Source organism: Adiantum capillus-veneris, chromosome 15, assembly GCF_014529385.1.
Source record: "Adiantum capillus-veneris isolate H3 chromosome 15, ASM1452938v2, whole genome shotgun sequence".
NCBI lineage: Eukaryota > Viridiplantae > Streptophyta > Polypodiopsida > Polypodiales > Pteridaceae > Adiantum > Adiantum capillus-veneris.
The window spans coordinates 11,517,179-11,579,361 of record NC_140945.1 but is presented as its reverse complement, the minus strand read 5'-3'; the positions used below and the strand labels follow the sequence as shown (position 1 = coordinate 11,579,361).

Sequence of the window (62,183 nt, the reverse complement as noted above, 5' to 3'; positions counted from 1 at the left end):
CATATCCAATATAAAGTTAATCTTTGGATGTCCCTCCATCATTTAAAAAGTAAAAATAATAATGAGTAATTTGAAAAAGCCTCTTAAAATAATATAAAAACAATTTTGAATGTCACATACCTCCTTGGTGCGATACTCTTCTTTGGGGGCCACAAACTTATGTTCACATTTGGATGCTAAGAAAGCAAAATCTAACATATTGTCTAGTTAAAGGCAATTGCGCATGATAGTCTGTTTCCAACCGCCCATGTGTATAACTCTTTGTCTATCCACCATACAATAATCATACTCACTACAACACATTACAATTAAGTGAGTACCACCCCACATACAAACTTTATCTCCTTTGTGCTCTCTATTCTCTGTGTGCATACTCTACCACTTACGTGAAGTGGTATCAAAGAAAGGTGTGGTTTTCTACAAGTGTATTTTCTTCCATCTGTGCATGGCATTTTTGGGATTGATTTTGGGTTGGTTCGATTGTTGTTGTAGCATACTCGTGACTCCAAGGGTATTTTGACTAGGTGTCCTAATATATTTTCCCCCTTTTCAAAGCCATTCGTGTAGTAAAATTTGTCATCTAAGCTATGGTTTAGGAGCTGCAAATTTTCTTACTCACTTTCCTTTGTGTGTGTGAGGTGCCCTCATATTGGTGTTGTGCCATGTTTTGCATGAGGAGCACGTGTGTATAAAATCTACACACACACGGAGTGGAAGTTCAATAGGAGCTTCTTCTACGACTATGGATACAAGTACATGTCCAGGTCTAGGTTAGGGGGATGTCTTCTATACATGCTTTATGTATATCTACTTGGCTAGAGGTTTTTTGAGTTCCTTACATAGATGGCAATGATGGAAGGTTGATTATAAGCTTTGGTCATGTATGATTTTGAGAATTTCGGAACTCGTTTTTTATAGAGAATTTTTCCTCTTGTTTCCCCGTTTGCTATTGTGCGTATATCCAAGTACTTGGTTGTAGTATAGATTGGTTTTCGTTCACTTCTCGCATGGTTGTATACAAGTGTTGGATCCATATATTCACTAATTTGATGTGTGCTTGGACAACATGTTCAAACATGAACTATGTATTGCCTCCTAGCTCAATTTGATGCATAAGTGGCATGGTTTGTCTAGGCCGATTGAGTTACAGGTGCCACACGTTTATGCATCAGTACTTGTTTGATTTTGAACGTACTTGACCATATTGTAGGCTGATTTTTACTCTATTTATGTGCTCTTTGATTGAGCAGCAGAGGTGTTGTCAGATTTGCAATACTTATTTTGTGAGGCGAGTTTCTAGTTGGTTGCAGCTTCTTTGATTGTATTTCTATCATCATGGGCACTAAAGAGGACACAATTTTCAATATATAAAAGTTGGATGGGACTTTATGTATTGAAAAGACTAAATTTGGGATGTCCTTAATGCAAAAGAAACACATAAGACTGATTAAAGGCAAGGGTGTGAATCCTCAGAATGTAGAACAGGGTGATTGGGATGAGTTAGATGATGTGTGCAGATCTACCATCCACCAATTGTCATTGGAAAGTTTGTTTGTTACTATGTCAGAAGGGTGCAAAAGGTGGAACATATGCTCTATGGTAGCAAATTTGTGACAGGTATGAAAAACATTTGGTTGTCTCATAGGTATATTAGATCAAAAAGCTTATTGATTTGCATAGGGAGAAAGGTGCCTTTATGAATTCTCATTTGAACAAGTTCACCACTATTTTTAGTGAGATTTTTTTTGTTAACTGTGTGAAAGCTATGCATTGCTTAAGTCATTGGAGCCATAAGTAACTTAGTTCCTACATGTGGAGTCTAGTCTACTTACAGAAGAGATTAACCAAAAAAATAATGCACAAAGTGGTCAAGTCTTCTAGTGCTATGGTTAATCTTCTAGTGGTCAAGTCTTCTAGTGCTATGGTTAATCTTCTAGTGGTCAAGTCTTCTGGTGCTATGGTTGTTAGAGGCAGGTCTCGAGATAGATAGAATTCCAAGAACATGATTAATATAGAAGCACATCCTGTGCACGCAACAACAAGAATGACGTGGAATGTTTTTGTTGCAGCATGAAGGCCCATGTTAAGAAGGATTCCTACAAGTGGAAAAGAGACCATGGGGATGGTAAGAAGAAACAAAAAGATGATGCGAAAGACAAACCAAAATCTAATATCAAGACCAAGGACTTGAATGCAACACATGGAGAGTGCATTTTATGCTCTAGTGAGAGTTGTTTATCCCAATTTTGAGTCTTTGCTACTCGTTGTGCTTACAGTATACTTGGCGCTTATTTATGCACTGACTTTGCTTGGTTTTGAGCGGAGGTTCGACACCACTATTGTACATTGCTTTGGTAGAGCTATATTTTGCATATGCAAGCATCGAATTGATGCATTAATCATGGTTATGATTGTGTAGTGGTTGAGTGATCTCCAACTTTGTTGCCATTTTGGTATAGTTTATGGTTGATATTTTTATTGAGATTTTGCTTAATTTACAAGGGAGACTATCAAATTTCTTCCAAGATTTTTCGCCACTCTAGTTTTTTGGCATCCATAAGAAGACATGTGTGACAATTTAGAGTCAACAGTGATGAATCATAAAAAGGGTCTCGTAGTTATCAATATATACGAAGTTGGCATTGTGGTCACACATGGCACATTAGGCGCGCCACTGATCCAGATGTATGAGGCAACAATAGAGATGTATGTGAGATGTAGATGTGGTTTTGACACATGCTAGAGCAGTGGCTTCATATGCTAGTGATTGTGATTTCACATTCACCTTTAATGCCCCTCTTGCTTAAAGGTCTTCGAGAGGTGTCACATATCCCCGTTGGTTGCTAGATGAGGATGTAGTTTTATGCGTTGTACCACATCATGAGTGCTTTAGTACTTTCTCAAGTGGAAGCTTATTCGTGTGCGCTTGACCGATGTCTGCTTGACATAGGAGGTGCAGGAGATGTGTGCATGTCATTACCTAGTGGTGCATCCTATACGCTACGACATGTACGATATGTTCCTCGGCTGAAAAAGTTTAAACTCAATGAGACATTTGGCAAATTGTGGGTGTTAGATATTGCTTAGAGAGTGATCTTTCCACATGCATTGCAGATCATTAGTGATTGTCAAAGCAACTCGGATAGCTTGGTCTACCCTATGCATGTATCTAAGGTACAAAACGGCATAGTCTCGATTTTGTTGTTGGCATGCTTTGAATAAGAGATGAAACATGTCTCCTCCACGAGTGAGCTCTACCATGCTCACAAGACAAAGCTTTTAGCTGTGAAAGACATGTCAACAGACTTTGTAGAGATAAGAGGTAGAGCGACAGTGCTCTAGTGAGATAAAACAGGTCTCGTGAGATTTTGTACAGACATAGCAAATCTGTTCTTCAATATGCTCAGGCTAGAGGGGGGGGAGGGGGAGGGATTCTGAAGTCTTTCTGTAAAATAAAGGCACTTATTTTTCTCTGCATAGCCAGCCAAAAGAAGAATTTCATTACTTAGATCCAATTTAAAATTCACTTTTCCCAATTTTGGTGAACTATCATTGCATTGAGTTCAAAGCACAAAGACTAGAATGACTTCAAAACTCTGATTAACCACCTCACCTTTGTCCTGTACAAAATATCATCCTCTTATGTAACCACCGCCTACCAGGTATCTCTGAGACCCAGTAAAAGCACATAGAAGACTACGAAATAATGCCCCTAATTTCATCAAACTTACCTTTAACTTGTAGGGATAGAAAAAGGGACATTCAAATCTGTGTCATATTTTCAAATGAACTGTGTTGTACAACATATGACCAGCTTTTGGGACCACGGTGCAGCAGTGCTTTGCTAAACACTCGGGATAACTTCCCTTTAAAGCCCCTTCATGCAACAGATTAAGGATAAGTTGGTACAAGGCCCCCTAGTGGCACATTGCTACTAATGTGCACGAAAGACTTTTCCATGGTAAATGAGCAAGTATAGTAAGAGCACACCTATGTGTAAGCCTAAACACCGCTTCCTGTATAAGGGGGTCAGCAGCCCCACGTTGTGAGCAGCCTCAGTATGCCCAGAAGATATAAATCTCCAGCACAAAATGGCCCCTTACTTAGAGCCCTGCCTTGGAGTGCGAATGGAGTAATCTATCCAGTATATGACACTAGATTCTGGGCCTTTTGCTATAATCAAAGACTCCACTCTGACCCTGAAATGCTGCTGCAGCTGGCTGCTGAAAGCCCCCTTCAACAGCTGGGGTGCTCGATTGCTCATACCCCGTTTGACCAGAAGCTGGATATGTAGCAGCTTGTTGGTAACCCACTGCACTGGCAGCACCTTGCTGCTGGTAATTAGCAGCTGCATAGGCAGCCTGCTGTTGGTAAGCAGCGGAGTTCGCAGCCTGAGCTTGATATGCTGCACTATCACTTGTTGGCTGCAATTGCTGCTGCTGATAAGGAGGATTCGTTTGCTGCTGATAGCCTGCATAGTTGTAAGCAGCCTGCAGAGCTTTGATTGGTTACAAAAGCAGCTTCGCTCACAGAAATCTAGACTCAACAAGCCATGCAGCCTCACCTGATTTTGGGTTTCCATTTGATCAGCTGACCTTTTTTGGCCAGCCTCAGTAGCAGAGGTTTGCTGCAAAAACCAAGAAACATATATCAGATACCTGTGTAAAAGACCCCTCCTTGTTTGTTGCAATACCCACTAGTATTGCCACAACCTACTTTTAAACCATAAAGAAACATATACCTGATGTTCAACACATACCTGTTGATAAGCTGCTTGGCTGGCATAGTAAGCAGCCCACTGAGCCTCATAGCTTTGTTGGGCAGTCTGAGTAGCTCCAGGTGTACCAGATTCAGGATTTGTTGCTGCCTGTGCTTGTGCTTGAGCTTGAGCTTGAGCTTGTGCTTGTGCCTGCACTTGAGCACACTATGTTCAAACGACTTAGGCAAAATCTGCACAAGTGAACATAAGTTGCTTTTTATGAATGCTAACCACCTGCTGCTGGTAATAAGCAGCATATGCTTGCTGCTGAGCCACATCCAGAATGGCTGATCCGTCAAAGCCGGCTGACGAACTGTAAGTTTGTTGAGATGCTTGCTGCTGAAGTGTATATTGATCGCCATAATTTTGTTGAGAATACACAGCCTGTGATTGTTGTGTTGCCTGTTGATACTGCTCACCTGTTTGTTGGGCTACCTGGCCATACATTTGTGCAGTTTGCTGGCTGTATTGATATCCTTGTTGCTGCCCATATTGGGGCACATAGCCATGTTGCTGATAACAAGCCATGTAAAAATTAGACAGCTAGAGAGAGTGAAAAAGACTTAAATATTCAAGCATAGAAACAATATATAATTTTCTCAACTTTACAATCCCCTCCACCTAGGTCAATTTCTAACCTGTGCATGCGTGTGAGAAGTTTGTTGATAGTACGCATCATTCTGAAAGATGTGCTGTCAAAAGGTCAAAAACGGCAAGGAAACCTGGAAATCAGCACCAATAAAATCAGTTGTCAGCTAATACCTGTCCACTCGGGTCCGCTTGCTGCTGTTGAGGGAAACTCTGATTAGTGTGATACGGCATCCTTTGAAACTGCATATTTTGTTGGCTATGCATCTGCTATGTCAAACCAGTACAAAATAGGACTTTAATTGTCACAAAAGCCCTTGTACAAGAAAACAAGCCAATCTAGATCCTGGCACAATGTACCTGGTTCCACACCTGTTGTTGTGGCTGTAAAGATGTTTGTTGAGCTTGTTGATGCATATAAAAGTCCCCTTGTTTATAATGTTGGTCGTACGAGCTAACTTGCTGCTGCTAAAAGTGGACATGTATGTAATGACTTAAAGCAAACATGTCAAGTACCCTAGCACTAAGGAAATCATACTAATTCTACTAGAAAAATCCGATCTTGCAGTGAATCTGAATATGTATGTTGTAGAACTTTACTTACAACGATAGCCTAGGTCAACTTTAGTAATTCACAAACCTGATGTTGCATCTGTTGATGTCTTTGATACTGGTTTACTGAGAAGGAGTCATTGCCAGCATAGGACCTTGAGATACCTTGCCTTGCCGCCTGCAGTCAACAAGGAAATGGTGCTAAGAAATATATACATTGAATCATCCCATGAAAAGCCCGAAGTCCCCTATCAAGACTGCCAGTTAGAGACTCACAATGGTCAGTATGCATGACATTGATTATGAACAAGGCGTCCAAGGGACTAGCACCACAGCAGGAGAGAGAGGAAGAGAGACGGATGCACTAGCCCAACCACTCTCAGAAAAGAAACTTTCTAACAGTGGCGACATTCTTGTTTAAAAAATCAAAATGATGCATTACCAACACCTCAGGCCATAGTTTTTCCATACGTCAACCACACGTTCCATACTCAAATATAGGGCCACATTCTTGTTTAAAAAATCAAAATGATGCATTACCAATACCTCAGGCCATAGTTTTTCCATACGTCAACCACACGTCAGACGTACACAGGTACGGAAGTACAGAATAAGTACGGATCAAACTACCCAAAAATTCCACACGTCAGATAGCCTACTACATAGGATGCTTAGAAGCCTACATACTACCCTACCATGTTTAAAACTTTATATGCAAACACAAAACCATAGAAAGTTCAGAAATTAGAATTAAGAGACTAGCTTGTGGGCATGGGAGAAGCTGAAGGTGAGCAAGAGAGGGCGAGAGGATGGACTGGCCGCTGATTCGCAGCTCGCAGTTCACTGATGTGCTGCAAAACCTGCATAACAGAGTCAGCAGCCCAACTCGCGTGGCCAAAAAACTGCAGGCAAAAAATTTTTGCCCCAAATTTTTTGCCGGGTATGGAATCACTTTCCATACATTTCCATACTCGGACGAGTACGGAAGTACAGTTGGGCAACCACACGGATGCGAAAAAAACTATGCCTCAGGCAGTGCCAAAAAACCATACTACTTATAACAGACTACAAGGCCATTCAGCACACTGAAACCCACCAAAGAAAAAGGTAAATACCTCTGCTCTGGCTTTGGCTTCCTCTTCCCGTGCCCTCGCTTGTGCAGTAGCAACCTAAACCAAACAAATCGTACTTTGAATTGTCTTGAGCCAGGAGAACTGAAAAAAAAATGGTGAGGCATGAGTGTACTCCTCACCTGAACAATGGCAGATGGGGTGATCGACACAGGCCCTGCAATAATTTTCATTAATTCCAGATTCATTGACCCTTTGTCTTGCACAAAAGAAAGAAAATAACAGCCAATACCTTGTCCAAATGGCAGCTTGTTCTCCACCACTGCCATGCCTGCTCGTGGAGCCATATTCCCCAACAAAAATGAACCTCGCCCAGCCCCGAAAGAGTTTGGTCCAAGCATTCCTCTGCCACCCCCATGAAAAGAAGGGATGGCTCCCCGATCTAATGGCCCTCTTCCAAATTGCTGCATAAAGCCTCCAACATTACAAACTAAGCACACGACCACTTGGAAATGCACACCCGCCCAGTCCAGAAATAGGTGTTACGTAGCTTACCATGCCTATTCCAAACCCCATCATTCCCGAGCGAGCAGGACTCATAAACCGGGATGGTAAAAGCGGCATAGGTGTGGGAACTCTTGGCATTGGGCCTCTTGAAGATGAACCTCTCGCAGGAGGACTCGCAAGCATTCCAGAACCTGAAGGTAAACCATTAAATTCAAACAACAAGGACAACGATGGTGCACAATTTGATGAAGCCAACCCGAAAGTCAAAAGACCTTACCGCCAGTGACTCCTCTGCCAACAGAAACCTGACCACTTTGAGCGCCATATCGAAACTTGTAGGACTATTGCATGTTCCATACGGTTAAACAAGGAAAACATAGCCATAAGAATTACAATTAAAAGACAACAACTTGTAAAGCTTAAACTCAATACCTGTGCTGACTTAGACGGATTTGCAAAACTAACTCGAATGTTTGAGCCCTCTAAAGAATGGCCATCCAATGCTTGATGTGCTACAGAAACAAAAAAGACAGTCCTTTCAAAATGATGGCATTACAGGGAAGAGATCTTTAAGATCCACAGTGCACACAATGCTACAACAAAAACACAGAAGTAACTTTCAATTGCAAACAAATCTGAAACATCAAAGGAAAGAAAAAGTGCATAATTGCATTGGCTCAGTATGATAAGGATGAAATCTTCAGTTTACAGTTATACACACAATCTAAGAGATGCACAGCCTGTCCTTGAACACTTTAATTAACTTTTGAACATTGGAGAAAAACTGAATACCACACAAACAGCTAGCATATGCATACAACTGACTTTTGCAGATTTCATACCTTTATCTGCACTTTGTGAGTGGTAGAAATCAATAAAACCAAAACCTCGAATTTGATTGCCAGTGCCAACAGCCAAATGACTGTCTCTTATTTTTCCATAATTTCCAAATAAGTTCTTTAAAGCCCCCTCAATCTGTCAATAGAAGTACAAACCATTCAAGAGAAGATTCCTAACTAACATGCAAAGAGGAATTCGCAGATCAGAAGCTTCAACTTACATGGGGTCCCTCTCTTGGTATTCTGTCAATGAACAAAACAGTTGAAAACATATCCTCAACCTTTTTACAATCAGACCACTCCACCCTTAAAACACGCCCGTCCATGTTAATGTTTCCCATCACAGACTTTGCGGTCATTGCCTATGAAAGGGAAAAAGAAAAATATTTTTCTTAAGAGCAACTCCTTTTCAAGTGTACGCAGGCAGCTAAAAAATAAAGCCAACCTGTGATTTCAAGCTGTACTCAACAAAGCCATAACATTTACTCTGTCCCTCTGCATTTTGCAATACCTGCCAAATTTTACCACAAACAAATCATGCACTTGCATCTCTCAAAAATGCTGCTGCAATGCCGACTGCCATGAACCTAAAACACAGCAAAGATAGAAAATTACAAAAGCGCGTTCTATCTTTCCATGAGGATCGAACATTGCTCGCAAAGATGCATCATCAATGCCGGGTGTTAAATTTCCAACAAAAAGCAGTGAGTCCGGCCGGAATGGCTCCACAATCAGTGTTTTGTCTCCTAACTTAGTGCTATTTGTAGCTTCCCGAACTTGAGCAAGAAGCTCTTCTCCATCCTCAACATGAAGCTCATACCGAATAAGCATTGCATCATGCCTTTCATTCTCAAACGATACAGAGGAGATTGGTCCATACTTGCTGAATAATGGTAGCACTTCCTGTCACATGGGACAGAACGCAAACAGTTTAATATTCACCCAAAACATTCGACAGTCTCAACATGAGTTGCAAAAGAAACACCGAGAGTCAAATGTAATTTAACACATGGAATAAGAGAAAACACACCACTCCATAAATGGTTCATACCCCATTAAAATAGACAAACTACACAAACATTATCTATAATAAACAAAGATACTGACTCTTCAAAACAAAACTAGACAAAGCTTCCCGCCTCCAGTTGCTTAGTCCTGTTAACTAAACTTTTAAAGATGCCTTGCTTGTTCAACATACATACAGATTGCAAACTATTCAGTTTTTATGACATAATCATTCACCTTCAATCAATTAAATAAAATTATGATTATATGATTTTATCAAAACAAAGACACAAAGGACAGTAAAGTTACACAGAGGCATACAATAAACTGCTCTAAGTACAGAGCCTCGCCAGTCAGCTTGCGAGTTACATGTTTCTGCCCTTTTGAAGAAAATTCAAATGATTTGTGCTGCCATGCACCGTTGACAATTCATAGATGACAAGAACTTTGTGTAATGATTATGCCCATACAACCATGCATAAAGTCCATGCATACCACACCATTGCTGTAACGGGTACGTCAATTTAGACAAACATTTACACTTTTCTGCAATGCTAGTGTGAGCAACAAGCATAAAGCATGTAATCTATATAAGGGGGACTAGTCCTGTGAAATCAGGTAAGGTCTAGAAAATCCGTGCTTCTTACTGCTGTTTAGCTCTCAAGAGAGATCATAGACATATGAGCCGCAGAGAGCTGTTCTAAGGTGAGGGAGCAGACATATGGATATTAACAATTTATTCTGCTAAGGTGTGCTTGTCACTACTCATGAAAGAGTCGATGGGTATCAGGAGCCAACGCAGACGCAGACTTAACTGCAGCCGAGAACCAAGACCATGAAACAATGATGATGAGCAGATGATGCAGTACAATCTCGCAAAATTAATCATGCCTCCCTGAGACCTGCTGCTCCTTGGGCTTCAAAACTCCCAACTTGTTACATTCCTTGCCTGACACCATGCACCCACCTCTTGAGTTGGTAATCAAGGAGTCTCTGGTAAAAACGAATTCTCTAGATGAGGACTCTCTCTCTCTCTCTCTCTCTCTCTCTCTCTCTCTCTCTCTCTCACACACACATGTACTTTCTTTACTGCTGAGAGGGTAAGGAAAGCCATTGATAGGATAAAGACAGGGAGAACACATGATCATGAAGGTCTGGTAGCAAAGCACTTCATCCATGCCAGAGATATGCTTGCAGAGCTTCTTGCTATGATGTTTAATAGAGCCATGTATGAGGGTTTTCCTGAGACTTGGAGTATGTACATGATTGTGCCTATTTTCAAGTCAGCCGATCCCATGATTCCTAGAAATTATCGCGCCATCATGGTTGGTCACACTTTGGCTAGGCTGTATGCATCTATTCTTGAGAAGGAGCTCACTAAATGGGCAGAGCGAAAGGGCATACGAGCATCATGGCAGGCACGTTTCAAGAGAGGTTTCTCCACTCTTGACCAAATTCTGACACTCAGAGCTACGATTGAGGAGGGTAGGCACCATGGCAAGAGGATCTATTGTACCTTTGTGGATTTCCGCAAAGCTTTTATCACAATGCCGAGAGCCACACTTCGCAGACTACATGACATTGGTGTGCCCACAAAGATGATTTGGGGAATTTTGGCTTTATACACGACAATGGTAGGGTAGGTTGTCACAAAATGATGATGTGGCAGTATTGCCCGGACGGACCAACTGATGACGTGGCAAAATTGTACAGATGACCAAAAATTGTGTTGGCATGCTGGCGTGGCAACAATATGGATCTCCGCGTTTTGCGTTGGCTGTGCCACGTGGCAAGCTGTACGGATTTCCGCGATTGCTTTTAGGGCATCCCTTGTAAGAATAAATAGGACTCTTGGGGCCTCACTCTGCAGAGCATCTGGACGCAGAGTTTGAGGACAGAGGTCCTATAAGGTGCAACGGAATTAATGTTTGAACTTTGCTCAAGATGAGTGCTCCATAATGTGCTCAAGGTTCCTTTTGTTCTTAGGGAAGGGAGAGCCTTCCGTTCTTAATGAGAGAGTGCAATGATCACTAACAAAGTGAATGGACATTGTGCATGAAAGTGTATGAAACTGAGAGATAGAGAGAGGAGAGAATACGACACCAAAGACGTTGTAAGGCCCTACTCTCGTTGGCGAGAGTGGTCTACTATTGATTGCACAAACCGGTACAAAGTGGATGCATGTCACTGATGCAAATCTAGGCTAGATCGATGTCGACGACGGGGATGACGCAACAAATCTAAGGGCTGAAAATGGGTGCTCTTGTCCTGCTGTCCAAAAACGCCCAAGGGCTGAAATCTGCTGCTGCTGAAAACGCAAAGAAAAACGCTGGTTTGCAGGTCTTTACTTGCTGAAATTCTGTTGTTGTGCTGATGCTGAAAATGCTATGGAAAAGGGGTGACAATGGATTGTTGAAAAACGCCAATGGCTGAGATCTGTGGCGAGGGTTGCTTGGATGAAAAACGCCAATGGCTGAGAGGTGTGGCGATGAAGCTATGGCTGAAAACGCCAGGTACTTTGGTCCTATGGCGATGATGACCTGCTGATGAAAAACGCTAGGGAAGGTGAGGTTCTTGCTTTGAGGAAAAACGCCACTAAGGGGGGGATCTTTTGCTAAGAGAAAGGGGGGGAACCTGCTGCCTGCGGCCTGTGTTCTCCTTGCTCTTCCGCCAATTAGTGCTAGCCTAGGTTTGCTTATATACAAACTTACTCAATTTGCCCTACCTACTTTCCAACAAAAGTCACTTACATTAATAAGTGAAAAATGTCAAAAAAAGAGAAAATAGCACTGGAAAATTCCCCTGAAGGATTCTGATAGATTTTGATGGAAATGCTTATGATCATGCTATGTGCAACCAGAGGATATGCATCTACACTAAGTGCCTGGGCATGCACGGTCTGCGAACAGACTCACAAAAGTGCCAGAACACTTGCTAATCTAAACTGACTGGACTGACTGAACCCTTGTCGTGTTGTAGCTGTCCACGAACACATAGGGTTGGATGTATCACGTGACATCCCCTCCTTTTCAAAGTGAGGTACTGGTACCGAACTGTATGGCGTCAAGGGAAATCGCTAATCGCATCCGGAATCCTGGAAGAGACTCTTCGCCGGCCCGCTCGGATGTGTGGGTCGTGCGGTACTTGAACTTCATAGAGGTCTGCAACGCTTGCTTCTTTGGGCCACGCCAAAAGCGACAAAGTATTCTGTGGCTCCTTCAATGCTTCAACTTCGTCGAGAGTCGTGCTTCTTCCTTCTTCAAGAATCTCCATGGCTGAAAATTCCCGAACCCATTTCCAACACATAACCATGAACATACCTATTCCATGTAAAGTGAGTGGAAAAAATCTTGTCTTCCTAAAAGACTGCAAGCAATGTAGATGAACAAAGAGACGGAGTTCTTCTAATCTAAAGCAATGAACTGTGGCAATTCACAACGGAAATGCCCATGCATGGTGCTCATACTTTCATGTGCTCTTTCTACGAATGTGTCATGCCAAGGAAGAGACATAGCATGTGACTTCATTGAATGCATACTTTTCATGAACAATCCGCATACATTCGTGCTCATTCATGAGTGAAACGTGCTCAACGTACAATATGTCATGCCTAAGAAAAGGGATCACATAAAGACACTGACGAAAATACAAGAAACGATCACGAATGAAACACTCGAACAATGTGTGCGTATAATGCAAACACATAATACTTCCTGTGAGGGTTCTTTGGACTGAGGCTCGAGAGCCAAGATCGGTTATTTCTAAAGGGGTGCTTTGGACCTAGGCTCAAGAGACAAGATCGATCTTTCGTGATTAATCGAATCTACAACGAGATTAGCTTAGCTAGACAAAGCATCAACTAACTCATCATCCTTGTGAGCAATCACGTCATCTTCACGCAAATCATCATGCTCATCATTATCATTCAAACCATCATGCTTATCGTCATGCAAATCCTGTGTGTCATGCTTTGGAGAAGAAGGGATTGAGAGAGTCTCCTTCTCCTAAATCTCTTCAATCTTCGGGAGAATGAACAACTTGCTCTCCACGAATGATAATGGGAGAGTCACTTTTGGCACCGAAAGTGAACGTATTTTCTGCCCAATCAATGAGAGGGTTATGCTCACGAAACCATCGAATGCCCAAAATCATATCACATCCTGAGAGAGGAGAGACAAAAAAAATTCTACATAAAGCAGCTTGCTGAATTGTAAACAACACATCAAGGCACTCTTTCGTAATGAGAGAGTCCATACCGAAAGCGAAGCTAGAAACCTAGAGAGGAGATTTCTGACTAACCTCTAGACGGGCTCTCTCAACAAGAGAGGGACTGATCACATCATGCTTACTACCTGGGTCAAACAATATGGCCAAACGCTGCCCTGTCATATGACCATAACATTTAATGAGAGACTCATCAATGGGAGGGTCAGGAGAAACTTCGGGCACACTCGTGTTGTCATTGATTCCATTGACAGAGGAAGTGGGTTCTGTGGATTCTTTAGATTCATTAGAGTCAAGCTTAGGACATGTTCTTTTTTATGTGACCCTTAATGTGATAATGAAAACAACAACCTTCCTTAGAATAAGTGCTTTGCTCTTCCGACGTGATGTATCCTCCTAAAATTCCTTGTGCTACCTTTTCATCTGGAGTGAGCTTAGGTTTAGCAATTGTGTTAGCCTTACCCTTAGGTTCATTGGAAGAATTCTTTTCTAAGAGACTATTGGAAGATTGGTTAAGAGAGTTAACGTTCTTACCATTCTTATCGTTCTGAGGGTTTTGAGAAGTCTAAGAGGTACTTGTGGAAGTCTTATTCTCCTTATGCTTTCCCTTGTTATGCTTCATCTCCTGTGCGAGAGTAATCGCTAGCGCCTTGTTGAGATCGATTGGATCGAGCACCTCGACATCGTACTTGATATATTCGTCCAATCCATAAAGGAATGCCTCCTTGCGCTCATCATCCGACTTGCGTAATTGGGTACCTAGCTGCAAAACACGATTAGAGAAAGACATAACCGGCATACCATTTTGCTTGAGAGCGTGCCAATCGTCCTTCAATCGTGCAAGGTACTGAGGTGGCATAAACCGCACCTTGAGCTCGTCTTGGATATCAACCCAATTGAAGGAAAGGGACGTGAATTCGCCGGCTTCCTCTAGGTGCGCGGCCAACTGTGCCTCTTGCCATGCGTGGTACCAATTTATGGCATCACCGGCAAGGTACATGGCTATCGTCAAAACATTGCTATTTCTTGTCTTCTTAGTTGTCGCAAAATAAGCATTAAATTGATGCAACCAAGAATGAATAACCGTAGCATCCATCTTACCATCATACTTACTGAAAGTCAACTTCTCTGTGATAAGGTTGTTGGAGTCGGCATCCCAGCTTGCGCCACTTGAGGAGCTACCAACATCTTTGGCTAGTTCAGACTTTAAGGCAAGAACTTGTCGAACCAATTCTTGAGTGCGTAGGTCTCTTTGAACCTCACGATCGACCTCCAAGGCCGCTCGTCTGGCTTTGGCTTCCTCCTTTCTTTGTGCTTTTCTGTCTTTTCATTCGTCGCGCTCGCGTTTCAAGGCAATGCGAGTCACTTCTTGTTGTATTGCTTTTCTTTCTTTTCGTTCATCGCGCTAGCGTTCCAAGGCAATGCGAGTCGCTTCTTGTTGTATTGCTTTTCTTTCTTTTCGTTCATCACGCTCGCGTTCCAAGGCAATGCAAGTCGCTTCTTGTTGTTCTGGTTTTCTTGCTAGTTGTGCCATCGCGTTCGTTTCTTATTGTTGTGCCAGCATCTCCAACATCGACTTGACCATCGCCTCCATAGGATTTGGTACAACTCGTGGCGTAGATGGGGACGGGGAGAGTCGGAAAAACCTCCGGGTAGGAAAATTCTTCGTCGCCTCTCTCATGCTCTCCCCTGTATACGAAGTATCCATTCCGCATCGGGTGATGACCATGCACAATGATCTTTGGTTCTTAAGTTCACGAGTAACTTGGGTTCTTGCGGGTCTTGGGTCCTAGGGGTTCTCGAGGGTCTTCTTTTCCTTGCAATCTGAGTTAGAGAAGGATCTTCTCTTCACCCGAGTTTTGCTCTTTTCTATGGGCGCACCCCTTAGCGGCCTTTCACTCACACCAAGGTTGCTTTTTCCCACGGACACGCCCAAGTAAACTTGGGTTCGTGCGACCGCAACAAGCAAAAAAATTCTTGTGATTCTTGTGATTCTTTCCTTGAGTGATACAGAACACTGCCAAAGCTCTGATACCAATGTTAGGTGCGACGGAATGAATGTTTGAACTTTGCTCAAGATGAGTGCTCCATAATGTGCTCAAGGTTCCTTTTGTTCGTAGGGAAGGGAGAGCACTCCGTTCTTAATGAGAGTGCAATGATCACTAACAAAGTGAATGGACACTGTGCGTGAAAGTGTATGAAACTGAGAGATAGAGAGAGAAGAGAATACAACAACAGAGACGTTGTAAAACCCTCCTCCGAAGGCCCCACTCTCATTGGTGAGAGTGGTCTACTATTGATTGCACAAACCGGTACAAAGTGGATACATGGGACTGATGCAAGTCTAGGCTAGATTGATGTCGACGACAGGGATGACGAGACCGAGCTACGGGCTGAAAATGGGTGCTCTTGTCATGCTGTCCAAAAACGTCAAGGACTGAAATCTGCTACTGCTGAAAACGCAAGGAAAAACGTTGGTTTGCAGGTCTTTACTTGCTGAAAATGCTATGGAAAAGGGGCGACAATGGACTGCTGAAAAACGCCAATGGCTGAGATCTGTGGCGAGGGTTGCTTGGATGAAAAACGCCAATGGCTGAGATCTGTGGCGAGGGTTGCTTGGATGAAAAACGCCAATGGCTGAGAGGTGTGGCGATGAAGCTATGGCTGAAAACGCCCTGCAGGTACTTTGGTCCTATGGCGATGCTGACTTGCTAATGAAAAATGCTAGGGAAGGTGAGGTTCTTGCTTGGAGGAAAAACGCCACCAAGGGGGGGATCTTGCTGAGAGAGAGAGAGAGGGGGAACCTGCTGCCTGCGGCCTGTGTTCTCCTTGCTCTTATGCCAATTAGTGCTAGCCTAGGTTTGCTTATATACAAACTTACTCAATTTGCCCTACCTACTTTCCAACAAAAGTCACTTAAATTAATAAGTGAAAAATGTCAAAAATAGGGAAAATAGGTTAAATGCATTGGAAAATTCCCCTGAAGGATTCTGATGGATTCTGATGGGAATGCTTATGATCATGCTGTGTGTAACCAGAGGATATGCATCTACAAATAAGTGCCTGAGCATGCACGGTCTCTGCGAACACTCACAAAAGTGCTAGCACACTTGCTAATCTAGACTGATTGGCTGTCTGTTCAGAGAGGGTTTTGGACCATTTTCTAGAGTCATGAGATACGAGGATCAGAGATGTCTTGGACTGTTTTTCCTAGATCTACGCAAACATAGAGAGAGCTTGCTGAGGGCATCACGGGAGAGCCAGGGGACAGCTTGAGGAGCCATTGAGTAGGCAAATACAAGCGCCCACGACCACAAGGGGCCTCACATCATCGACGGAGGTGATAGCAGAGGATTCAATCATCCTACCAGTCAGAGTATTGACCATGGAGGATATTGATGAGATTCGGCAACGACCGACGAGGGATCTCATCTGAGCTTGACCCGCCCACCTCTGATGATTTGTATCTCATTTGTATCTCATTTGATGTGTATCCATCAGCTAACCCATTATATCAGCCCTCACCCCATCACCCCTCCCCGCCTATTTCGTTTCAGCTTCAGTTTTTTCAGCTCTTTGTACATTCTGTACTCACACATTGTATCAGATTCACCAATTGTAACTTTTTGGTCTCAAAGGTCACTTTGGCCTCTTGAAGACGTTAATATAACATTTCATTTCATTCATTCATCTCTCTCTCTCTCTCTCTCTCTCTCTCTCTCTCTCTAGACAGAAACAAGCTCCTGAGAGCCTGCAAGCGCTGGAGATTAAAGGCAATCCCCAGAGGAGGTCACTGAATCAGGGTGCTCACAAAAGAACTGCTTAAATCATGTATTTAAAAAGCAGGTTGCAAAAAGAAAGCTCCCCCAATTTTCCGTGTCACTATGAGCAATAAAGTGGTAATGGGAGATCATCTACTCTTACATAAGATGCAATTTCAAAAATCCTTAACTATAACCCATCAATCAATTAGAGGCAAAGCACCTACAAGACCTCTCCAAAAGCCAAAGTGTGTGCCAAGCACCAAGTAACCTGTCCTCCAACTGTATGGGTACGCACATGGTTCCAAAACACAAGTCACATACATAAGACAGCCATCTAGGGTCCACAAAAATGCCCTATACCACGGCAGAACAAAGCCCCTGCAGCAAACTATAAGAGATCTCCGACACTCCAAGGAGTAGCTGACCACAACGGCACACGTGCAGCTGTAATAATTAATGCACCTAGAGAAGCAGAATATAAACATCACCAAGCACGTTCTTTTGCAACTTCTTGCCCCAAGCCAATCTTCCAATCCATTTGCATTCCAAGAAATAAGGTGCAAAGTAAAAAGAAAACTGAAACAAAAGTACATGTGTCTTTCATAAAATATGCAACAAACATAGAAATTGTGCACATTAAGTAATAAATTACAATCTTCAAATTGTCACTCCCTCTCTGGCCTATGCATTCGTAAAAGCAATTCATTTGAGTTTTAATATGCATATCTGTAATACATACGTGTAGCTTACATTCTAAGGGGATTTAATTAAACAATATGCATATCATCTGCAGGATACACGTTAAACTCCTTTGAAAGAATGGTCAATGACAGCTACTTGAGACATGCATGCACTTGGAACACTTCAGCACAAGAAACGATTGTATGCTGTTATGTGTGGCTAATACAGCAAGTTTGGACAAGGGGGGGAAAGCTAATAGTTGCTTTTGTGCAATGTGCAGACTTGCCTGCTTGACTGATATGTGCAGATTTGCACGCTGCTAGCCCCAGACAAGCTGAGGCAACGAGCACTCTAGACCAGGGTACCTGTGTCAAGCAATGAAGATACGCACAGCAAAATGCTCCAAAAACTGCACGGCTTATCCTGCACAATCTGCAGAAATCATACGTCCAATAACATTGGAGAGAATAACAGCAATTGTTACAGACCATCCTGAATGAATGATCAAACCCACTTCATCTGACATTCTAGGTGCAGCTACACAGATCCAGTAACTAAGTTCTTTGCCAAAAGGGAGGTGATGTTCAGGAAGGAAAACAAAATGCAACATCTTTGTAAACCCACAACTGAAAATCAGCCCAAAAAAAGAGAGAACTGTCTTTGAGACAAATGTAGAGACTCGAAATGTCATAGGCTCACGAACCAAAAGAGCAAGCATTATGAGCTATACTCTCATGTAAAACAAAAATGTCAAAAGCCATTATATCACAAGAAACAAAATTAAACTTTGCATTGTGCAGCATCACATAATTCTATAAAACTGGTTCTCTGGCCCTTACAGAATAACTATCCCAATATAAAAGCACACCATCCAAAATATTATCATAAAAGTTGACATTTTCTTTGATAAACCCCTGGGTGCATAAATAGGAAAATTATTTCTTGGACTCTCTAGACTCCCCTATTACTCTAATACGTCCTAGATGCATGCAAAAAAAGCCCCAATGAAAAACCAGCAAACCAAAGAGGATGAAGCAGAAAAACCACCAATGAAGTGCCATAAAGAAAATCGGGAAGACCACATTGCAACCACCAAAAAGCTGCTAAAAAGCACCATCACAAGAACCAAAGCCAACATCGAAAGCAAGCAAAGTGAAGAGGAGTGACAAGGACGACAGAAGGAAGGGTAACAACAGTGCGAAGAAAACTACCTGCTCAAAGGCAAGAGTGGAGGCTCTCATACCGGGCAAACCCATCAAGTTGCCCTTGATGGGAGGAAGAACCACACTGTAGAATCATGTTATGTTAATGTACGCATGTGTAATCAAGGACAATTACTCTTCTTTAAGAGAAGGGTATGTGACAAGCCAATGACGTGGCACCACCAAGTTCCAACCAATGGAAAAGGAGAAGACGTCGAAAGGCCAAAGGCCAAATTCTCAGATTATCCTTTTTCTGCACAGTACCACCATTGCACACGTATGCATGACTGAATGATCGCTCGCAGGATTTACTTTGAGGAAACTTTCTGTAAATGTTAAGGTGTGGCATACTAATAGTACTTTCGCTTTTTTCTGCTATATCCTGCAATTGAGAACGATTGCTTTGATTTTAGAGGGCGGTATGTGACGGGTTATAGGGTTAGGGTTTTTTTGCATCCTTGCCATAGATGCAACTAATCATTGCGTTCGTTTGGCCAATCTCAGCCACTCTATCTCTAGACAGGTGGTCCATGCCAATCTATCAGAGCCGGAATCCTCTATGTGCATTGGTTCTCTCTCTTGAATCTGTTAATTCTCTCTCTAAAGTGGAATTTCTGATTTTCTCTACCGTAGATTCTCTCTAGAATCCGCCATTCTCTCTCTGGAATCTGCAAATTTTCCCTCTCTAAGAACGAGTCTCTCTCTCTAAAACAAAATTGAAAAAAGCATTTTAAAAAGCGCTTTTCTAACTCTCTTTTTAGGGAAAGAGCAAAGGGGGACTTTTTTTGAGAGCTCCTACTTTTTGAGAACTTGCTACTGTTGGGCCTATAAAAGCAACCTTCTAGGGGATCACTTGCACACACAGAACTTGCAGATTGGCGCCACATGATTTCTGTAGCTAGCTTAATTTCCATGGATTCACCCACTACATTTGAAAACTTAGATTTTATTGCATCTTTGCATTGAAGAGTATAATACATAGCATGGAGCATAAGCATTGATGTGTAGAACTAGCTACTAACATATATTCCCAACACAACACACCACATACACACACGGGAGCATGCATCAATGTATACCTAGAGAATCCAAAATGCGCGTGCATGTCTATACTTAGATATATAGATATGATATACATCATAGATACATACACATACACCTTTAAGTATTAATACATTTACATCTATAGAGAATGCGAGTGTAACAAAAAATACGTACAAAATTCAAACATACATTTGTGTGTACTATACACATACATTTTTACAGAAATATCCCTAAAACAAAATCTACATGTGAGAGTTATATGTATATATGTCTACATTCATCAACTACACATGCATGAACCTTTGATGTTATAAGAGGAAAACAAATGAAAGCTTTAGTGGATAAATATATGCATAGCTACCAAATTTAGCTTCTGCTTTTTGAAGCTATAAAAAGGCTTCCATTATCTAAAACACTGAGATACAAAATACAGGACAAAAACATACAAAATATATGCATTGAAAATTGAAACAAGGAATATACGCATTTAAAATTTTTGTTTCGATCAAAAACAATTTGCAATTGATATAAACCAAAGAGATGAGCATAAGAGCTAAATGAAATTTCTAATTAGACAAAGTACATCTCCGCTAATTGCCTACATGTAATTCATTGACTTTTGTACAAAACATATAAACATCGACACAATCAGAACCACATGAAAAATGGGCATTTGTTATTGCTAAACAAAGCAATAAAGGAATTTCTTCCACAAAGGCAAGGAATCGATGATTACACAACAATTTAAATGCACTTTTCAAAACTGACAATGTGCAGACTAAACTTCATTGCTTGTCCAAACATTTGTAGCCTTTATTCTGTCTTGCTTGGAAGAAGGTATGGCATATCAACTCTAATCATTAATGGAAAGTATGTATAGGGCTCATTCCTATTTTTATGACGTGCTGCAATCAGCTTGCTCCCATAGACCAGAGGTAATGGGCTATTTGAGTTGATTAAGTCCTTTTGGATCAGTTGGACATCTTTCTTGCCTTCTAAGTGTGCAAATGTTTCTCAAATTTGAATTTGCACTCAATATTGCAAGCCTGTACCTCCTCATATTCTCCAACTATGTCATTGTGTTAACTAAATCATCATAAAAAGAAAGAGTCATTGTTGTCACAAGATTACATTTTTTCACCAAAAAAAAAAAAAAAAATTCCATGAAATGGTACATGTTCGCATTCTTGTATCGCAGCTATACATACTAGCTGGTAAAATAAATACGTGCAAATGTCTAAAAACAAACTAATGTCTCTGTGTCAATGAACATCAGTACATAGCATTTGTATAAAAGAACCCTCACTAAATAATTACCTTTACAGTCAGTAAACTAGAGCCTGCAACCTAAAAGCAATGAAGAAACAATGGGAAAGCATTGGAAGGAGCCCAATGTATACTCAAAGGTAAAACAAAAATAAGTGCATACTAATCCAGGTACAGATTACAAAAACAAAAAGAAAAGAACAATTATCTATAGACAGCACATAGTTGTGGAAAGGCAACTTCTAACGCCTTCCGATCCCTCTGTGCAAGTGAGCCCATGAGCATGTGGGCATGGATGCAAGTCTGTGTGTCCAAACAGTTCATGCAGTACACTCAAGAAAAAGAGGCTCTAGAAGTAAACCGCTGCAGTTCGGTTGGTAGCATAGAAGCTCGCAAACATCTTCCCTGCTTCTTCAAAAGAAAGTAGGAAAACACATAACGAACTATGAATATAGCTCAGGACCTTAATCGACATAATCTCTCAATGTATGAAAACTATTGGATAATTAGACCATTGAATATTCAGAGGTGCATTATGTAACGGTGTACTAACTCGGCACACAGATTCACCAACCCAGTGAAGGTGATGTAGAAATAAATCCTTTCACATCATGACTTTTACTACTTTTGTCATTACACTTTTACTAATAAGCTTCGCAAAAAATTTAGAAATAGATAGTAACCCTCTGTTTTATATTCACGTGCCAAAACGCCATGCAAATAAGAAAAGCTTTCTTCCTTTCTGATTATTGCAAACTATTCTGATACTTAACAGTCAGTCTCGTCTACAGGAATGATTCATACCCTGATTCCTCCCAGGACCGAACTGTTCGAAATCACCAGCTTTTTCCTGCTTCTGCTTGCCCAACACTGCTTAGTGCTTATCCTGTTATAATGCCTGCTTTTAGCTTTGCAATTCAGGGCATACTGACCAGATCAAGCAGTAGTAGTAATATCTACAAACCCATTCCTTTAAGCTCAAAAGTGCAAGGTCTTTTGTCCAAAACCGTATCAAATGAGCACTGAAATGGGAAACAATACCCTCTCTCTGAAGTAATGACTCATACATTCCTCTAAACTTTGCTAGTATTTATAACCCACATCAACCATCAAGTCTATGAGCCCTGATGATCCAGATTACCAGAGAAAATCAATGAGATATATGCCCTCTGGCCTTCATTTTTTCAGTGTAAAATAAGGCAAAGCTAAAATTTCACAAAATTGAAATCAAATACATGTCAGACCACAAAATCATTGTCCTGTAAAACATAAAGACCTGATGTGTTGATTCACGTGTATTGACACTCCAGATGCAGATAGAATGAGTCAGCAGGATTTCCCTAGACATAACCCTTGACTGTCTTCAAAACACAGTGCGACAGACCAACATTTTGCTTTCCTTGGACACTCATTAAAGAGTCAAGCAGAATAAACAGTTCTAATGTGCTGAAAGCTCGAATTTCAGACAAATAGAACAAGCACACGAAAATTGATTGCATTCGGTACAAAAAAAAAAGCAATAACACTAGCAAGCACAAAGTGACAAACATGATCGCACAGAAACTTAACAGCTTTTAAACTTACCTCTTCTGTCAGAGCTCCACCAATGCTGCTGATATGTACACAGGGCTTGGAATACCAATGAGCAGGAACTGACATGCTATCTATCTCTGGCCGTAGTTCCTCTTCTTGCTTGCTGGCAGTTAGATTCAACTCCTCGAAGGGTGGATCAATTCCTGCCTTTGGGGAGATAGGAGAGGACACAAGTGGGGGCGAAGTAGGACCTAGAGAAGAAGACTCAATAATAATACAGTCTGTGGTGAGAGGCACCGACAATTCAGTGTCAACGGGAGCAGTAAAATCAACAGCAGCAACAACAGGAGAATCAACAGTGGCTACAGCAACAGATTCGGTATCCTTGGAGGGAGAACCAACTGCCTCCATGGAGGCCTCCGCAGAGGACATCATAACAACTGCACTAGAATCAAGAACACTATTCAATTTGACAATGGCTGCCTCCACTGAGGGAATGGCATCAACTACAGTGTCTTCTACTGTGATGCCTGCTGTTAGGGGCTCTGTGATGGCCTCGGAAGCCACAGCAGTATCAGTGGACCCGGAAGTATTGATAGGTTCTGCTGCTGTTGTTGCAGTAAGCGGTGCACACCCCAACACAACAAATGCCACAGTAGATGGCGAAGCCAATGGCTCCATGTCTTCTCGAACAACATCTTCCGTAGATGGCATGGTTATAATCCCTCCATTGTCAGGCAACAACTGTTCCTCTGCACCTTCCGTCACCTCAGTGGTCACCTTGGTCTTTTGCGCTTCTTCGGGAGGAACATCTGCCGCATTTACATCCAGAGTATCAACGGACTCGAGTGAGGGTAGAGGACTAGATGCTAAAGTGGCATCTATGGAAACTGAAGACGCAGGCCTTTTGTCATCTTGGTCATGGACTGCCGCACTTTGCAAAGCTGCCACTCCATTATTGCAAGGCTCAGCCTCTTCCAAGGACTGAGAAGCCATGACGTGAAACGTTCAAGACGAGGAAAAGCACGAAGCAGAAACAAAAACGGAACGCTCTGCTCGTTCAAATCACGCTATCAGGATGTAGGCTCTGCATACACGAGCAGAAACCCTAAATTGGTAGCTGTGCAGAAAAGCGTTCACTTCTTCTCGATCAAAACCTACTTACCGAATTCGACCTTATTGTGAGTCGTAGCGAACCTAAACTTAAAAACTTAGAAGATTACAACCTTGCCTCGTTTTGCATGGAAACTTGCTGCCCCAAAGCTAAAGAGGTTTTTTGTGAATATATTGGGTGCCAAATTCCTCGGAAATAAGCTGTTGTCGGCTGCATGACCGGCACAAAATGCGAGATGCACATACTAGACACAACTCACAGTTCAAGATGAGGAATGTTTTAATATAGTTGAGTTTGATTGGTTGTTACGGGTTGTGTCCTTTTAATCTCTATGGTAGCCTCCTGCCCTTGTGAGCAAGACAAAGCGGAGGCAACCGAAAATGTGATATTTGCCAGTTGGAGTGGACCCATCCCTACGTCACGTTAGATTGGATGGATGACCAAGCCATAGTTATGGACATACATTGTTCGTGTCAAAACAAGCAACGATGGTAAGAATTGTGAAGGTATTTTTTGCTAAGTTATGAAAGTAATAAAAAGTCATTTGAACACTTAAAAATGTTTGGGAGTTATCAAAATAAAAATCTAAGGCTAGATTAGCATTTTGAACACTTAAAAATATTTGGGAGTTATCAAAATAAAAATATAAGGCTAGATTAGCAAAGAAAAGACTACAAAATTTCAAAGGAGGAGGTAAGAGCATGACTTTCCACTTTTTCGACGAAAGTTATGGCAATACTGACAAGGTACTGAACTTCAATAATAAAAAAATTTGATGATGCTTTTGGCGAGGATAATTCCATGGATTGATCCAAGCTATGCCATGTAGGTATCAGTGTCCGAAAAAAACCAGGGTTACATGTAAAATAACCGGCTAAAATTTGCAAAAACCGGTTCTTGGAAGAACATGCCCTTAGATACAACCGGTCAATAAATGCAGGAAACCATTATCTTCAAGGCTAAAAGGTATGCAAGCTTTATTTAAAAGGATTTCTTAAAAGCATGCCCTTATTTTCAAGGTTATGTCTTTAGGTGGCAGGTATTGCCAGGTAATAGTTTATGAAGTAATAGGTTAGAAGCAAAATTCGTTGTAACTTTGTGGACTCTCAGATGTGAAAAATTATTCAACAAAGTGAATTTGAAACTTCTAAAGTTTAAACTTCAACTTAAAGAATTCCAATTTCGGACGCTTCAAGGCTGGCAGCTTAGAAGTTTGGGACATGCAATTTAATTCGCAACTGCAAATAGCTTTGAGCGAGGCACTGCGCTCTAGCTTCACTCTTGAGCAAGCACAAGACTTAGTGAGGACTCGGGAGTCCTGAGGAGTCAGGATTGAGATGTGAGGAGCGTCAAGCATGACTCCAATAACCAGTTCGAGTCTCGACTTTTTGGAGTTGTTTGCATAGTGCGGAACTATGGCTTGAGTCTGCTTGAGTCTCGAGTGCTGACGATTTCCTATGTAGAAGCATGTGTAGGCAAACACTATGATGTGGAGATGTAAGGGTCTTGAGCAGGCTATTGGTTGATGCCACCTTCAACTTGGGGAGCAAGTCATCTTTTGGATTCTGCATGAGCGTCCCCTAGGCTCTAGCCTTGAACCCGTCCTTGAAGATTTACTCAGCTGGCTTCATCCCTCCCCCTGCTTTTAATGATGGTGAGTTCCAAGTTGTATGATCTCTCCCCCTCTCTCCCTTGCCTGTGAATTTACACTCAGAGCTTTTTTATTGCTTGTTGCTTATTCACAGGTTTGTGGGTTTTTCAGATTGTAGTGTCGATGTTTTTTTGCATACCATAATATACATAATCATTTTTATGCTTGGCCTACATCTTATGCAGAAGGGAGCGCATATGGTGTGCGCATGAGTGTTGTGTGTGCAGCATGTGTGGTGTGTATGTGCTACTTGTTCCGTGCTTCTTTTGTTGGTCTATTTGTATAGACTTTGGGATAGTACTTGATGATGGAAGCTCGTCAAGCCATGATTCAGTTTTGAGACTCTCATTGCAAATTAGTCCCCATTGGCTTTTGCAGTTTAGTGTTGCTTGCGATTCATGGACACAAAGATTAAGCGACTAATTTTTCATATTTACGTCTAGTGCTTAGAGTGCTCATTGAGTTAACATTGAGTGGCAACAGCAACAGGTCCACATTTGTCGAAATTGATCGTGGGATTCAAGCAGTTTGAAAGCAAGTGACCACATTTGTCAAAAGTGATAGTGGGTTGCAAGCACGTGAAAGAAAATCACCATGCAAAAACCTTGAAATTGATCTTGGGCTGCAAGCATGTAAAAGCAAATAACTAAGTCAAAAATCTGTTTATTGTCTTGTGGGGGACTAGTAACTACCATGACTCGATTTCAATGTTGTTGTATCAATTTCTTTTGTCAAACTTTTAGCAGCTGGTTGATACTTACCTTTCTTTTGGGAATTTATGTTTTTTGGATTGTAGCAACACCCCTATACATTGGAGAGGAGTTGCACATGAGAAGCTTTCTCGAGCTTTCAAACACTGAAGGTGTGGCCTTATTTCGTTTTTTTTGGGAGATTTGTTTAGGTGATGTATCCAAAACATGACAGACAATTCACATTTTCTAATTGTACCTTATAAACTGAAATTGTAGTTTCAATTTTTTTAGTAAATGCCTGAATATAGTTGCAGCCAGTTGTTAGCCATTACTTCTTGCACAATTTTGTCTTTGTTTCTTGTCAAAAGAGGTTTTTCTTGTCTGCATTACATGGTTTTTTTTTCACTCTTTCCATAATGCTTGGTTGCAAGAATGAAAGCCAATTTTTCATGTGAAGGCTTGACATGTTTTGTCTTGTTTCCACAGCTAGTTGTTCATGCGAAAATCTTGAAATTGATAATGGGCTGCCAGCAGGTGAAAGCAAATAAGGAAGTGATTTTATTTATTTTTTGTTGTAAGCTTAGTCACTCACAGCCAAGAGCACAACTAAAGTGTCTTACCATTTGAGAATATAGACAACGAAAATCTAGTTGTTAGATCATGCATTCTGAGGTTGAGCCTTAGATGATCTGCATAGACAAATCTTGAAGACTCAAGGAATCCCTCGATTGAGGTTCTCTTGGGGTCATTGATTTAGCATAATCCTGATAGTCCAAGTGCTTGTCAACCTTGTCACCTGGCGATTGCATTAATTTTGTGTGTTGTGTCTAGTTGTCAACTTGTTCTCAAGCTCAAAGTTTTGATTTTTTATGGGTATGTTTGATTTTTCTTTTAGATTTTGCCATGTCTCAAAGAACATTGTGGGCTATGCCTCGTTTCACAAAACAACAGCCCCCCCCTTAAGAAAACAAAGAAGAAACGTCGTATCAAAGATGGTCTCACTCTCGAGGAGGACACAGAGATGCATGTGCATGATAGCAACAGCTGAGGTGTAAGTAATGACGATGCCGCAAATAGTAAAAATACACCTAATGCTCACGAAAAAGATTCTGAAGCTCAAAAAGCACTTTGTAGGCTTGCATGGAAGCTTGCATGGGCTGGAAGTAATGGTGCTTTTGAATGGGCTGAGTTTGAGTCGGCAAGTGCTATAATTTTTTGTAAGTATTGTAAGCAAGTAAAAATTTCAAGAAGCGAGTTTGGAAAGAATGGATCCATCAATATACAACATAGTGCATTAACAGAGCATGCGGGTACCAGATCTCGTGAGGATGCACGTTACATGTTTGGAAAAAAACAAGGTGATTGTTGATGATGGGATCCAAAGGCATCAAGATGTTGCAATGGTAAGCACTAAAAAATTGTTTGCTGCAGCCTATCACGTTGCGAAAGAAGACTTGGCTTTTAGTAAGTTCACATCTACTCTTGACTTATTAGAGTTTTGTGATTGTCCTGATTTGATGAGAGACCTTTATCAAAATGATAAAGCATGCAGCTCTTTTGTGCGGTATATCAATGAAGATTTGCTAAGAAAAAATTTGCAACGTGTTAAGGCTTCAAATTACTATAGCGTTATGCTTGATGAGTCAACTGATGTAAGTTTGGATCAGCATATGATTGTGTATGTATCTTTCATAGAGGACTCAGACCCTGTTACAATTTTTCTAGGATTGTTAGAGATTGAGGAAGGTACTTCTCACCATTTACATGAACGTGCAAGTTTCTTTTTGTCGCAGATGCAATTAGATCGATCCAAAATGGTATGTATAGGCAGTGATGGTGCCTCAGCCATGGTTGGTCGGCATAATGGAGTAACAACTCGTTTTAAATGAGAGAATCCATTCATGACTTCCATTCATTGCATTGCTCATCGCACTAGTCTATGTCTTGTTGATGCTGTGAAAGCGAGCAAATATGCCCAATTCATTGATCATGTTGTAAATGAAATTGCAGCGACTTTTAGTAAGAGTTCTACTAAAAGTGCTAAATTGGCAGAGTTAGAGTCAGAGTTTCGATGTTCAGCCTTACAGATGAGTCGCATTCATAAGGTGCGATGGTTGAGCAGATCACTGTGTGTTCATAAAGTGTGCGAGTCACTTGAGCCATTGCTAATATTTTTGAAAGAGAATAACTTGTCTCTTTTTGAGAAGGTCGGCAACTTCCAGTTTATGTATAGTTTGCACTTTATGGCTGATATATTGCAGCTGCTGGTCACTTTGTCAAAGATCTTTTAGAGTGCATTTGTTGATATAACAGTCGTGGTTGGTCTTGTTGAAGCAGAAATGCGTATTATCACTGCACAATTTGTGGAAATGCCTATCGTTGATGTGAATGCTTGCATTCTTGACCGTTTAGAGTATCCCATAATTCCAGATTATGGACAGCTTGCAGCATTACGTGCATATATGTGAAGTAACATGTATAGATCTGTGGAGATCAAAAGGGTCAAATCTGGTAAGGATATGGATAACGCAATAGCTTTTCAAAAGCAATTTTCTATGTTTTTTATTCAAAATTTGCTTGAGCGATTTCCTGATATGGGTCTTTTGGAATGCTTTAAAGCTTTGTCACCATGTTGCTTTCCTTCGGGCATTGCGTACAAACACTTTGGGTATGACATGATTGATAAGTTGTTAGCATTTTATGGTGAGTAAAAAATGTTAAGTGGAGAGTCTATGGGGCCTCTCATTCACAAGGTTTGTGCAAAAAGAGAGTTTGAAGTGTTTAGAGAACAAGCACCTTATGAATGGAGAGGTCGAAGTTTGAGGGATACATGGCTTTTTAATTGGTAGGAATCCTACAACTAGAGAGAAGTATCCAATGCTGTTGAAACTAGCTGAACTTGCTATGTTACAATGTTCTAGCACAGCTGCATGTGAGCGAGGTTTTAGTGTTCAAAACCTCATAAAGACCAGATTGCGCAGTCATTTGAGCACTCGAAATTTAGATGCACTCATTCGTATATCTATTGAAGGTCCCCCTTTGAGAGCTTGTACATTTGATGACTCTATTTTGCTATGGAGAAATGGAGCAAAGACTAGTCGTCACATCTTCAGCGAATCTAGAAGGTATTAGATGTTTTTTTATTGATGTTATGATATGAATCTTTAGAGCTCACCATGTGTTGCCTTCTTTTGCAGGGTAAATGGAGTGCTACTTGGGAAGTGAGTAAACAAACACTTTTGATGTATATTGTTCTTTTGGTACATTAGTCATACAATAGGTGATCTATGTCTCACATTTTGGAGAAGCTTTTTGATATGTTGGTGACCTGCTCTGATATACAACTAATTTTGAGCATACAAATTTTGATTATATCGGCTTTGTTATGCGGCTACTTTTGAGCACATAGAGCTGGGTTATCACTTCCATGGTTGTTACACTATGCATGTGTTATACTCTCTTTATGATGCTATTTTTCTTTTTGACAAATGCGTGTAATAATGGTGCTTTCGAGCATATGTTGGAGTTGGTACGCTGGTCTTTGTCATCTTTTTGGTATGCTAGTGCTATTGAGCACACCAAAGTTTGACCAAATGCTGGAGTTGGTATATTGGTAATTTTTGGTCTCCTTGTGCTTTTGAGCACATGCTTGAGTTCGGTTGTTATTATTGATTGCTATACTTAACATATATTTTTGGTTTTACGCAGACATAGTTTCTTTATGATCTTCCTAACGTTTACGAAAGCTTCTAACAAATACATGTTAAAAACTAGTGCTTTTGAGGACCTGATGGAGGCAAGATACTGATCTCCTTTTCTTTTTGCTATGCAAGAGCCATTGAGCACATACTCGAGTTTGACTATTGTTATCATGATCGTTGCATTGTACATGGCTACACATTTTACAATGTTGTTCAGCTTTTGGGTAGCAACCATACAGTTTCATCATGGTCTTTCTAACATTATGTAAAAAAACTGGTGGTTTTGGGTGCTTATGGAGTCAATATGGTCATGATTCTGGTAAGTTTGTTCTTTGGAGGTGGGTTATTGTTACAATGGTTCTTGCTTATGGTTTATGCTCACAAAGTACATGAAGGACATCTCTATTGAGTGTCAAGTCTTTCTGGTTCAATCCATTTGATAAAAGGCACCCCTATTGATGTGTTTATCTTCTTGGTTCACAAGATTGCATAAAGGTGAGAATACAGTCATGTATATGAGATTTGCTGTGAGTAGAGAAGTTGATTTTATTCTCTTTAGGTATCTTCTGATCAGATTTGATCTGAGAAAAGTTATTGGTTCTAATCTCATATGCAAGAATCATGGTTGTCCTATTCTCAAGAGATCTTGATCATTTCCAAAGTGGTAATGAGTTACATTCTTTATGTGGCTAATTTGTGAAAGTCGTCACGTTTGACAATAGTGGTCACATTCTCATCGTGGCTACTATGCGAAAACCATGGTTGCTTCGTTCTTCAACAGTAAAGGTGGTAAGTTTTTTAATTATGTTTTGTGCTTTACTTTCTTTGTTAAATTCATTTTCCTACTGATGTTCTGCCATGTTTAGTGGGGAGGAGGATAGTTGGTTCACTCAATTTGAGAGTGGGCCAGCTATCCTCTTCCCGCAGAGAGCATGGTGTAGCCATTGGGTTTGTAACCCATGGTCATGGGGTTCAAGTCCCCAACTCTCTTCTAACTCTATGCTCCAGGTTCCAAAACAAGTTGTGGACTCCATGCCCCAAGTCTCCCTAAGTACAAGTGGTGGACTGTAGAGCAAGGTATACATTTGTTATCAAGCTCGGTTTAGTCATTAGTAGTTTTTATTGTCTAAGTTGCATATGTGGTTCCAAGCTTACTTCCAAAGATATTTCTTTTTTGAGCATATATTTCATGTTCACAGGGCTTGCAAAAGGAATCTTGCTAAGGTGGTATTAGAGTCTCATTTGAGAGCTTGTGAACGGGTGAGCAACATTTGTTTAAGTCAATTTTTTTTTGTTTACTTCATATCTACATCCTTTTACTACATAAGTTTTCAATGAGAAATACACATTGCTTTTTTCTAGGCTTCTAATATTTTAATTAAAAGTCAAGCCATGTGTAAATAATAATGAGACCTTGCTTAGGCTCTTTGGCTATTCGGGGACCTACTACTGGGTCGATTTCACATTCCATTAATTAATTAGACTCACAGATTCGTTCTCCCAATTTGGCAAAACTGACGTCGTTGTTCCCGCGTGCACCGAAATGCCGCCCCCATTTGGCTGCCTTGTTGTGGTCGCGCAAGAAATGATGCAAGGCCACCCTGACCTAGCCTGCTCTGCCATGCACTACACCCGTGATTACTGCATCGCCGATACCTCCTGCTCTGTAGTCGAGCTCGCCCACACCGCTGGCCCTCCCCAATTCCTATCTGTGGCATACGTGAAGAGAGAGAGAGAGAGAGAGAGAGAGAGAGAGAGAGAGAGAGAGAGAGAGAGAGAGAGAGAGAGAGAGAGAGAGAGAGAGAGAGAGATCTAAGATCGAAACCACCATTAATTTGGCTCTGCCTTGCTATCGCCAGCTCCTACACCTGCGTATACGGCGCAACGTTGCTGCTTTCCTTGCGGTTACACACCGCATGCGTAGAAGCCACGCTCTCTTCCTCTCTCTCCGCCACCCTTACACCTGGCGATAAAAACTGCCCTGTCTTCCCTCCACGTGCGCTCACCGTCGAATGAGGCCCTTTTTCAAAGTCCCTCAGCTCCCCTTTTCGTTTCCATTGTACACAGGATCTTTCAATATTTCCTTTAATTGAACTTAAAAAGAACGTTTTGGGCACCTACTTTAGTTCATAATTGTTCTTAGTGTTGATGTTCTTTCTAATTTTCATAATTGTTCTTAGTGTTGATGTTCTTTCTATTCGAGTTTGAGCCTTTGAAGAAGGGATAAAATTCAATAGTGCCTTTTCAAAACCGGATAGTGTTACCATTCACCCTTTGCAACCGGTTACGTATAAGAAATCACGGCTAAAATTTGGGTATGTAGGTATTTTTATTGGTTTGTATATGAGTTTTTCGCAGACCCTGGTAGGTATGTACCTCCCAAAGATTGATCGGCAATGGTCGTTGTCGATAGCCTTGATGCTCAATAAGAGGGACTAAGAACTTGGAAGAAGTGTAGAGTTGCTATCGTGGCACAATTTCTCACTAAGCAAGTAAATGATGTTCTCGTTACTTAGAGAAGCCTAGAGATGAAAAGAGGAGAAATTATTGAAAATTTCATTGACAAGTTATGGGATTTACATATAAGATTCTGTTGGGGTATAAAGCCCAATGTGGTCGCCTAGGTAAGTGGGCGGGCCGCCAGGTATGTACACATATTCTTTTGTTAAAACCTAATAAGAACTCACTATGCTCTACACATTACAGTAGAGCGAGTTCACCATATCATCGTGCTCTTCTTCTCGCACTCTCTCTCACGTCGCACTTCCGCTCGTACTCCTTCAACTGGTATCATAGCTCAGATCGAGGCTCGGGGCAGCATTTGCAGGTAGCCAGAGTCACTTGCTCAAATTAGAGTGAGATTCGACAGGCGAAGACACGGCCCCAATTCCTATGGGCAAGCCCAAAGGGCTTGGTGTTCTCAGAATTTCATTCTGAGGTCATCTCGGCCACCGTTCGGCTTCGACAAAGTTCTGCGCATGCCATTTTCGACTACGTGGCCTCAGCGGATGCAGATCCGACTCTGCAAATTTGGGGTTTTCGGCCTACGACTGCAGGTGCTGAGGATATCGGCACTCCCAGAGTGCTAATTTGTGGTTGTCTACACATTGAAGGACGGCTCACAGTTCTTGGAGGCGTGTCACATACGACACGGGCGCATCTACACACAGATTGTAGGCGACATCCACTAGTTCATCAGGTAGCTTGTGTTTGTTTCTCGATATTCCAGATTTCATCGTGACATTGCAGGTACTTCCACATGGGATGTATTGTCGATGATGATGTATGTCTGTTGAGGGTTTGCTGGCTGTGAGTCACGAAGCAAACAACCGCCGCAGCGGTTACAGCATATAGTGGGGACTTTGTGGGAAGTCTATGTATTGTCAGATTTACTGCAGCCTTTGTTGAGGGTCGAGTGAGGTTTTATTGAGCTGGGGGATTCTCGAATGTTGAGATCCTTTCGGTGATACAGGTCTTGGTTTTTTGAGTTGTTTTTGGTCTGTTTTTGAGTACACCAGAGCCATTTTACAAAGGAGACTACCGAAATTTATGCAGAATCTGAAGCTTTCTTGGTTCATTTGACAGGTTGATATTGGTTCAGAGGTCAGTTTACAGGGGAAACTCTGCCGAATTTTTCCCAGGAAAGTAAACTACTGTGAAACGTAGCTATGGCTGGATCACAAGACACTGCTCTTTACAATATCAAGAAGCTGGATGGAACCAATTTCCAATTGTGGAAGAAGTAGATTTGGCACGTGTTGGTACAAAAGAAGGAGATAAAACCTATAAAGCTCAAGGGGATAAAACCACAAGATATGGACGAAGATGAATGGAGCGAAATGGATGAATTGGCACTTTCTACCATTATGCTGACTTTGGCAGAAAGCGTTTACTTCAATGTAGCAGACGAGATGTCGGCTTATGAAGCATGGACAAAGTTGAGTGATCTTTATGAGAAGCAGAGTGCAGCTTCACAGGTATACTGGCTTAAGAAGCTTGTTGACTTGAAGATGAAAGAAGGGACACCTATGTCCAATCATCTGAATGAATTCAACACCATCTACAGTCAGTTGTCAGCTCAAGGTGTCAAGTTTGATGAACCTGTTAGAGCTATGTTCCTGTTGATCACATTGCTGGAAAGTTGGGACACTTTTCGCACAGCTTTGAGTAATTCTGCACCTCCATATGGTTTGACCATAGCAGGTGTAGAAGGCAGTCTGCATACTGAAGAAACCAATAGAAAGACAATGGACAAAGGCAAAGGAACAGCCTTAGTTGTCAAGGGAAGGACCAAAGAAAAATACAAAGGTGGAAAGAGGAATCAGTCTCGTAGCAAGTCCCGCAGTGCTAAAGGCAAGAGTGACATAGAATGCTACCATTGTGGTAAGAAAGGTCACATGAAAAGAGACTGCAGAGAATGGAAAGCAGAAAAAGGCAAAGATAAAGCTGAAGACCATGGTGAGAAGAACAAGTCCTCAGTGAAGATTCAAGAAATAAATGTGACAAACACTGTTGCAGAGGATGACAGTCTAGTGTCAGGAGACATCTACTTCTTGAAGAATACAATGGACTCAGCTCTTCTTATAGCATCTGATGGAAATGCAGTGAGTGACTGGATTATAGACTCAGGGGCATCACTTCATGTGTCTCCAAACAAGGAGTGGTTTACCTCTTATGTGACCACTAAAGATCATGTTCGGCTACGCAATGGGCAAACATGTGAGATCTTAGGTGTTGGAGATGTTCAATTGAAGTTTCAGAATGGCTCTTCTTTCATGCTGAAAAATGTGAGACATGTTCCCGCTATTACAAAGAGCTTGATCAACACAGGTTTACTTGATGATGCTGGCTACGTCACCACTTTTGGACAGAACACGTGGAAGATATCCAAGGGTTCTATGACAGTAGCACATGGAGTAAAGTCTGGAGGACTTTACATGATTTATGTATCAAATGTCTTTAAAAATGTAATCAATGTAACCGAGCATCCGAACGTTTCTTTGTGGCATAGCCGGTTAGGACATATGTCCAAGAAGGGAATGGAAATCTTGTCTCGTTCTGGTTATTTGCCTGGCTTGTCATTTAATGATTTTGAATTTTGTGAACATTGTCTATATGGTAAGCAAACACGGCAGCCACATAAGCATAGAAGCAGTAGAAGAGATACACAGTTGGCACTTGTTCATAGTGATTTGTGTGGACCTATGCCTAACCTATCTCTAGGGGGAGCTTCTTACTTTATGACATTTATAGATGATTACTCGAGGAAAGTATGGGTTTACTTTCTCAAGCACAAGGATAAAGCGTTTAGTGTTTTCAAAACGTTTGTGACACTTGTGGAGAATCAGAGTGGCAAGAAGCTTAAGTGCTTACGCACTGACAATGGTGGAGAGTATGTTTCAAAGGCCTTTCAGGACTTTTGTGAGTCAAAAGGTATAAAACGTGAACTTATTGCTCCTTACAATCCTCCTCAAAATGGTGTTGCTGAGAGGATGAATAGGACCATACAAGAGAAGGTCAGAAGTATGTTGTCTAATGCACAACTGCCAAATGGGTTTTGGGCTAAAGCTGTATCAACAGCTGTTCATCTTATAAATAGATCTCCTAGCAAGGTTTTGCAGAAGGATTCAGTGCCAGAGATGGTATGGTCAGGCAAAATGTCCTCATACAAGCATCTCAGAGTCTTTGGTTGTGAGGCATATACTCACGTTCCAAAGGAATTTAGGAACAAACTTGAGTCAAAGAGTAGAAAGTGCATCTTTCTAGGCTATGGTAATTATGGTGAGATAGGGTACAGAGTTTGGGATCCCGAATCCAGAAAGGTTATCCGCAGCAATGATGTTCACTTTCATGAATCCAAATATCATTCTAAACCAGAGAGGGTTGAGGAGATTAGAAGAGTTGTCTTCCAAGAAGATGGACCTGCACGCGCAAGACAAAATGTCAGGGCTCAAGAGGAGCAAGGACAGGATAGATTGGAACCACAGGTTGTGGCTGAGCCATAGCCACCTATTTTGCGTAGATCTGGACGTATCACGCGACCTCCTGATCGGTTTGTTCCATCTATGAACTATGTCATGTTGACTGATTGCAATAAGCCTTCATGTTACAAGGAAGCAGTGCAAATGAAGGACTCCGGGAATCGGCAATTGGCCATGCAGTCAGAGATGACAGCTCTGCATAAAAACCAGACATGGAAGCTAGTTAAATTACCATAGGGCAAAAAGGCTCTACCTTGTAAATGGGTTTACAGGTATAAGATCACCGCTCATGATAGTCAGCCAAAGTACAAAGCAAGGCTTGTTGCCAAGGGCTTTAAGCAAGAACAAGGCATTGGCTTTGATGAAGTCTTCTCTCCGGTGGTCAAGATGACTACATTGAGATGCTTTCTTGCATTGGTTGCCATATTAGATTTGGTGTTGCACCAAATGGATGAAGACAACGTTCTTGCATGGTGATTTAGATGTGGAAATTTACATGCAGCAGCTAGAAGGGTTTGTTGAGAAAGGCAAGGAAGATTTGGTATGCCAGTTGTTAAAGAGTCTTTATGGCTTAAAACAATCACTGAGGGCATGGTACCATAAGTTCCACAAGTTTATGCTTTCTCAAGGCTACAAATGTAGTGAGTTCGATCTAGTGAGTTCGATCACTGTCTATATACAAAGAAGGCTAAGGATGGCAGTTGGCTGATCCTTATTTTGTATGTGGATGACATGTTAATTGCTGGCAAGCACTTGGAAGAAATTTCAGCTTTGAAGTCAAAGATGGCAAAATCGTTTGACATGAAAGATATAGGTGAGGCAAGTCATATACTTGGTATGCGCATTGAGAGAGACAGATCAAAGAAGTTGATTTGGTTATTTCAAACAGAGTATATTGACAAGATTTTGCAACGTTTCAATATGGAGAAGGGAAAGGCATTGAGTGTTCCATTGCCACCATATGTGAAACTTAGCAAACAAGATTGTCTTGTGTCTGAGGAAGAACATGCTGAAATGGATAAGATTCCATATGTGTTTGCAATGGGTAGTTTGATGTATGCAATGATTGCTACTCGCCCATACATTGCATTTGCAGTGGGAGTAGTAAGTCGATACATGTCAAACCCAGGCAAGAAACATTGGGAGGCAGTGAAAGGAATATTGAGATACCTAAAAGTTACAAAGAGTATGCGTATATGCTATGGGAGTCAGGAGCTAAGTGTAAAGGGTTTTACAGACTCAGATTATGCAGGTGACTTAGACAACCAAAGGTCTACGTCAGGGTATGTCTTTACATTGGCTGGTGGAGCAGTATCATGGCGTTCTAGATTACAAGATTGTGTTACTCAGTCTACTACAGAGGCTGAATATGTTGCAGCATCAGAGGCATGCAAAGAATCAATTTGGCTTAATCGACTAGTAACAGATTTGGGAATCAAAGAAGAGATGCCTGTGTTATATTGTGATAGTCAGAGTGCTATACAATTGGCTCGCAATCCAGTTTATCACTCAAAGACAAAGCATGTGGATGTGAAGTATCATTTCATCAGGGAAATGCTCGAGGATAAGCAAATTCAGCTTGTCAAAGTTCACACCATAGAAAATCCTGCTGATCTACTTACAAAAGGACTTCCCTCAGAGAGCTTTGTGCATTTTCGCAAGCGCTTAGGTGTAGGGTAGTACATCACTTCTCTACATCTCTTGTATATTAGCTTGTATAGTAGCTTCTCTCACACTTGAAGTACCACATTGGACTTGAAGTGGGAGGTTGTTGGGGTATAAAGCCCAATGTGGTCACCTAGGTAAGTGAGCGGGCCGCCAGGTATGTATACATATTCTTTTGTTAAAACCTAATAAGAACTCACTATGCTCTACACATTACAGTATGAGCGAGTTCACCATATCGTCGTGCTCTTCTTCTCGCACTCTCTCTCGCGTCGCACTTCCGCTCGTACTCCTTCAGATTCAATGTCTTCAAAAGAAAAATTTCTTCAAGCAGCACCAACAATTATGTGCAAGTCTTCTCGAAGATATGAAAGCATATGTCAATGCACAGAGACCAAAGACTATATAAAAAATCATCCATTACACTATAATTGCCTCAAGAATCTTCCCTTCTCATTTAAAAAATTCTCATAAGTTTTTGAACAAGGGAGACAAGCCTCGAAGAGGAGAAAAGTCCAACCCAGATTCTAAAGGCAAGAACCAAAAGAACAATAAGAAGGAGAAGAAAGTCTAAAACAATAACAATAAGCTTTGTCATAAAATCTAATCTAACTATACCCAAATGATTTTCTCATATTAAATTGATCACCTAATGTGGGAGAATAAACGGGAACAAGAGTTAGATATAGATATGTGATTTAGATGCATCTCAGCACAGACCGGAGGTAATGGGTCCAAACGGGAGATGGTCTATCGAAGAGCAATGCTAATGGAGCTTAAAAGACCTTAGGTTAGCTTCATTAAAGACCTCCAATAGTTAGTGTGAAAAGCCTTGAACCTTAGGTAAGCTAGGGCTGTGCTTGAGGTGGGAATCCGACCCAAGCTTGAGGTGCTTGTCGTGCTTGATGATTGAGATGCTTGAGGTGCTTGAGATACTAGGGTTGTACTTGAGGTGGGAACCCAGATCCCTGCAAGGAGGGGGCGAGCCCCACAAGTAGGGGCATGAGAGAGAACACACACACCCTCACACAAGGCAAGGCTAGACCAAGGAGGTAAGAGGTACACCAGTCAAGCTCCTCTTCATGTTGCCCTCATAGTGTGCCTAAAGCCTATTGGTTGGCCTCCCAAGGGGTCCAATGATAATTTAGTTGATTTAATTAATTGTTTCTACATTTATCAAGTCCTCTCTTGAAGGAGAAAGGGGGGCACTTGTCCCAAGGCTAGCATGCTTGCTTGATATGCACTCTACATGTGATTGGCCAGGCTTGCAGGGGTCCAATGAGGTTCCATCTTAAGCTAGAAGAGGGGGTAGACCAAAGCAAGGAGGGGGCTAGCTTGGGGGGTATACTCTCCCTCTCCCTCTCCCTATCTCTCCCTCTCTCTCTCTCTCTCTCTCTCTCTCTCATTGTGTGAGGTGCATAGTGCAAGAGCCCCGTCTCCTTCTCCAAGCTTGTGGAGAAGTTGAGAGCCTACACCAACACTCTTGGCTATGGAATGAAAATCCAACCAAGAGCCATGCTCCAATGTTAAGCTTGCCATCTTCTCCATCTTCATTTACTATGCTATTCTATATGCTAAGCAAGAAGAGTGGTGATAAGTGAGGAACTATTTCTTTCTCCTATGAATGTTTCTTCTTCCTCTTTCCTACCCTCATTCCCCGCTAGCTCTCTCCACCTTTGAAGGTGTTTGAGGCCTTGAGACTGAGGCTGGGGATGGTTAATTCTTTTTACAAAGTCTATGTTATGCTCATGATGCATGAAGCTTTCCATCTTCATGTGGACTATTGAGCACTAAACCATATCGCTATCAAAAATAGATTTCTTGTACCTCGGGTAGAAGATCTGTTTGATAAAGCTACAAGGCTCTACCTGCTTCAGTAGGATTGACCTTAAAAGTGGCTATCATCAAATAAGGATAGTGAATGAAGATATCCTAAAGACCACGTTTCGTACAATGTTTGGTCTTTATGAATTTCTAGTGATGCCTTTTGGCTTGACTAATGCACCAGCCACTTTCAATCAATGGAGAAAATTTTTAGACCCTATCGCAAATTCACTGGAGTGTTCTTTGATGATATCATCATCTACTCCAAGTCTCTGGAGGAGCACAAGCAACATCTCCAAGTGATTTTTCAAGCTTTGAGAGAGAACAAGCTTTTTATCAATCAAAAGAAAAGTGAATTTTCCCTTCAAGAGATTCAATACTTAGGTCATGTTATCTCTCTCAAGACAGTATTCGTATAGATCCATCAAAGTTAGAGGTAATAAAAGCATGGCCTAGCCCAAGGAATCTACATTAGCTACAAAGCTTTATTGGTATGTGTGCATACTATAGACGCTTCGTAGCAAAATTCTCTCAAATAGCAGGACCATTACATGACTTAACAAAGAAGAACGTTAAGTACTCATGGACTACTAAGGAGCAAAATGCTTTTGACAAGCTCAAAGAGAAGCTTACCTCCCAACAAATCCTCATGCTTTTGGATCTCTCAAAGCCATTTGAGGTCCAATGTGATGCTTGTCGTGATTGCCTTGAAGCAGTCTTGCTTCAAGAAGGGCATGCCATAGCATATGAGAGACGAAGGCTCAATGCCGATGAACGAGTCTTGGGCATATACGAAAAAGAGCTTTTAGCTTTTCTACATGCCCTAGACACATGGAAGAACTATCTATTGGGGACTCTATTTATTTTGCAAACCGACCACCAAAGTCTCAAGTACTTCATGACGCAAACCAAGCTTTTCGACAAACAAATGAGGTGGGCAAACTTTATAATATTTTCATATTGCTGGGTAAGCACAATCAAGTGGTTGATGCACTTTCATGACGACCAACAGTTAATGCGGTGTCTATAGCAACTCACAATGATCTATCTTCTATGATAGATGAGTATGCTACTGACCCCGACTTTAAAGACATAATGTCAGCCCTTGCATTGGGAAAGAAAGAAGAACCATTCACCTTGCAGGAGGATGGTTATCTTCTCCATGGCAATAGGCTATGTATTATTCACTTCCTTCGTGAGAAAGTGGTGTATAAATCTCATGCTCCTCCCTATGTGGGGCATAGAGGCATTCAACCTACTCTTTGAGGGGTAGAGACGTACTTCTATTGGCCTACCATGAAAGTGGACATACAAAGAGTATGTTTCAAAATGTGTGGTATGGCAAAAGACTAAGTATGATAGAGGGAAGCAACCTGGATTACTCAAGCCATTGCCAATCCCTAATTCACCATGGGAGAATATATCCATGGATTTTATCTTTGGATTACCCAAGTCTATCCATGGGAATACAGGAATATGGACAATAGTTGACAAGTTCAGCAAGCAAGCACACTTTATTCATGTCAAAAAGACTATTAAGGTACACCAAATGGCAACTCTCTTCATATCTCAGATTTTCAAACACCATGGATTTCCAACATCCATCATGTCACCCACAAACGGATGGCCAAAGTGAGTTAGCCAATCTTACGATACTCGATCTACTAAAGACTTTCGTTGCCGACGAGTATAGCCATGACCTACAAGAATCTTTCCAAAAGATTAAGGAGGCTATATCCATCTCTCAACAAAGGCAAAAAGTTGTTACTGACAAGCACATAAGGGCCTTAACATTTAAAGAAAATGATTGGATCTTACTTAACTTTTCCAATGCTTGATTGAGGCAAACGACATGCAAAAATCCTACTGTCCATTAAAAGTATTATGCTAAACTAGCAAAAAAATATTATGGTCCTTTTCAAATCTTGAAGCCAATCAATGAGATGGCTTATCAACTCAAGTTGTCCAACCATTGGCTCATACACAATGCTTTTCATGTGAGCCTACTTAAGACCTACAAAGGAGAGCCACCAAGTGAACCAATTATTGAAGACCCTCCCAAAATCGAGGACCAAGAAGAGGTGCTACAACCCGAAGCTATCCTTCGGCATGAAGACAATGTACTACGACATGGTAAGATTATCTGACGGTATCTTATTAAGCTCAAAATTATCCTTTTGAAGATGCTAGATGGAATCAAGGAATACAACTAAAGGATAGTATGAACCTTGTCAATGCTTATAATGCTACATTAGAGTAAGCAAATGTACATATTTCTTTTAAATGACCAATGTTTTTGTCTTATAAGACTAATTCTATTTTTATTGTGCACAAATTTAAATAGGATGAATGCTTAGAATCGTTTTTGTGATGACGACGTCTCTCAAACACCAAGTAGAATTTGTCACTCTACTTGGAGAGAATGAAATGGACTAAAGAGCGGACATGCTTGCAGCAACTATGTCTCCCAAGCACCAAATGGATTAGTCATTCATCTCGGAAAGATGTCATAGGGCAAAAAGGGATCCTCTGCCTGCTAAGAAACATCGACTAATGACTAAGGCTTTATCTCTTTTACTTCATAGTTGAGGACGACTATGATTTCAAGGGAGAGGTAATGTAATAAAATCTAATATCTAACCATACCCACATGTTAAATTGATCACTTAATGTGGGAGAATAAACGGGAACAAGGGTTAGAATATAGATATGTGCTTTAGGTGCATCTCAGCATGGGACCAAAGGTAATGGGTCCAAACGGGAGATGGTCTATCAAAGAGCAATGCTAATGGAACTTAAAAGACCTTAGGGTTAGCTTCATTAAAGACCTCCAATAGTTAGTGTGAAAAGCCTTGGACCTAGCTAAGCTAGGGTTGTGCTTGAGGTGGGAACCTGGCCCAAGCTTGAGGTGCTTGTCGTGCTTGGTGAATGAGATGCTTGAGGTGCTTGATGAATAAAGCGCTTGTCGTGCTTGAGATGCTAGGGTTGTACTTGAGGTGGGAACCCGGCCCAAGCTTGATGGGCTTAAGGGCCGAGCTTGTGGTGGGAGTCCGGCCCAAGGTTGAGGGGTTGAGGTGTCAAAAAGTAAACAAGGATCCCTACAAGGAGGGGGCGAGCCCTACAAGTAGGGGCATGAGAGAGAACACACACACCCTCACACAAGGCAAGCCTAGACCAAGGTAACATGGTGTTTGAGTTTCCACCACCAACCTTAGGGAAGGTTCATCTAATGGATTCTATGGAATATAAGTAAGATCCACACCACTAGATCACACCGCAAACCTCAAACATTGCATTTCCTGAAGTGTGTCACAAAAGCCATTGTGTAGGTACCCTAAAATGTATGAATGAAAATTGTCCAAAATTAATTACTTTTGGAAGTCAAAGACCAGGTATTCCAATGGTAGCATGCTCAAATTACCTTGATGGACATGGGGCCAAGCTTACTTGTCACTATTGTGGACAACCACCCATTTGCTTGCGTGCATGTGATTGGTATGTATATTATGTCATGCCAAGGAAAGAAAGCATGAGTACATTGATGGTACATCAAGGAAATCACCAACATGACATGAGGGATGGTATGTCCAAAAGACTCACTGAAAGAAATGGTTGCACAAGTTCTTAGTGTAGACAGACATGTAGGTGCATGAAATGTACAAATGTGTATGGCAAAGGAAATTATGACAATAAATTTGATGCAAGAAGGGGGCTCGTGACATGTACTTGGCGAGCAAGAATTTCTAAACGTTGTTGAAGCAATGGGCCCCTTAGTGGGGAAAAAACTAGTGAGGATGATTACTTGTTGCTCTTGTTTGTGCATATTATTTCAAAGTAATTGTCATAATAATCAATATCTAATTCTCCTAGTTGATTTTCTCATGTTAAACTGATCATTTAATATGGGGAAGTACCAGGGGAGAAAAAGCTAGAATATTGGTTAAGTTAGTAGACCGGCCCACAGTAGGGATCCAAAGGAAGGAAAATAGGGATCCAAAGGGGGGGGCATCTGCAAAAGAGCTATGTGCAACAATGGGCTTAAAAGATCTTAAGGTTCAGCCCATTAAGACTTCCAAAATGCTAAGGTTCCAAAATTCAAAGGTTGTGTCCAAAGGTCAACTTTAGGAAAAATTGGATGCTTTATGTGTGTCCCAAAAGTCTTTGTCAAGCCATACATAGGAGGGGGCGAGCCCAAGAAGTAGGGGATGAGAGAGAAACTCATACACACACACAAGCTCCCTTTGTACACAAGGGGAAAGAGGGACACCTGTCAGCTCCCTAGCCCAGATGCCCACAAGGTGTACTCAAATCCTATTGGATGGCCTTGGAGGTGGACCAATGAGAATTAGGCTAGAGAAAATCTAGTTTAATTAATTTAAAACACTTAATAAAAGAACCAATAAGAATTAAGCTCTCTAGAAGACTATTGGTTGGACAGTCTCCCAAGGGGACCAATGAGCATTCAGCAGCCCAATGGCTTGCATGATTCCTATTGGCCAGAAGGCAAAGGGGTCCAATGAGAGTTTAGTTGAATTATTAAATTACCTAAAGCTCTCACAAAAGGGGAAAGGGGGACACATGTGAGAAGGCTATCACTTATGCTGCTTAATTGTCATTGGCTAAGCCTGGGGAGGCCCAATAGGATGCTAGCATGAGTAATTAGCAAGGGGGGTCGACCAAGAGAGAGGGGGCTGATTTTTGCAAGGCATTATTCACACACACACACACTCACACAATCAATGTGTGGAGCAAGAAGACTCTCTCTCTCTCTCCTTCTCAAGCTTTAATGGAAAGCTTATCTCCTACTCCAAGCTTGTGAGAAGGGAGGCTTACACCAACAACTCTTGGCTTTGTGATGCAAATCCAACCAAGAGCCAAGATTCAATGCATGCTCATCTCCTCTACCATGCTAATTACTAAGCTAAGCTATGCTAATATGAGTGATTATGTGAGGAGATGTACATCTTTCTCATAAGAATACTCCTTCTTCCTCTCAATCTACTCTCATACCCCGCTAGCTCTCACCATCTTCGAAGGTGTGTGAGGTCTTGGTTCTGAGATCGTGAGGGAATTGATGTTGTGTTTGATAAGTGTTTTGCGTAGTGCATGAAGTTTCTATCTTCATTGCACTAGCTAGTATTGAAGGAACACAAGAAATTGTATTGTAAAATGTCTCTCTTGATGGGAGAAACCATAATACAAAGCCTTTTGGAGGGGGAACCGGCTCCATGCAAATCCGGTCCCCAACTGTTGTCAATTGCTTAATTTCTCTCTCTTTTGAAGTATTGTTCATGCTATCTAACTAGGTGTTATGCTTTTTGTTGCTTTCTCCACCCAAGCACTCTTGTTAATCTCATTAGGAATCTATTCTAATGAAATGCTCACTATGTTCATGCTATTTTCCGCTACACACAAATTACTAGGCCATTAAATGTTACATTGGTATCAGAGCACAATGTTTCTCTTTTCTTGCTCAAGAAGGGAGGTCCTCAAGCTAGCTATAAATGGTTGGTACTATTAATTGCATGTGAGTAAGTAGAATAGGGATTTTTCAGCCTTGCAGTGCGTCTGCCTTTGTGCAGTTAACGGGGCATCACCGTCGAGAGCTATGATCTTAATAGTGGAGTCCTACAGGGCTTGCCTACGGCTTAACCACTATTGAGCTATTAGAAGCTTGACAGGAGCTGATGCTGTTTTGGTGTTGAACGACCCTCTCTTCTATTCTTTGCAATTAATGGTATTTGAGCCACGGGTACAGTAGCTTGACTGCTTTTTCTAAAGGGGTAAAGAGGAGTAGCAACTAGGGCTTGAAGTGCCAAAGTACACCTAAAAAGTTGTTAAAATGGCTGACAATAGTAAAGAGAGTGAAATTAATGTTGAAAACTTTGATTTTGCTAAAGAGGAAGCTACTAATGATGCCCCTGATGCTTGTCAACTATCTTGTTTCTAGGCTTCAACAAGCCATGGGCAATCTATCCCTCCAAAGTGAAGTGCAACGGCAGCTTCGTGCTCATGGGATTCTCCAAGCTCCCCACCATGATGAGAGAACACCTAGGAAGCCTCCTTGTGAGACTTCCAAAAGAGGTCTCTCTCCGATTCTGGAAGAAGAAGAGGATCCCTATGAAGGGCTCAGAAATTTGCTCCTTGATGACGCATGTCCTTCTCAAAGGAGAATTCAAGAGCCTCCACCGAAGGAACGAGAAAGAAATGAGTCTCCTGCCACCTCGACGGAGATGGCTCCACGAAGATGGCGGGCTAAACGCTCTCCATCACCTCCAAAACAGAGAAGACCATCACATACTTCTCCACACCATAATTCAAAGAAGGATGACAAAAAGCAAGAGAAGAAAAAGGCGAGAAAGAGGACACCCTCTTCTCCATCTTCTTCATCCTCTTTCTCTTATGAAAGTGATAGTCAAGACAACGAAGATCAAGGCAAGAAAAAGGCGAGAAAGAGGTCATCCTCTCTCCATCTTCCTCAAATTCTTCATCTTCTGAAGAGAGTGATGGTGCAACCTTTGAACCATAAAAAAGAAGAGGCCGTAGGAAATCCTATGCTGCGTGGAAGAGGTCATCCAAGCTCAAGAAGTTCAAAGAGGGAGGGAAGAGCATCTCTTTCCTTACCTATGATGGCACATTTGGTGCTACGGACAAAGTCTTGGCCTTTATCCAACAATTTGATGCAACGTTCGGAGATCAGGGCTTCACGGAGTCCTCTAAGCTATGCCATGTAGCTATGCACTTTCAAAAGTCCGCCAGACAATGGTGGTCTAGCTGCGGGCCAACGGTGAAGCTCCACGAACATAAAAAGCTTTAAAAGCTTCCATTATGAAGCAGTTTTTGGCCACCGACGCCAAAGACAAAGTACTCACCGAATGGCGAAGCTTAAAGCTCTCTCCCTATGAATCTATCCATAAATATGTAGGCAAGTTTTGGACCTACAACTCAAAGCCACTGTCTTCAAAAAGTTGGACTTTGGAGAGCAAAAGCATCAATTTTGTGCGGGCTTAATCGAAGAAATGGTGGAGTATGTCAACTCCCAAAGGCCACGCACCATATTGGCAGTAATACATCATACTATGGTGGCCTCTCGAATCAATTTTCAAACAGGGGCTAAGAGGAATTCTAAGCCCCTTGAAAACAAGGGTTCCAATGAGCCTAAGGGAAAAGACAATGTCCAAAAGTCTCTTAAGGGCAATTCCAACAAAGCTAAGGAGAAGGGAGTTTACAAAAGTAAAAATAAACTCTCTCCCGAAGAGCTTGAGCGTTATCGCAAGGATAACCGGTGTTTCAAGTGCTACGAACAAGGGCATGCGTACCGTGGTTGTCCCCAAAAGAACAACCGCCATGATCCTCCTAGAGCTACCTTGGTCGAAATCCAAGAGGAGGAAACTCACCACAAAGGATCTCCTCTATGCCATGCTTGGGGAAAGGTTCTTAAGAGAACATGATGCTTTTATTCTCTTTGACCCCGGTTCTACTCATAATTTTATATCTATAGAGTTGGCCACCAAGCTAGGCATACAAGCCTACGAGATGGGAGATATCCTACCTGCAAACGGTGCTTTCAAGGGGCAAGAAGCTTCAGTCACTCCCTTAATCGGGAAATTGAGGCTCCATATCCAAAGCTATGTGGACAAAGAGGACTTCTTTATCTCTCCTCTCAAGCATGAGGATGTAATCCTAGGGGCACCATGGTTTGATCGCATGTCTGCCAATGTTAAATTCCCTGAAAGGAGAATCTCCTTTAAGTTCAGGGAAAAAGATATGTATATAGATGCTAAGGAAATGGGTAACACTATACCCATTGTACATACACAAGCTTTGAACAAGTGAATAAAGAGCTCTATTTCCGTGTACATGTTTTTTTGTTAAAGATTCTCAAAATGAATCTAATGTTTTAGCAAAAGAAAATATACACAATCAAAAGGAATTAGAGTTATCCAATTTTCTCACGGGGTTTCAGATGTCTTTATTGACGACATCCCTTGTGAGCTACCTCCTAAACGAGGTAATGATGACCATGCAATTGAACTTCTTCCAGGAAGTTCACTGCCTAACAAACCTCCTTGTAGAGTTTCTCAAGCTCAACAAGAGGAGATTATGTGGAAAGTGCATGAGTTAGTTGAGAAGGGCATGGTTAGGCCTAGCTCATCTCCATTTTGTTCTCCTGTGCTACTAGTGCAAAAGAAAGACGGCACATATCGTATGTGTGTCGACTATAGAGCACTAAATAGAATCACTATTAAGAATAGGTTTCCCGTTCCACGGGTAGAAGACCTATTTGATAAGCTACAAGGGTCCACCTACTTCAGTAGGATTGACCTAAAAAGTGGCTATCATCAAATAAGGATAGTTGATCAAGACATTGTAAAGACCGCATTTCGCACTGCGTTTGGTCTTTATGAATACATTGTCATGCCTTTTGGCTTGACCAATGCACCAGCCACATTCAACCGCTTGATGGAGAAGCTATTCAGGCCTCACCGAACCTTTACTAAAGGGTTCTTTGATGATATCATCATCTACTCTAATTCATTAGACGAACACAAGCGACACCTCCAGGTAATATTTCAAGTTCTAAGAGAGAATAAACTTTATGTTAATCGAAAGAAAAGTGAATTTTTCTTACAAGAGATTTAGTATTTAGGTCACATTATCTCTCAAGATGGCATCCAAATGGATCCATCAAAGTTAGAGGTAATAAAAGGATGGTCTAAACCAAAGAATCTTCATGAGTTAAGAAGCTTTATAGGTATGTGCGCATACTATAGACGCTTCATAGAAAAGTTCTCACTAATAGCACGACCATTACATGACCTAACAAAGAAAAACGTTAGGTACACATGGTCTACCAAAGAGAACAATGCTTTCCAAAAGCTTAAAGAAAAGCTTATCTCTCAACCTGTGCTTACAGTACCAGATCTCTCAAAGCCATTTGAGGTCCAATGTGATGCTTGTGGTGATTGCCTTGGAGCTGTTTTTCTTCAAGAAGGGCACGCCATAGGCTATGAAAGTTGAAGGCTCGACCCTATTGAGCAAGCTCTAGGCATATATGAAAAGGAACTCCTTGCAGTTCTACATGCCTTAGACTCATGAAAACACTATTTATTGGGGACTCCTTTCATTCTGCGAACGGATCACCAAAGTCTTAAGTACTTCATGACACAGACCAAGCTCTGCGACAAACAAATGAGGTGGGAAAATTCTCTTTCGCAATTTCATTTTCATATTGCTCACATTGCTGGCAAGCATAATCAAGTAGCTGATGCACTCTCAAGATGGCCAAGAGTGAATGCGGTTTCCATAGCAACTCACAATGATCTATCTTCTATGATAGACGAGTAGGCTATTGATCCCGATTTTAGAGATGTGATTTCAGCCCTTGCACTAGGGAAGAAAGCGGAACCATTTACTTTACAAGATGGTTATCTTATCTATGGCAATAGACTTTGTGTTACTAGCTCACTACGTGAGAAAGTAATGTATGAATCTCATGCTCCTCCTTATGCAGGGCATAGAGGGATTCAATCTACCCTAAAGGGGATTGAAACATATTTCTATTGGCCTACCATGAAAGCAAACATACAAGAGTGCCAAAAGACGACATTTGATAGAGGGAAGCAACTTGGATTGCTTCAACCTTTGCCAATCCCTAATTCACCAAGGGAGAGCATATCCATGGATTTTATCTTTGGATTGCCTAAGTCTATCCATGGGAATACGGAAATATGGACAATAGTAGACAGGTTCAATAAACAAAGCTCATTTTATACCTGTCAAAAAGACTATCAAAGCCCATCAAATGGCAACCCTCTTCATTTCACAAATTTTCAAGTACCATGGCTTGCCAATGTTCATAGTGTCGGATAGAGATCCTAGAATGACCAGTAATTTCTGGAAGGGTCTCTTTAAGAATTTAGGAACAAGGCTAAACTTCTCTTCGGCCTATCACCCGCAAGGATGGCCAAAGTGAAATAGCTAACCTAACAATTCTCAATCTACTAAAAGACTATGTAACGGAAGTAGATCAAAGATCCCAATGGGAGAAGTACTTACCCTTAGTGGAGTATGCCTACAATAACACTGTACATACTTCCACGGGAAAAGCACCTTTTGAGGTAATTGAGGGAAGATAAAAAAGTCCCTTGCTACTTAAGGTACACGGGAAGATCTTCGCTGCAGATGAGTATAGTCGAGACCTACAAGAATCTTTCCAAAAGATTAAGGATGCTATCTCTATCTCACAGTGTTGAGTGGAGGACCACATCTATACATTTTTGCTCACACTCATGTTTTTGTAAACACTTATTGTAATAAATGTCTTTCCGACATTTCATTTTTTATGGAGCCGATTCATTGTAATTAGCGGGACTCAATTGAGTTTCCAGCTTGTATTCCCCAAGTAATTTCACCTGCTTATGTAATCAGATTAGAGATATTATCACACCTCCAATGCTGAGGTATAAGAGCCAATTTTTGTAAACCTAAGGGAACAATTCTGAATCATTAATCAAGGTGAGTTTTTGAGCGCCGTGACGGTGTGTCTGAGAGTGAGAGAGAGAGAGAGAGAGAGAGAGAGAGAGAGAGACTTTATCCTCTTGCTACGCGAGCTACGGAGCCACCATTGGAGAAGCGACACCACCATTGTGTTAGCAGCAGTGAGAGCTACACACCGATACCAAGCGTGCACGCATTCGGCTTCTACGCGAGGTGAGTCCCCACGAGCTTCTATGTGAGTTTTCTCCCTACCTGTGTGTCGGAATCGAGCGTGCCATATATCTATAGAACCGTAGCGAGTAGAGCTACACATTAGTACCATCGGTGTCGAGATTCGGTCACTTGTATTTTTCGACATGTCTTCATACGCGTTTATCGCACGAAGCGGTTACAGGTTGAGATTGTATTGTAGATTCATAGGGTATTGTCCTTACCTAGTGTAGAGACCCCCCCTTCGAGTTTGAGGTTGATTCAATGACTCTAGATCATGTTTCAGATAGCATTCGTTCATAGTACGGATTTTTAGTCACTTGTGTATTTGAGAACTTAGATTTGATTTCCTTGGTAGTGATTGTCATTAGAAGGTCGAGTAGGTGATTTGACACCCACCTATTTGTTTCCATGCGCCTGCGGGTCAAGCTCCGTCCTCGTCTAACATTCTTGTTTGTCGGTTGAGTTCTCGCTATCATAGCCACTGCTAGCGGCATAACCGCCACAACATTTGGTGCCGTTGTCGGGGACGAGAGCCCTAAGTAGGTGAACTTAGACTAATCCTACGAGGTGATTTGTTTTGTTACTTTGTATATTTTAGTTAGAAAGGTCTAGGAGTGGTGGACTCCGAGGATCTTTGAGAGGTACTAGGAAACTTGTGGTATTCCTGGGTCTTTCGTGTTTGACAGTTTTTTAGTTTAGATTAGATTGATTTTTGTTGGTGTTGAGTGGTTGTTGATATTGAGGTATTTACTAGCCCGTGTGTGGCAGTGAATCTCCTTATACTCACAATTGCAAAAACCCATTTTATGATTAGAAGTAGCTTAGGTAGGACTTGATTTGATCCTGATCTAGAGCTATTAATCAGTGCTTTATTTGTTTGATGTGTTTGTTTGCATGCTAGATCACTAAACCGTTGATTTGGTAGTGAAACTTGCATAAACAAAGTTCAGAGAAATTTTCTGTGAGACTGAGTGTTGCTGAGCATTGAGGAGAGCTCTTGGAAGAGTTCTGTGTTGAAAAACTGGAATTCTGCAACTTTAGACATCATACGCGTATGATGTCTTAGGGGCTAAACAGAACCAAAACAAAAAATTTGACATTATCAGAGTGTTCAGAAGGGGGGTTATACCCTAAGATCAACTTAAAACAAGGGCTTTAACAACCCTAGAAACTCAAAATACCAAGTCAGAGTGCAAAAAACGCAAAGAATAGGGAAAATTGATTCAGAGCTCATTTTTGCATTTAGACTTGATAAAAACACTTGAAACTCAAAGATAAACACTTGGAGAAGCTTAAAATTGAAAGCTGGCAAAATCTGAGACAAAAGACATCATACGCATATAATATCTTTTAGCACTTGCTGAAGTGATTTTTCAATTTTGACTTGACAAAATTGTTACAAACACTGTGAAAAGCTTAAATATTGAATCTTGACCAAAATTGAGCAAAAAGACATCATACACATATGATGTCTCTAACCTAATTCTGGGCATATTTTGATATTTTGCCAACACAGATCCTTTGTACTAGTTGTCTAGAGCTTGTATTTCAAGTTTCATGTCATTTGGATCACATTTGACCCCAAGTAAGTCAAAAATCGGAAAATTGCCAAGAAAAGCCTAATCTGGCCATAACTTGCACAAACAGAGTTCAAATTGAATTTTGTGAGTGGACAGAGTATAAGGGTGCTATTGGGAGTGAGCAAAGCAAAAATATCCAAAATTTGTGAAAAAAGACATTATACGCATATAATGTCTTTTGGCACTTGCTGAAGTGATTTTTCAAATTTGACTTGACAAAATTGTTACAAACACTGTGAAAAGCTTAAATATTGAATCTTGACCAAAATTGAGCAAAAAGACATCATACGCATATGATGTCTCTAACCTAATTCTGGGCATATTTTGATATTTTGCTAACACAGATCCTTTGTACTAGTTGTCTAGAGCTTGTATTTCAAGTTTCATGTCATTTGGATCACATTTGACCCCAAGTAAGTCAAAAATCGGAAAATTGCCAAGAAAAGCCTAATTTGGCCATAACTTGCATAAACAAAGTTCAAATTGAATTTTGTGAGTGGACAGAGTATAAGGGTGCTACTGGGAGTGAGCAAAGCAAAAATATCCAAAATTTGTGAAAAAAGACATCATACGCGTATAATGTCTTTTTGAGCAAATCTGATACAAAATTTTCACTTGAGGTAACAGAAGTCTTCCAACTGACAAAACAAACCATTTGACCAAGTATCATTCAGTTTGGATCACTTTTGATCACAGAGAATTGGGATAAACAAACTACAGAGACTGAAAAGTTAGATTCCTCTAGGGGGATTGATGAATTTGAGATCCGGTAGATATCTCCATAATAACCAACCGAGACAAAGAGAACAATCGAGTGTTATATCAATTGAGGAGAGTGTAAACCAAGGTGTAGTACGACCGTTAGAGCCGATCCCTGAAGAAAGTATTTCCGATACTTCTTTAGAGAGATCTTACGAGTATTTCACGGAACACTTGGGACATTTAAACCTAAACGAAAGAGAAAACATGGCAGCACCCTTCGGCCACAATGAAGCTATTGTTCATAAAGTATCAATACGACAATGAGCAAGGTGCCAAGATCTACAGAGATGGTATGGACTGGTATTGTGTAAAGATAGAAGATAGACCGAGTGAGTTCAAGGACTTAGTGCCTGTGAGCTATAGCGGAGATAGGTACCTAGATGACGAAGGTATCATGTACTTGGTAGTCTGAATCCTAACATTGTGGACAAGTGGGGATTGATGGGCACAAAAGCCAAAGTAGATGAGGAACCTGAGGAGAAAGCACCAACAATGAGCTTCCCTAATGCGAGGCTAGGGCGAGAAAACGAAACTTTGACAGTCAATGTAGACAACGTCTACGTGGGGTTATACAAGTATAATAATGGAGAGGAAGATCTCTATTATAGATGCGAGGAACCCTACGTCGGAGAGTTGACAGAGCGGAAAAGACTTTATGTCTTTACCTACACAGAGGGATCAGAAACGAAGATTGTTGCATATGACAAGTATGGAAGGCAATACTCGACAATGGATAAAAAGGATTTGGAAGGATATACATACTTTGGGAGACCACTCCATCAGTATTATGTCACTCCTAGCTCACAAAGACCAGCACCTACAAATGTAGTGCCAGACCCTATAGCAACAAGTGGAATAGGAAGAACTCATGTGGTTGATTCTTTCAGTCAACCTCATTATTCTATGCCAAACCCAATGGAAACATTACATTCTAGAGAGTCAATGGCTACGAATCGAGGTAGTGCAGTTCCATTTCCTACACATACTACGGTAGGTCCGATGTTTGCAGCAACACCATCACATTTGCCTCCTAGTAGTAGATTCGTGGCAAGGGAGCCAACTAGAGCAGCCCATGAAGTCCATGACGCAAGAGAAAGTTTTAGTCGGGATACAGGAGCATTGAGATTGGTCGCAGACCAGAGACGGATGAGGCCATCCCAGGTAGCGAAGTGCATGCCAAAGAAGTATAGCGGATCAGGGGATCCATATGCACATGTCTCCCTCTTTAAGCAAGTCTTAAGAGCTGAGCAGATAACAGATTTCCACACACAATACGAAGGATTTGGTATTACTTTAGAAGGGATGGCATTGACATGGTTTCAACCACTGAATGGCGGAGGTTTCCATGACATTGACCACTTGCTGCAAGAGTTTGCCAAGGAATTTTCAAAAAGAGGGATCAAACACAACACGGTATCCCAAATATATACTTTCAAATAGATGGAGCAAGAAAAGGTGAAGGAAGCTTCACTTCACTTCAAACAATACATAGAGAGATGTCCAGTACGAGAATGATCGCAAGATGATAGACTATCTGTTCTATTTATAGAAGGATTGAGAAATGACACTCTCAAGAAAGACTTGCACCTGAAAGCTTGTACAAGTTTTGAGCAAGTGACCAGAGAAGCATTGTACTTAGTGGATAACTGTGCGGTTTATGGAGAGGTGACAAACGGATACGGATGTCGCATCCAGTAGCTCATCATCCGTAGCTAGCGAGACCACCACTAAGAAGAATGTCCAAACAACCACAATGCCGAACATGGAACAAATGATAGAGGATGCTATAAGGAGATTAGCACCATACCCTAAACCAATGCCAAAACTAATGAATTGGTGTGCGATTGAACAAAAATGGACGAATCACTCAACAAAGGAGTGCTATTACAACAAGGGTTATGTGAAGGAGCGTCAGTATGCGCCTCCAGCTCAAATAGCACCACCTCAGGTACATCCAGTAGCTTGATACCCAACGAGAAACGTACTAGGACCTATGGGGATAGAAAGACCATAGCCGGTATTGGGGCAACAACCACCTTTACCAAGAGCGAGACCAGTGGACATTAGATATGCACCCACCCTAGAGAATCAGGAAGAACAAGCTTTAGTGCATGTTCAGACCTATTACGAAGATTTCGGTGCACTCATGGCTCCTACTGTGTATTACCCACCTGAAGAACCAAAACAACCAGAACCTTGGAGCATGATGGGAAATGTTGGACCACCAACAACCGCACACGCCTCATATGAAGAGAGGTATAGCTTGGACACAAGAACACTTATGTTCATAGCTCATGGAGGGTTGTCAGGCAAAAGACCAGCTTACCCACAAAGGGCAAATCAAGGGACACAAAGATCTGCATTAGGACCCTGTTATAAGTGTGGAGGTGACCATTTGATGAATGTTTGTCCACACACAAAGATCATTAGAATAAATGCATGTTGCACAAAGTGCGGTGTCACTCGCTTCATTGAGGATTGTTCAAAGAATCCCAACAAAGTGCAAAAGACGACATTGAACATGCTAGAGTCGATTCCTACTAGCAGTGGGTCTGAAATGGAACTCTGATACCAACGCAAGTTGTTACTAGAGCTCAAGTGAAGAAAACCACTAGAGAACCAGAGAATGGAAAGTCAGAGACTGAATTGGCTAGTCAAGGACGACAAAGCCATAGAAACACATGGAAAGCTAGGAAAGCACACATGAAACTGAAAAAAGAACAGCAAGACGCGATTCTAGCTGAGGAATTAAAACAAACAAAAGACAGATTAGAGAAACTTGAGAGTCAAAACTGTTACCATATACATGTGGTAGTGATGTGTGTGAACACACTAGGACCGCCGGGGCATTTTTTTCCTCTTTAGGAGGTTTTTTCCCCCGTGCATTGTATATACGCCCATCACTCTAGGGCTATCTATCTTTCCATTGCACACTAAGTAACACACTCTCTATTGTGTGCCTTGAGCTTCCTTCGTCTTCTCCAAGCTGTGTGTGTTTCTCTGCAACCCTAATTCCAACAAAAACGGAATACGGGGAATGGACTCTCAAAAATCGAAACTGAAGAGCAATAAAGAGACAACGAGTGTGAGCTCAGGGGATCAGTGTTAGTCGACAAAGTACACGAACCATTGGATGCAGTGATGAGAGCTTACAAAGCGAGATTAAAGAGCAACCAAACACAAGAAAAACGGTGGTTTACTTATCCAAACGCGGAATTGGAAAAGCAGAGACTCGAAATGTGTCAGAGAATGATAGAGACTGCACAAGCCTTGTTAGAACCACCTAGAGAACCAATGAATTGTGGAGCGGAAAACCCAATTCATCAAGAGACTATCCTCTCACGGGTAGTTGAAAAGCCTAACAATGCACAAAAGCCTGAAAAAATGCACGGGGATGAACGTATAGTGATGAACACAACAGATCAAGAAATAGAGAGTTTTTATCCTATGGTACAAAGGTCTTACGGAAGAGATGAGGATTACAATGAGTTTTGGAAACAAGTGAGAGAGGCAAACTTTGCAAACGAGGCGAGTTGTCAAGCTAATCAGACTAATGGGTAAAAGGACATCAGGAATCCTCCCATAGAGGAATTTGAGGCAGGATCTCAAGTGGACTTAGATCTGCATTCTTATGGGGGAGATGGAGGCTCTGTTAGAATAGTAGAGAGTAAACCTCATTCACAGAATACCTTATCTTCATACTTAGGAGAATACGAAGCAAAATTCTAGATTAGAGCGCTTCCCTCATGAGGATTCTCTTCGGAAAAAGTTATGGACTCGCAAGGATTGATAAAGATTTTGTCAACACCAGTGACATGCACTATCACCCTAGTTGAGCTTTTGAGACTACGACCAAACATGTGGGCAACTGTAGGAAAATGCTTGGAGAAATTTGGTATAAAAGACCCAACTGCAAAACTGCAAGAGGGCATACGAGAGCTGAGTAAGCCACAAAAAAATGCTAAGCCTGTACCTTTGAACAAGGTCGGAGAGTATTGCGAAGGCGAACAGGGTGCTACGAAAGAAATCAGGAAAAAATGGGGAAAATCGGCGATAAGAAAAACGAGGTTGAAACTCCAACTAGTGGACGGACATATGGAGAGACCTTTAGGACTATTAGAGAAAGTCGTAGTGACTTCTTGCAGAATTGAGTACGAGCATACATTTGCTATTGTTGACTTTGGCAAGGAGAATAACTATGATATTATACTTGGAAGACCGTTCATGAGATAGTTGAAAATGGTCCAGGATTGGGATTACGACCACATATACTTTAGACATATGGAAACCACTACTCGTGTCAACCTAAAAGACCATAGCTACAAGGATGTGAACCGAACACCAGTTGAAGAGTTTGATTCAGCTACTTTGGCAGGATCAGAGTTTTCAGCTTGGTTAGGCAAACCCAAAGAGTTATGGATGTGTGGAGCCCGTGTGGAGCTTCGGACTGTGGAAGTCTAAAGCGCGAAGAATGTGTTTTAGAAAGGGCAATTGAAGACAAAACTTATATAGGGAAATCCTTTCCAGAGGATGCACTTGAACCATTAGAATGGACACACATTCTAGCAACCCTAGATGTTTGTGCAATTCAAGATGGTCCCACAACGAAGTTCTGTGATAAAGATGGATATGATGTGGTTCCGTACTTCATGATGAGAGCTGTACTCGAAAAGGAGACTGAAAAGATTGATACACCAGTTTTCAAATTGAATGCTATTTTACCAATAGAATTTTTGATTCCAACGCTGCGAGTAGCTAAGGAATTAGAGTGGACAGGACATGAGCTTTCAGATAGAATAGACGACCTTGAAAAGCTAGACAAGCTTCGCTTAAAAGCTGTGGCTTTAATCTACGCTCAAAAAAGAGTTCTTTGGTAAGCATGTGCGAACTAAAAAATTTAAGATTGGGGACTTTGTCCTAGTATACACTCTAAAACACATGCAAAAAAACTTAAAAAGCGAGGGATGGGACCTCTTGTGATTAAAGATCTATCACCAAGTGGGGCCGTCAAGCTTGCTACATTAGATGGAAAAGAAATGCCAAATTGGATTAGTGGATGCAGATTGAAGAAGTATCATTTGCCACTAACCCAAGAGATGCTTCTCAAAATACATCAAGATAAGCTGCGACTTCAGAAAAAGAAAAAGATTGTTGAGGAAGCGCAAGCGGAAGCAAAAGAAAGAATGGAGAAAAGATGACTACTACGTCAGAGATAGCGCAATGAAGGAGCCTTATGAATAAACGCAGTCAGTGTATCAGAAATGGGTGAAGACAAAGTAGAGCCCATCATCGAGGTCAAAGTGGGGACAAACTAGGTTAAATCCAGAGCACTATTGGATTCAAGAGCACAAGCTAATCTGCTTTCAGTCAGTTTGTACAAGCAATTGAAACATGACACGAAGCTACAAACTACCAAACAGGAGTTGAAGAGTTATTCAGAACACTCAATTAAAGCAATCGGATGCACAATACTGCACGTACATATAAATCAATATGTGTATCCACATATGTTTTATGTGGTTGAAGACAAAGCTACGCAACATCCGTTGTTGCTAGGACAACCATGGCAAAAGCAGTACAATGCGATGATTAATTGGAGCTCTAATTCAATTAATATCAAATATGAGGAGAAAAGTCAATCAATTCCGTTCTCCAAAGCAACCGTACAGGTGCAAGCCGAAGAATCCAATGACAAGGGTAAACGACCTAAAGAGATTAAGAAGGAGCAATGGCAACCAAAAGCCACTTCTATAAAACAGGAATGCTCCTCAACGAAGAACTCTTAGAAATGGGTAAAGAAGACAGAAAATAAAATCAAAGCTCAACCGTGGATAAAGACAGACTCAAAGTTGGTATGGAGGCCAAAGAAGGTTGTGCCAGCGAGAACAAAGGTGGAAAACAAAGTCTTCAACACCAGACAACAGAGTGATTTCAGACACTCAATTTCAGCGAAACAAATTTGGATTCCAAAGAAGTTGATGACAACACAAAGCCATAGCAAGGAAATTTGGATTCCAAAGATCAAAAAGCAGAAACTCCCTTCAGTACAATCAATAGAGAATCCTAAGTACTCAAGGACAGAGACATCACAACCTAAAGTCAAGCAAATTTGGGTAGCAAAAAAATTGTGGCAAGCACAGGCAAATCAGAAGCAGATTTGGATTATCAAAAAGGATAACAATGTAAAGAAGAATCCAGATACTGATTCTACTCCAAAAGTGCTACAGACAACCCAATATTGCCCAAAAACCTGACAATCAAACAAAGAGCGGCATATTGCTCTTTCATCGCTCTACAATTGAATTGACCAAGCATGACCACAACACATACAATGCTTCACCCTCAGACACTTCATAGTCGTCCGGGAGGACTCAGATTAGGAGGGGGGGAGGTATACAGGAACTACAAGCAATAAGGACAAAGAAAATGATATTACAAGGGCAGTGTCTTACATGATTTCGAATTTTTATGTTTGATTGCGGATATTGATAATATCTATGCCCTTATATACTTTGTTTTGCAATAATAAGAGATCAAATAATGAATTTGAGTCTCTAAGTTTGTAAATACAGTCAAATACACGTGTTTTTGGAGCCAAGAAGTGGAAAAAAGTGGTAATCCAAGCCGAGAAACCCAAATAAGTGTATATACATATACATAGGGTTACCAGCTAATTATTGTGTATTTTGGAAACTTTTGGCTTCAATTTGCTATTTTCCTTTATTTTTTAGGATTTTCTTAATAAAAGTAAAAGAAAAATAGAAAAGCAGGTGAAACGAGATCAGAAAAAAGAAAAGAATAGATGGTGATGATCCTAATGACAAGGGCAACCCATGGTAAAAATTGGGTACAATTCGGGAAAAGTTGCGGAAAGCCCGAAATGGCAGAATTTTGGCAAAGTGGACAGATTTCTCAAAAACAGGTCAAACGGAGTCCATATTGAGAAATTTTAAATCCTAAAGTGCATTTCAAGACGAGATAGGAACACGTGTCAAATTTGGTAACAAGTGAGCCGGGAAGTCCAAAGTTAAGTATTTTTGACTTCACTTATAAGCTCATTTGCACTATTACCCACTTGGAGAGAGCAAAGAGCACACAGGAGCATCCGACCTTCTACAGCCTTCTACGACTGCTACGAGAGCTCAGAGGACTCCAGATATGAGAGGTAGACTCGTTGCCATAAGCTTTTGATGCTTAGCACTAACTTTTGTCGCGAAAACTAACCAAAACAAAGAAACAAGAGCAGATGGGGGAATGGGTAGAATGCTAGGTAGAGGCACAACCGCCTAACCAAACCATGCAAGAACAATAGTGTTGGGGTGTAGGCCAGGCGGCCGTGGGAAACCACCCTTGTACACTTGATTTTCCCTTTTCAATATAGGGAGAGAAAGAGGAAGAGTTGACTCTTCTCTTTCTTCTCCACTAACCCACATAGTGGCTGCCTGTGCATCTCCCCCTTCCCCATTCTCTTCTTCCCCTCTCTTGCACACACTCCGTACACGCACACGCGCACTCATCAATTGGTATCAGAGCTGTGGCGACGAACCGCACGCGCGACCGCTCTTCGACGATCGACTCGGAAGCAACAGAGCTCGCCGGCTATGGCGGAGCTCGGAGCTTGTGCTTGAGCTTGGCGGTGACAGCGGATCCGGCATGGATAAGAAAGATCGGGCAAGATCGACGGTTCCCGGCTTCATGACGTGTGCAACGACTCCATCGGAGAGGGAGTCTTGGGTTTTTTGAAGGTCTGCAGGAAATTTGGCAGACCTGTGTTTGCAAAGCTTGGCTTGGAAGAGAGCCTTGCAGGCTTGAGCATCAAGTGCTTCAAGGAATTGAGAGAATCGAGAGCAAGTTCTCAGGTTCACAGAAGGGGTAGTCCAAGCAGAAGCTGTAGGTCAAATCGAGACCAGGGTCGACACAGAGAGTGGATCTTGGTATGAGAGCTTGCAAAGCTTGAAATAACTCGTGGAGTTGAGAGGAAATCCGAGTACAGAGCATGGGAATTGAGGGGAATTGAAGCAATAGTTGCATTGACAGAATCGGGCAGCAGGTGAATTTGCAAAATTTAGGAATCGAGTGCCCGAAATCGAATTGCAACAGCAGCGCCAACAGAAGGCCAAGAGTGGTCGGTTGGGAGGAGCCGACAAAGGGCAAGCTCGATAGCTTGAGCTGGGGTGGATTTGCAGCTGGCGGGCAGTCCGAATCCGAACACACATACACACACACACACACACACACACACACAGTGTGCAGCTAAGCCTTGCAACGCAAGTCCGGGCAGTACCGAGTAGGCCCACACACCCGTCCTCATATGCAAACCTGCAAAACGGTTGCGGCCTAGCAGTAACACCAGCTCAAACGCCTTATAGCGCAAAATTTCAGGCTTGACAAGTTCGATGGGACATCCATTGATTTTGATCAGGCCTCTTCCTCGCTTGCAATGACAAACGGCTATTGCTATCTTTTTCCTCCCAAAACATTGCACAGACTCCACGACCGCCATCGCTGAGGGCCAAGCAAGGCGAGCACGCCGCGACAAACTCCTCATCTCGTCAATTTCCTGCAGCATTAGGCAGTGCAGCAAGTAATTAAAAGTTTTTTTTAAAACTTTAAGCCCACACACACACTTTGTGTGTGCAAGACCTCGTTCCCACCGGTTGAACCCCGAGTTCCTCACAAAGCGAGCATGACACCGTGCTTGCGAGCGAGCCCAAGCAACACACAGAGCGAGTGAGCGAGTGACAAAGAGGGACCGGAGTCTCATCGTCGACATCGGCAATTCTTCGATTTCAACATCGACTTCTTCGACATCGTCATCCGACTTCGACATACACACATCGAGTCTGACAAGCTTGAGAGCGATCTTATAGATAGAGGCAGATCTTGGATCGATACCGATCGGCATTGGCAGCTCGATACTGACTTCGAGTATTGGCGTTTTACAGCTACCCGGCTAGCCACTTCCGCCCGGCGGCGGACACTGCTCATGCGCACCGACTCGACACTCCTCATTGCGGCGGATTTTCGACATCCGACCCAGACATCGGGCGCTTCCCCACTCGAGCGCATTCCAGCGATCGACGACCGTGCTTGCGACATGCGCGGGTGAGGTACCTCTATCATAGAGGAGTGACACCCGGCATCGGCACCGAGCGTACCGATCGCCTTGTACGACACAATTTACAATACGACACCTTTGGCGGCTATTCGACTAGCATATTTCTGCCTGGCAGCAGAAATCGGCACATAGCGACACCGACACGCAGGTTACAGGCTACAGGGGGGTTTTTCAGCCCATTTACTCACAGATTCTCCAAGTTACCAGACACAGCGCTTTGGCGATTTGGTAGTCATTTTGACAGCATATTCCCCGCGGACACATGCGTTGACATATGCATTTTGTTGTGAGCACACCTAGTGCTATTGAGCTCTTTTGAGAGCAAATATCCCCGCAGGGATCACTTTC

General features: G+C 41.7%; 2 protein-coding genes across 7 annotated transcripts; one reads left to right on the top strand and one right to left on the bottom strand.

Annotated features, from left to right (window-relative positions):
* Positions 1–3,755: 3,755 nt before the first annotated feature.
* Positions 3,756–24,217, bottom strand: LOC147440272 (uncharacterized). 6 transcript variants are annotated; one of them, XM_086530053.1, is made up of 19 exons: positions 23,086–24,217; positions 8,931–9,218; positions 8,761–8,826; positions 8,537–8,677; positions 8,319–8,451; positions 7,909–7,988; positions 7,754–7,817; positions 7,525–7,667; positions 7,262–7,433; positions 7,152–7,186; positions 7,015–7,068; positions 5,988–6,077; positions 5,708–5,815; positions 5,522–5,614; positions 5,398–5,439; positions 4,994–5,272; positions 4,760–4,924; positions 4,565–4,627; positions 3,756–4,490 (listed from the first exon to the last, which is right to left on the bottom strand). In XM_086530053.1, exons 1-19 carry the CDS (start codon positions 24,028–24,030, stop codon positions 4,155–4,157), a joined length of 3,297 nt encoding a protein of 1,098 aa, XP_086386179.1. In that variant the 5' UTR covers positions 24,031–24,217; the 3' UTR covers positions 3,756–4,154. The 6 variants fall into 6 exon arrangements, with proteins under 6 accessions (XP_086386179.1, XP_086386181.1, XP_086386180.1 ...); XM_086530055.1 differs by having other exon boundaries at positions 5,720–5,815; XM_086530054.1 differs by having other exon boundaries at positions 5,708–5,812.
* Positions 24,218–25,082: 865 nt separating this feature from the next.
* On the top strand, positions 25,083–29,623 carry LOC147440271 (uncharacterized). The gene is made up of 6 exons (XM_086483281.1): positions 25,083–25,114; positions 27,569–27,695; positions 27,850–27,894; positions 28,922–28,991; positions 29,060–29,194; positions 29,523–29,623. The coding sequence occupies exons 1-6, from the start codon at positions 25,083–25,085 to the stop codon at positions 29,621–29,623; spliced, it is 510 nt and encodes a 169-aa protein (XP_086339407.1).
* The last annotated feature ends 32,560 nt before the right edge of the window (positions 29,624–62,183 follow it).

Bases quoted from the DNA above. Each gene is read 5' to 3' on its own strand.
- LOC147440271 (XM_086483281.1), top strand. From the start codon at position 25,083: ATGCAGGAAACCATTATCTTCAAGGCTAAAAG. The intron at 25,115-27,568 runs GTATGCAAGCTT...TGCCGCAAATAG, and splicing joins ATTATCTTCAAGGCTAAAAG to TAAAAATACACCTAATGCTC. The intron at 29,195-29,522 runs GTGAGTAAAAAA...TATCTATTGAAG, and splicing joins TAAGTTGTTAGCATTTTATG to GTCCCCCTTTGAGAGCTTGT.
- LOC147440272 (XM_086530053.1), bottom strand. From the start codon at position 24,030: ATGGCTTCTCAGTCCTTGGAAGAGGCTGAGCCTTGCAATAATGGAGTG. The intron at 7,668-7,753 runs GTAAGGTCTTTT...GTTTACCTTCAG, and splicing joins TGGCAGAGGAGTCACTGGCG to GTTCTGGAATGCTTGCGAGT. The intron at 4,628-4,759 runs GTATGTGTTGAA...TGGTTTTTGCAG, and splicing joins GCCAAGCAGCTTATCAACAG to CAAACCTCTGCTACTGAGGC.